This window comes from Ruditapes philippinarum, unplaced genomic scaffold (genome assembly GCF_026571515.1).
Source record: "Ruditapes philippinarum isolate M1 unplaced genomic scaffold, ASM2657151v2 ctg5559_1_1_1_1, whole genome shotgun sequence".
In the NCBI taxonomy this organism is placed as follows: domain Eukaryota; kingdom Metazoa; phylum Mollusca; class Bivalvia; order Venerida; family Veneridae; genus Ruditapes; species Ruditapes philippinarum.
The window spans coordinates 1-72,089 of NW_026861564.1; the positions used below are offsets into that span (position 1 = coordinate 1).

The 72,089-nt window shown below is 33.2% G+C and overlaps 3 protein-coding genes across 4 annotated transcripts; 2 read left to right on the forward strand and 1 right to left on the reverse strand.

Annotated features, from left to right (window-relative positions):
• Window positions 1-3,404: 3,404 nt before the first annotated feature.
• LOC132716178 (multiple epidermal growth factor-like domains protein 10) lies at window positions 3,405-10,304 on the reverse strand. 2 transcript variants are annotated; one of them, XM_060699384.1, is made up of 6 exons: window positions 10,190-10,304; window positions 8,860-8,919; window positions 6,960-8,483; window positions 6,135-6,249; window positions 5,470-5,537; window positions 3,405-4,468 (listed from the first exon to the last, which is right to left on the reverse strand). In XM_060699384.1, the coding sequence occupies exons 2-6, from the start codon at window positions 8,909-8,911 to the stop codon at window positions 4,341-4,343; spliced, it is 1,887 nt and encodes a 628-aa protein (XP_060555367.1). In that variant the 5' UTR covers window positions 8,912-8,919; window positions 10,190-10,304; the 3' UTR covers window positions 3,405-4,340. The 2 variants fall into 2 exon arrangements, with proteins under 2 accessions (XP_060555367.1, XP_060555366.1); XM_060699383.1 differs by having other exon boundaries at window positions 6,135-6,264; window positions 10,190-10,300.
• A 3,526-nt stretch (window positions 10,305-13,830) lies between these two features.
• On the forward strand, window positions 13,831-20,598 carry LOC132716179 (multiple epidermal growth factor-like domains protein 10). The gene is made up of 5 exons (XM_060699386.1): window positions 13,831-13,932; window positions 14,816-16,339; window positions 16,807-16,921; window positions 17,398-17,489; window positions 18,188-20,598. The coding sequence occupies exons 1-5, from the start codon at window positions 13,881-13,883 to the stop codon at window positions 18,700-18,702; spliced, it is 2,298 nt and encodes a 765-aa protein (XP_060555369.1). The 5' UTR covers window positions 13,831-13,880; the 3' UTR covers window positions 18,703-20,598.
• Window positions 20,599-24,498: 3,900 nt separating this feature from the next.
• LOC132716180 (mucin-2-like) lies at window positions 24,499-53,114 on the forward strand. The gene is made up of 17 exons (XM_060699387.1): window positions 24,499-24,809; window positions 26,497-26,643; window positions 29,054-29,212; window positions 30,194-30,355; window positions 30,540-30,701; window positions 31,709-31,870; window positions 32,121-32,657; window positions 34,058-34,210; window positions 37,267-37,308; window positions 38,877-38,993; window positions 39,754-39,909; window positions 42,666-42,815; window positions 43,413-43,448; window positions 46,591-46,704; window positions 47,670-49,469; window positions 50,889-51,024; window positions 52,917-53,114. Exons 1-17 carry the CDS (start codon window positions 24,746-24,748, stop codon window positions 53,098-53,100), a joined length of 4,281 nt encoding a protein of 1,426 aa, XP_060555370.1. The 5' UTR covers window positions 24,499-24,745; the 3' UTR covers window positions 53,101-53,114.
• The last annotated feature ends 18,975 nt before the right edge of the window (window positions 53,115-72,089 follow it).

A 72,089-nucleotide genomic window follows, 5' to 3' on the forward strand; every position in this document is an offset into this window, starting at 1 on the left:
TTATATGAACATGCATTCTGTAAAGTTTGAATATTGTTGGCCAAATGGAACTTAAGTTATTCTCCGAAAACTTTTTTTAATTTTAAGGTAATACTGACCTTGACCTTTGAACTTTTGACCCTTAAATCGAAAGGGGTCTTCTACCAAACATGGGCAATTATCCTAATAGTATGAAGTTTGAATATTGTAGGCCAAATGGAACTTAAGTTATGCTCCAGAATCTGTTTTCAGTATCAAGGTAATAGTGACCCTGACCTTTGACCTTGTGACGCCAAAATCAATAGGGTTCTTCTACCCAATATGGACAATCATCCTATGAAGTTTGAACATTGTGGGTCAAATTGAACTTAAGTTATGCTCTGGAAACTGTTTTCAGTTTTAAGGTAATAGTGACCTTGACCTCTGACCTCTGACCTTGTGACCTCAAAATCACTAGGGGTCTTCGACCTAATATGGACAATCATTTTATGAAGTTATGCTCTGGAAACTGTTTTCAGTTTTAAGGTAATAGTGACCTTGTCCTATGACCTTGTGACCCCAAAATCAATAGGGTTATTTTACCCAATATGGACAATCATATTATGAAGTTTGTACAATGTGGGCCAAATGGAACTTAAGTTAAGCTCCGGAAACCGAATTGCTAACGACGGACGGACGTACGTTCGGACGGACGGACAGACAGACAGACGCCAGGGGGTATAACATAATATGCCCTTTCAGGCATATATAAAAAGGAAAAGGCATATATAAAAAGGAAAACAGATTCACTGTTCCACATTATGAAAAATTGAAGCCTAAAAAGAATGCCCATGATTTTTATCAAAACAGATAATATGTAAACAAGTGCATTCAAGTAATATAACTGTAGCTCCGTTTCCTTTTATTCAATATTGTAATTTAAAGTAACGTGATGCCCATCCCAACATACTTGATAAGTGTACAGGAAATCAATAAGTGTGTATAATATGTTTCAGTTTTTATAACTTCATTTTTGTACCCAAAATAAATAACCAATTAATCACTTGAAATCGAGGAAATTTTCTTATATATCTTTTTGAATTTATCAGTAGCATTCAAGTACATTAATAAACATGGAATACATTTGTAAAAAAGATCCTTTTAATCCGCGTTGACCTCTTTTGTAGATGTAACTGTCTTTTTATCATTTTTTTTCCATTGGTACAACGTTGGAAGCCTCCTTCTCCTTCTGATCAATGTCAACACTTCAGTTTTATTTAATGGTAATTAAGGAGACAGAGTTTTCCCTCGGAAGCATTAATCCAACAAAACTAAATGAAAATTGCAGACTCGCTTTGATAGATTATGTCCATGAGGTAGAACGAAAAAGTACATCCTCTGCTTCCCCTAGCTTGAGTTGCACTTTATTCCAGACTTAGTTATGATTACAGACATAAACTTATGCACTAAACCAAAGACGTGCGCTGCATGTGTATATGAAAAAATATAGTTCATTTAGACTCATATAGTTATATTTTCATTCAGCAGATGTTTTTTATGAACCAAGAAGGATTTTATTTTCTTTCTGTAGAAAATACGAAATTGATAAATAATAGATGAATGTTAGTCACCTTTAAAAAAATAGCGTTAACTGTAAATTATTGATGTTAATGAAAGCAAAGGTTACATTCATACAAACTACTAATTGGAATACTAATTGGAATTCGAAAACTGTAAAAAGACACCAAAATATAAAGCTTTGAAAATATTTGCATAATCGATGCTTAATGAGTCTATTATTTGAAAATATTAAGAATATAAGCCGTTAGGCAGTGAGAATCAAAACTACAGTAGACTGTTATACAAGCTTTGTTTTGATTTAGATAATTTGCATGCATACAAAAGTCGTTTGTTTGTTGTTGGATTGTACGTCACACTGGCCGGTTTCAGGTCATCACACAATCTTTTAATGATTAAGTGAGGTCGCCATTACTTACAACGCATCAGCATTTGTTATAGAAATACAGATATTGTTAACAGCTCAAACGAATCTTCTACTATTTTGCGAACACCATTATTTACATAATGCAATGTATTATTTAGAAACAACACTTTACTTGACATTTTAACATTTATATAGTCTATCAACGAAGGCATGACCAAGAGGTTCAAAAAGCAATAAAAAAATAAATAAATAAAAAAAAAAATAAAAAAAAATAGAACATACGTGTGATTAAAATAACACTGTCATGAATGAAATGATGCTAATCCAATTATTATGACAGAGAGGAATGTCCTGAAAATTGTGAAATGTGTAATAATAACAAAGTGTTCTAGTGTGGACAGTAATGACAGATCAGACGTAATATACAATAACAGCGCGTTCCTTGCACTTTAGTAATATTATTTTGAATAAGTGGTTTTTAAAGGCCCAATGTGCTTTAGAAACGGTTTTTGCTTCCATTTCTCAAAATCTTTCCGATGTTGGTATACTCTTATAGTACGATTCATTTTTCATCATTTGCTTTTTGGCAATAATTTTTATACAGTTTTTTTGAAATAGTATTTTGCACGGAAGTAAAAATACTACTTTTTTAACATTTCACTGCTTCAAGGACATATTAGTTCACATTTATAGATATCTTCTTAAGGTAACAAGAATCTAACATAGAAAATACTTAATCACTATAACCATACTGATTACTACAAAGCAACAGAACCGAAAGCTGGTCATGATAATTGCCCAATGACTAATTTTCGGAAGTTATGACAGGCCAGAGGGATATAAAGCTTTTGAGAAATAAAGTTATATCAGTTTGGAGGCAAAATGAATCTTTAATCATGTAAAAGTTGGACAATGAAAATTACATCTTTTTATCTGTAAACATCATGTTGTTTGTACATGATAATATTTTCCTACCTACCTGCCTGCCTGCCTCCCTTCCTCCCTACCTCCCTGCCTCCCTACCTACCTACCTCCCTACCTACCTACCTACCTACCTACCTACCTACCTACCTATACCTGCCTACCTACCTATACCTACCTACCTACCTACCCAGTTTGGCATGTGTTGAAATAGGAATCCAAAATTACTTTGATACTTGCCTAGTTTCATAAAAACTTAATATTAATATACTATAGCAAAAGTTATTTCCTTCAATTCTTGATGCATAGAAATATAAATTTGACTTAATAATCAAGCAATTCACATGCTTTTATTACACAGAGATAGCTTAGTTTGGTTGAATGATTCAATCAAGGCATATTACATACATGAGATGATTAAAACTACTAAGAATATATAAAATATAAACAAAAACATAATAAAGGGTTCATAGCACAAGTGCATACAACAAATACACAGACTCCCTTCATATAACAAAAAAAAAAACAACAGCAAAAAACTAAAAAATACAAACAAACAAAAAAAAACAAAACACAAAAACACCAAAAAAAAACCACCATCTATATTATAATGTATAGTTTAATTTTGGAGAATGAGTTATTGAATACTTTGTAATAAAAGCTTACAAAATAAAGCAAGTTTAATAAGTTTATTTCTATTTGTACAATTTATAAGACTTTAGTTCCTTTAGAGAGCTTGGGTGGTTAACATTGTATCTTTGAATATATTTCTTTTTATCATTAGAAAAATGTGTGCATTCAAAAATGAACTTCATCTCAAAGACAATATTTGTACATATTATTAAGTAGCATAATCGTTTTATCATGTTAACCTAAACGCTTGTTTGTAATTATAATCTATATTATAAACCACTCGGGTCAGTTTCCGAAATAAATTAAAAGCTTCCGAAACTAATTATCAGTTTTTAAATACAGTATATGACTGTATCACATTCCGAAACTTGAGACAATTTTCGTCTGATTTTGTTTGTTTGATTTTTTTCGCCATTAATAGTACATAAAATTATAAACAAAAAAATTAAAATGAAACTGTGCGTTTTTCCTATTGCAGATATATCTCCATATGGCATAAAAGGTGCGCAAAAAAGATATAAATTAACGGTTAAGAAAACATATAATAAACGGATTAAATGCACAGTTTTGCTTTTTTGTAATGTTTTTGTTGTTGTTTAATATGCGTAACTAAGGGTGCCATGTGAAAATAGCGTACTTCAATAATGATTAAATAAAAGCGTCAAAACATAACTGGGAAATGACAAATGATTAGTAAAACAAGAATATCACACATACAAAATGTACTTTCTGAATCAGAAGTATATTTTATGCAAGAATAGGTCATTGCTTCGATCATATACAATCACATATCCTGTGGAGTCGCGTTTTAAGTGCGCCCTCTTGCTTCTGCGGAAATAAATGCACGACAAAATGTGCATTAACTGTCTTTTAATTAGGATTTTTAATTAACATTATCATATGCGGGTTGTGACATCTCTTGCTGACTTGTAATTAGCTGACTGTATAATCTCTCGTCACGTGACTTCAACTCTTCATATGTAGCAGGGGAGGCACTCTCATAAGCGTTTTCTGTATCAAAAATAAAGAAAAAAAATGTAATTTACTGTACTCCTCACAGTGATTACCCCACCCCCTTTAGAGATTGTAATTACTGCCTTCACATACGTCACATGACGATGAAATTCACATGATGTAACGTCGAAATTCAAATGTACATATCGACCGTTATGTGTACATAGAAAATCTAACGTCATTTTTCATTTTTTATTGTGAACCTTTTGTACCTACGTTCGTATTAGTTTATAAAAAAAATATCAAAAGTATACAAAATAATGAAAAATAAATGTAAAAGCTAGCTAAAAATATTAAAATATGATAATAATGTTTGTGATGGTAGAGATCTCAGTACTGATAACGGGATATCACTGCGTAGGAGATTGACTTTTCACATATGATTTATTACTTCCCCTTGCCACCATTTTGAGGGTAATTTCCAATATATCATATGCCTAAGATAAGGTTTTACATCTCTCACAAGGAAACTGATAAAAATCGTTTATGTAGTGTTGCTTTAATGGTACTTTCCTCCATCTGAATAAAATATTCAATCTGATCAATCAGCTGTTTTTATTGATTTTTGTATAAATTGTCTATTATAATATATAGAGTACTGACCCAAAAAATGGCAGCCACTTTTCACAAGGAAGGTAAATTTTGTGAAATATCGTTTAAACTATCTAAGTATACAGTTTGAATTTGAATTCAGATTAATTGATATGTTATCCTACAAAGTTTCTTGTAAATTTGCTTTAAAGTTGTAAATTTGCTTGCTCCTTGTAATTTTGATTGCTTCTTGTAGATTTTCTTGTACATTTGAATGATTCTTGTAAAATTGCTTGACTTAAAGTAAATTTCCATGATTCTTGTAAATTTTCTTGTTAATTCGTTTTATACTTGTCAATATGCTTGATTCTAGTGAAAATACAACTTTTTGCTTTTAAATATAGCATCGCCAAGATAAAAAAGTAGCTTCTTTTTAATGTAAAATATATAACTCGTCAATCTTATACCATCATTTAACCTGCCGTCAGTATTCACTGGTATGTTTTCACTTTCGCCTTTCATTTGTCTGCCATTTCTAAAAGGTGTGAAAGGAAATACTGTTATAATATGATTGCTTTTATTATTTCAAATAAAAGTGTACTTTTCTTTTAAAGTGACATTATGCTCATTCGTTCGCTGTCCAATAATTGATAATGAAAATTGTTAATGATACCGAATAGAAACTACAGAAATTATACAAAAGACTGCCCCACTCTATTTAAAGAAAAGAGCGTAACCGATACATTCAGAACTATATTTATGGTCATTTCCGTTAGTCACAAGTATAATTGTTTTATTTTATTGTAAAATATAAAATTGAACAAAACTATAGCAAGTTATTTTCATGTTTTCCTGTTCACTCATTAATTACACCTGGATGTACATAGTGTCACTTTGAATCTAATAAACAGTATTCATTAACTTTAAAAACTCATGTTGCACATTTATCCAAGTTTAAGATATCACAAAATATTAATAATATTTTGAAAGATTCTCTTTTACTATTCGAGTCGAAAAAAATCATCATCATTTAAATAGATAACACATCAGTAAAACTCGATGTTCAATAACTATTTTTTTTTGGTCTGCCGATTTGGATTCAATAACATTAAGTTAACGGGAATGAGTATACCTTCGCCGCCATAAAGTCAACACAAGCGTGATTGTTACTCCACAAATAACACCGACCAGGCCTGCTGCGAATGTGGCTCCTAAAAGTGTACTTATAGAATGTCCGTCGTCAACATCTTTTATTGACTTTTCTAAAAGTATAAAACGAATCAGTGATAAATCTGTTAATTTGAGAACAAAAATATTTACGCAATAAGCATGTTTTGTCCAATTAATGACCAGAGTGGCGGCGTGATCGAGTGGTTAACGCATCGGACTAGTAATCTAAGGATTGCTGACCGCGTGGGCTCAAACCTTATTAGAGACAAGCCGTAGTTTCCTTGAGCAAGAAATTTTACATTCATTACTTTATGCTGGTTGGTTCCAGGGACGGATTCGAAAGTGTTTAAATAAGTTTTAATTTTAAATAACTTTGTATTAACTAATTAATGACTGAATTTATCATCATATTTCTACTGCGCAACTAACACAGTAACAGCTATTCTTGCAAATTTTGACTTCATTGTTGTAATTTACGTGGAATGTAAGTGCTGTTTGCAATGGATAAATTACTTCCTTCGTTCACTTTACAATATTTTACTTTTAAATACACTTCTCAATTACATTTACGATAAAGTTGTTAACAATTATTACCATATGTCCGAAGGTTTACAATATAAATAGTTAATCATATAGTTATTGACATAAAAAGAAAATAATAAAAGTTTATAATTGAATTTATTTAATCTATGTATTATCGCAGAAATATGAAAATAGAAACATTTTGGGCGACGAAAGGGATCATCTTATATGAAACGCAAATCGAAAGGTGGTAACATAGTTTTACCTTCAGAACATTTCACCCCTTCATATCCTTCTATACAACCATGCAGACATTCCGCTGTAACCTGGTTACAAGTCGTGTTTTGACATTGACTGCTGCATCTGTTCCCACATCTATTGCCATGAAACCCGTCTTTACATCCATAAAAACAATGCCCATTTACACCATCACATATGCGTGTATTTTCATTTGACTTGCATGTATGAGGACATGAATCGTTGCAAAACAGCCCGAAATAATTCATTTTACATCCTTCCAAGCAATGTCCCGTTTTCCAATCACACCTTCCATTGTTGCAAATATCGCTGCAGTGTTTTTCACAATGTTCTCCATATCTCGTAAACGACTTACATCCCTGTAAACACATCCCAGTATCACTTGTGCAAACTCGGCTTTCGTCAGTATCATTACAATTTGTACTACAGTTTCGTAAGCAATCGTCAGAGAACGTCTTACGCGTGCACTCTAAACATTTCCCTTCACTTTGACTGCATTTTTCACAATTTTTAGGGCACGTTTCCGTGCATCTTTCACCCCATTTTCCATGCAAACATCCAAGTGTACAAACACCATTGTCATTGCATACATTGCCTTTACAGTTGTATGGACAATGTGTACATATACTTTGATTTTTTCCATAGGGTATTACCCGATAATATCGACTGTCACATTTTATACAGTCTTTATAGCTACCTGAATCATCTGTGCTACAGGCTTGGCAATTTGATTCTATATTACGACACGATTTGGAACAGTTGACCCCATATGTACCATTTTCACACGTTTTGTTGCAAAAGTCTCCCGCTAATCCCGGTTTACAAACAAAACAACGGCCATCAGTAAATGAACATGATCCGATACAGCCAGATGGACAAACACGATAACATTTTTCCCCAAATAAGCCACTGTTACACTGTACACAATTTGATTCCGAAGTACAGACAGAACAATTCCCTGGGCATTTTAAATCACAATACGTTCCATATAATCCAGATGAGCAGGTATCGCATTTATGCCCAGTAAATTTAAGCTTGCATCCCCTACTACAATGTCCATTTTTTTTACCGCATTTACCATCGTTGCAGCCGTGTGGACATATGTACTGACAATATTGTCCGTAATATGCGTTGTCCTTACATATTAAACAGTATGTTTCTGATGTACAGGACACACAAGTACTAGCACAAGTATTGTTACATTCATCACCATACCTATCCCCCGAACACATATCACATTTACCTTTGACAAAATCAGTTGACTTACATGAACAATCCCCTGTTATCGAGCATGTATTATTTAAACATCCTTTACCACACGGTATATTACATTTTGTAGAATAGTACCCATGCTTACATTCCTTACATCTGTTATAATTTTCACAAGTATTGCAATTTTCTGGACACTCTTCTGTGCATTTTTCGCCAAAATACCCGGTCGTACATCCGTTGACGCAATTTCTATCGGCATCACACGCGTGTTGTCCATTTATGCAACATACGCACTCTGGACAAGCCTGCATTGAAATACCTGTGAAATCAGTTTTTAATATTATAGTAAACATGTTTGAAATATGATATTAGTATTGATCGAAATAATAGTGCAAAATAATTGAAATTAATGATCCTGTGGATTGACATCATTCCTCGTTTTTAAACCATCCCTGAAGTGGAGAAGAATTTAAGACCAGATATCAGATGTTAGACTAATGGTCTAAATATTGTCAGTTTCAATAGAAGTAAAAAAGGTGTTATTTTGTTGATGTTGTTGTTGTTTGAAAGCCGCAACGGCACTGTAAACGTTTAAAAAATATTAAACAATTTTTACAAACTTCTAAAAGAATGTATCAAATGCCTTAGATATTTGTTAATTATTGAACTAGAATATGTCCTTAACTGTAACTTACCAAATGGACATGCTAAAATCAGAAACGCTTGAATCATTGTTGACGACATCATTTCGTTGTCTATAAAAGAAACAGTAATAATTATTAAAAACATAATTATCAAGTCATTTGTGCATTTCACTATGCATATAAATTAGCGCTTATACGCCTGCATTATTTTCACAACTTGCATCAAGTTAAAAATAAATCAGCAAAATCTTTTCAATTTAGTTAAAAAATCAGTGGAGTTCCTTTTTCAAAAACATATGAAAAACAACATATTTTGAGCATTTGAAAATTAAGACATTTCTTTTTTTTTTAAATTATCATTGTATCGTAAGACATTTAAGCATCGGAAATTAAACAGAAATGTGGATTAAGTACGCCTGAATGTTTTTTTTTTTTTTTTTGTATTTGCAAATCTGTGACGTTCATATTTTCATTTTTTTACATTTTTTTCTTTTTGTTATTACATTGTCCGTTCGCATAGCTAAAAAAGAGGGCATCGGATTTGTAGTTAACTTTCTCTTCGGGCGAACTAAAATGTCTCCTTGACAAAATTTGAGCCGCGCCACGACATATCCAACATAATGCGTTTGCGACCAGCATGTATCCAGACCAGCCTGCGCATCCGCACATCTTATCAGGATCCATGCTGTTCGCTTACATACTCTATACCAAGTAGAGAAACTGAGAGCGAACAGCATGGATCCTGATCAGACTGCGCGGATGCGCAGGCTGGTCTGGATCCATGCTTGTCGCAAACCCATTATGTTGGTTTTGTCGTGACGCGGCTCAAATGATTTGGGACGTTATGTTCTTTAGTTATTTATCTCTCAACTCTAGTTCAGAAATCATATGAGATTTATAGTTATTTTATTTTGGTAGGTTGTCTTAGAAAGCCGAGGGTTTACCACAAATGTGTTGAAATCGCCGAAGCAAACCAAATAAATCGAGACCGCATAACCAAAAAAACCCTAATTTTAGTTCACTTTAGTTCATATTGTAAATTTAAGATTAGCTTAGCTTAAAATAAAGAAGTAAAACAATTTATGTAACACTAAAAATAATTGTATCTTATGGAATTTAATCTTGAAAAAAAAAACCCATTCATTTTTAGTACATTACCACATTCAATTTGCACATCGTAGTCACCATAATGTACTGGAGTTTGACAAGGTGGTGTCTATAATAGATGATTATTATTTCAGCAGATAAAAGAAAGAGAAATAAATAACAGTAGTTATAATGATACTAAAAACAAAAAAAAGTCTAAAAAAACAAAAAAACAACAAAAACAACAACGTTATAAGCAGCAAGGACAAAAGTTTCGGTAAAATTAGGAAAATACCTGTTAAATACAAGTTAATTCCAAAATTCAAACAGTCTTTTTTGCACTAAATGATTGGAACTGCTCGAGTCGTGTCAATGCTACTTCCTATTATAAAATTCATCATAACTTGACAATACGAAGGAAACAAGCTAATTAAACGATACTTTAGCGTATCCTTTACTACTCTTCAAGATCTGTTAAACTATATAATTTGAACATTTAAACATACTTCCTATTCAAATTATTCAACTTAAGAGATTTGTGATTTCACGTATCACGATTCACCGCTTGTAGCAATGCTATGTGCATTTTCGACTTTTGTTTTCAAATAAGTTGTTCTTCGGTTATACCGATATCCGGCTAAAACGATATGAAATTTGCAGTCACCTGAATATCGTTATAAGCGGAGTTTACTGCACATGCTTCAAACGGTGCATTTAATAAAATCATTTGGTGACAGTGATGTCTGATTGACTATGGGTTAAGTCTTATCGATATTGAAATGACCATTTTCCAACTTAAATAGCGGAGAAATACCTCAGATCCTCAGTACCACCAACGTTCTTTATGCGATTTTGTAAGCTACCTTACATGAAAGACGTCCAAGTCCCCGACGGAGTTCAAAGCCACACTGGTGAGTAGCCTGTATGAGAATCCAAATATTTTTCCAGTTTCGGATTAAGATTTACACATCTATGTTTATGCATGTATGTTTTAATCTATAAATGATCAGTCACACTGACTAAGCAATTACATCTGAAAAGAAATGCTTTAATCTGTAAAATACTATGAATGAGAAATTTCTTGCTTCCATATTAACTTATTCTTAAATTTAATAAAGCTTTATGTTTCCTGCAAAGTTTAGTGTTTGAATTTCAAAAGAAAAAATACTTTCAAATGCTTAAATGAAATAAATATGGTAGTAAATTGTCTTACAATTGCATGGCGCATTCACGGAAAGCATGGCTAAACGGATATACCACTACCTTAAATAGTATGATCATATTTTGTACCGGAACATTTAATTCTGTTTTCGTACAACAAGCACGTGGGTAAAATAGCGGTGACATATAATATTACAACTCTCGTCGAGAATGGAAGTGCTATGAATCTACTGCAGGTAAATTTCATAAAAATATTTCTTAAGATATAGCTTTTTATCCTTCTGAGTGCCATGCGAATGCTTACTTGAATATAAGTTTGAAAATTTTGCAAAAAGTATAAGTTTAGTCAGAATTTTCTTGAATATCAGACAAGATTATCTACTGTTTTCACTGGTGCTAGAAAAAACCTGTCGTACATCATCCCCAATGTATGACAAGTCGCGTGCTTTAAATGACGTCATTCCAACACGCTTTTAATGAATGAATTACGTTCAATGAATGACGTTGTTTTCCATTATGAATGAGGTTGTAAATTCATACGCTTCTATAAGAAACAATTGCTAAATGAAAATATTAGTTTTTGGTATTTCTTTCCAAAATACGATTCATGTAATATGCAAGGAAAATTATCAAACACCGGTTGCCGTTACAGACTATAATATCTTGGCAAGCCTCGTTACACAAATGGGCGGGTCCACTCGGGACTTATATTCCCATCCGTACCGCAAACATGTCAGAGATTTTTCTTGCATATTCTGCCATATTATTTCATGTTTAATATGATTTAGCTCAATATAATATATGTTCATGGAAATTCAAGTCATTTCATACATAACTATTTTCTTACAATAGCGTATTTACAACTTAAATAACAACGGCGAAATGACGTCATCCTAAGCATATATTTCCCTTCTAAAATGACGTCATTTAAACGCGGTTCATTCATTAAGTGCGCTAAATGATGTTGTTGTGTGGCACGCGACTCATCTGGCACCCCCACCCCCCATGCCAGATGAAATTTCCGGCATGAGTAAAACTCACGGAAACGCCATTCTACCTTGCAAGAAAGGAATATCTAGCTTGAGGGTAACTGTTTTTGACGGTAACGGAGTTCTGCCGGCAGCCGGTGTAAGATTTTTATATCATATAATCGGAACTGAATAGTTGATCGATTAACAACGGCCTCTTGACCAAGTTCATATTCCGAGAAAAATTAAAACCATGCATTGTTTCTTACATAGATACAAATAAGTACGTCTTCAATTATTAATGGAAGTTGATGTGTTTTCAACACTAACTACACCATTATTGGATAACAAAACCCAAAACTGCATTTGAAAAGAAATAGAGACACAGAAACAATTGCTGTAAGGACACGTTCAGGCGCGCCTTGCGTAATAGCCATTAGACTATTGATTTAAATTGAATGGGAATGTGTGATTTGCACGTAAAATAAAAATAGACAGGATATTTATTGAAATTGAATTAAGGAAATGTTTGTTTTTGCACGTAAAATCATCAAGTAATATTTCACTCGAAGCGGCGGCATGTTTTGAAGATAGTGCCTATGCTATTAAGCTGTGATCTTAACAAACAAATATCCTCTGTTATACATGTATATGCCAGTTTAAATAATTATTACGAAAAGACAGTTGTATCATAAGACAACAATATATAAATAGAATATCAAAAATCGTAATCTCTAAAACAAAAAAAAACAAAAACAAAAAATACAAAGCCACAATATAAAAAGTGTTAAAGGATCTGCTCGAATGAGCCTGTTAATGGACGGTAGCGGTCAACGCAAGCACACGTCGACACCTCATGCACCGGCTTTTAGCATAAACGACAGTGATATAATTGTAAACTGAGCTGAGGTGCATGAAATTGTTATAGTCAACAAAAAACTCGTGCTTACTGGCAATACCAAGTGCAATATCTGGCTATGTTGTAACTGTATAAAGCCTTCAAAGATTTCGAGTAAACAGTTTTCGAAGATTTATATCATAACTATGTAGGAGTTTTAATATGATGTAGGCACGTGAGAAGTTAAAAGGATACAATCTTGCATTTTTTCCGGTTCACATTTATCTCAAGGCAATATATTTCCTTATGTATTGTTGCGTTTTAAGTGTTAGATGTATCAACAATAAGCATTGTTCAACTTAAACTATCAATATGTGTTTCATTATTTGAGATAAATTACCGGATACTTTAAAATATGATAGACAAGATCAACAAGGAAAGGCGGTGTTAAAGGAACACAGTTGTCTTAGTCAGAAAATGAATAGTGAGTAATTCAAATTACGGATATTTTATTATTGCAAGTAAGGATGATATATTTTATGATGTATTTGCGTTTGTTATAATGATACTAGTATTTATTTCATTATATAATATGTGTTGATAAGTCTCCATATAATATTTAGTTTAATATATTGATATTCAAAGCGTAGTCAAATATTGTACAAATAAAAGTGTGCAAAAGACAGAGAAGTTATATTTCAGATAATATACTTATAATTTTATTATCGATCCCATAATGTGTACATTTTACAAAGATTACAAATTTAAATGGATATACCCTAATAATCATGTATGCGGGCCGCCATATTGATACTTTCTTAGATTATGACGTCATCGAAAAACACTTTCTTGCGTGACAAAAAGTACATAGATAAATATAACGAAATTTATGTAACAAAGGCCATGCGGCATTGCATTTCTTTATATAACAATGATACTAAAATAAGTTGTACCATTTATTAATATTCGTAATCATTTTGTTTTTAAGATCTTCTTTAGGTTTTGTTGCGTTAGGAAAGATGACACCAACTGGTCTGTCTTTTATATCTGTAATAATATTCTTACAATTTGGTATGTATATTTTTATTTTCATTTAATGTATTTACATTCATCTTGTTCTTTGAAATTCAGTTGTTTTTTTATACACAATGTGTTATTTTGAATTGATTGTTATGATTTAAGTAAGTTTGCATCGTTAAAAAAAGTGCCAAAGGCAATGTTAAAGCGCTAATTTTGCAAACAAATCAAGATTATTCCCTTGTAAGAACCATTTGAATTCACTGCACCGATCTTATATGTAATTAAGTAGTTCTACTGAAAAAAAAAAATGAAATACATAAATTTAGAATGTAAATGTAATTTGAGTCTACAACATTGGCTAGAGTGAAGATTATTTCAGAATGATATAATATTTATTTTATGCTATTTAACATAATCAAATAATGTCGGAATCATAACAAGTGGACAGTAAAATAGAGAGAAATAATGAATCCCCATAGAACGTCTAAAACAGCAAAATTAAAAACTTTGCAGTCTCAGTTTGATTTAGCCTGTTGGAAAGGAAACGCTGAATACATATACTTATAATCTGGAAACAAAGTGATCCCTCGGAAGCATTAATCACAACAAAATTACAAGAGAATTGCAGACTCGGTTTGATAGAGTCTGTACATGTTAAGCCTTGTTAGATATATATATATATATATATATATATATATATATATATATATATATATATATATATATATATATATATATATATATATTTTTTTTTATTTTTTTTTTGAGGAGGGGGTGGGGTAACATATTTGAGCTATCGCATACTGGTGAGCATCAACCAAGCATTAACCTCTAAGTAAAATGTGATAATAAATCAACATAAGTAGGCATGTTAATTTTAGATATTGTGAAATCAATTTAAATTAAAATAAATAATATTTGATATTGTTTCTAGGATTATCGATACATACATGTCCTGAATGTGTATGTTGCAAAAACGGAAAGTACGCGTGTGATTCCGATAAAACGTGTGTCGACGGATGTACAGCTGGGTATTTTGGCGACAAATGCACAGAAAAGTGTCCAGAAAATTGCAATACTTGTAAAACTAGATACAGTTGTACAGAATGTAAGCCTGGGTACTATTCTACAAAATGTAATATACCGTGCGGAAAAGGATGTGTAAATAATACATGCTCGACAACAGGGGATTGCCCGTGTAAATCAACTGATTTTATCAAAGGTAAATGTGATTATTGTTCCGAGAATAAATATGGTGATGAATGTAACAATACTTGTCCAGTTAACTGTGTATCCTGTACATCAGACAGCTACTGTTCTGTTTGTAAAAGCAACGCATATTACGGACCACATTGTCAGTACATATGTCCACACGGCTGCAACGGTGGTAACTGCAGTAAAAAAAATGGACATTGCAGTAGGGGATGCAAGCTTAAATTTACTGGGCATAAATGCGATACCTGCTCATCTGGATTATATGGAAAGTATTGTGATTTAAATTGCTCGGGGAATTGTTCAGCCTGTACTTCGGGATCAACTTGTACACAGTGTAACAATGGCTTCTTTGGGGAAACATGTAATCGTGTTTGTCCATCTGGCTGTAACGGATCATGCTCATTTACTGATGGCCGTTGCTTTGTTTGTAAACCGGGATTAGCGGGAGACTTTTGCAACAACACGTGTGAAGATGGAACATATGGGGTCAACTGTTCCAAATCGTGTCGTAATATAGAACTAAAGTGCCAAGTCTGTAGCACAAATGAATCAGGTAGCTATAAAGAGTGTATAAAATGTGACAGTGGATATTATCTGGTCACCCCCTACGGAAAAAATCAAAGTATATGTACACATTGTCAATATAACTGTAAAGACAATGTATGCAATGATGCTGGTGTTTGTACACTTGGATGTGTGCATGGAAAATGGGGTGAAAGATGCGCGGAAAATTGCGCTAAAAATTGTGAAAAATGCAGTCAAATTGAAGGAAAATGTTTAGAGTGCACGCGTGAGACGTTCTCTGACGATTGCTTAAGAAAATGTAGCACACATTGTAATGATAGTGACAATAGCCGAGTTTGCACAAGTGATACGGGGATGTGTTTACAGGGATGTAAGTCGTTTACAAGATACGGGAAACACTGTGAAAAACATTGTAACGATACTTGCAACAATGGAGGGTGTGATTGGAAAACGGGACAGTGCTCGGATGGGTGTAAAATGAATTATTTTGGGCTGTTTTGCAACGATTCATGTCCTCATACATGCAAGTCAAACGAAAGTAAACGCATATGTGATGGTGTAAATGGGCATTGTTTTTATGGATGTAAAGACGGTTTTCATGGCAGTAGATGTGAGAACAGATGCAGCAGTCAATGTAAAAATACGACTTGTAACCAGGTTACATTGGAATGTCTGCTTGGTTGTATCGAAGGATATGAAGGGGTGAAATGTTCTAAAGGTAAGACTATGTAAACAACGTTAGATTTTTTGAGAAATAAAAAGTATCCAGCCATCTTTATCATAAATATTAGAGAAAGACAGCATACACCAAATAGGCATACATTTAAGTTGTATCAATAGTTGTGTATGAAATATCAATGTGTAACAATCAAGTGCTAAAACTTTAGTTTTTAGAAGCCCACTCTCCCATTCACCGCCCTTGTGCTCTTCCAGGCTGTGTCCAGTTTACGTTCGATGGACTTGTTTGACTGGTCGCTATTGTAGGCTGAGTTCTGCGAACGGCATTTCCATTGGCTGATCTTCGTATTCATATTCAATAGTGAATAATGTTTCTAATTTAATCCAAATGTTCTTTACATGAAGGAACAAACAGGTCAGTTTTGAATGATATTCCTCGTACTTGTGTGTTCTATAATAAGGTAAAGATACAAATTTTATGCAATCACATTCTGTTTTCTTTTAAAGCTATACAAGAGGACAACAAGCTTCTAATAACTATCTCTACAGCTGCTGGTGTGGGTCTTGTTGTAATCATCTTGCTAATTATTCTATCATGTTGTCTGGTAAAACGAAAGAGAAGGTGCGTACAGTACATATAATTGAAGGCACACAAATTAATATTTCATTTTTGTAATAGTATTGTTTGTATGGCTTTAGAATATAAGTCATGTTAGATGTTATCATTTGAGTCAAATAGCGCTGAGTACTTAACTAGCTTGATAGCTTCCTCACGTTAAAGAATCTGAAGAAAAAGGCAGGATTCGAGCCCAAAGCGATGAGTCAAATTGCTTGAATTCAACGACCCTGACTAGTGAGTAACGGACGCATCAAACTTTGTATTGGTAAAAGTCTATTTATAATGCTATTTTGGATTGCTGCGTAAATAATGCTATTTTGGATTGCTGAGTAAATATATTAAAATGAAAAGCTATTCAATTTATAATATATTGTAAAATAGTCAAAAAAGGTAGCAACATTGAAAAATACGCCTGTTTTGATGAATGGCTAAAAGCAATATGTAAGAGCTGAGATAAAAATTTCGTTTTAACATTTCAGACAAAGACCACCAACTGATAAAACATGCACAGGAAATGAAAACACACAGAATATGCAAATGAGTGCCATCAACTACGAAGAGATTGAATCAGGTTAATACCTTTGAATGGGAGTTTTTAATTGGTGTTGAATATCTTAAAATCTTTCATTAATTTATAAAACATGTAGTACATGTAGTACTATATTAATATATTCTTTCAAGTACTTCAGTTTCAAAAGTAAAGTAGATATTTGCAATTATCAGTCAAAATTCAGGTCAGTCTCAATTGTTGTGATAATTTCATAAAATAATATGTCTTGGATCAAAAATAGTTTTTGGGACGCTGTTTAATGCAACACAGACCAAGGGTTTAACCACCTTTGTAATTCTCCAGTGATAGGCCAATAATGACACATAAGCAGGACATATGAACATCTAAAAATGAAATTACCTCATCTGAAATAAAAGGTAACTCATGTTTACATGTACAGTGAAATTTGAGAAAACCGGACGCTTAGAAAATCGGAACTCTCTAAATACCGGACGAATAATTCAGTCCCAAATTTTCCCTTCTTTAAACTATTGTATTAAACATTGACAATACCGGAATCTGTAAAAACCGAATATCGGACGGTTGATAGGGGACTACAAAGTCAATTATATAGACAAGTATCTATAAATAAGAATTACGTGGTTTTATAACAGTAACTTTAGGATAAAGCCCCCGCCTCCTTGCATTCTACTTCTTTTGACCATAGCCATTGGTAAATGCGACATTACCTTTCGAATACTTTTATTTTTATTTTTTAGCTTCAACTTATGCCGAGCCTTTAGAACCGAAGAAACAGTTGGATGGTGGTGCAAAAACAGTGTATGACACAACATATGAAGACCAACAGAATGTTCCCGATAATAGTAGTGAATATGCTGTTGTTAATAATGAAAAGTTTATTAAGGAACCAAAGGTATTCACTGAAGAGGTCTATGACACAACGCACGATAAGAAGGACAACCGACCATTAAAAGGTAGCAATGAGTATGCCGTACTCAGTGTTAGGTCTAACAAACCTGCTGATGTTGGTAATCAAAGCGGGACATTTTCGGAAGGTGGAGATGATGTTTATGACACTACAGAAGAAAACCAAAACAAAGCAATTCTTCATTCATTCAGTGATTATGCTTCATACGACGGCAAGCTAAGGGGAAACAGTAAAACAGACTCTGCAGATGCAGTATATGATACTACAGGTGATGGAACTGATAAGAAAAACGTTCCAATAAACAATGACTATGATGTGTTTAGCACAGATAGTAAACAAATATAGTAAGGATACAGAAAAAAGCACGATACTTATCATCATTACACAGAACATAAAAATGTATCGTCTATACCCACATAAGTAAACGCGCCTTATGACGGCGTAAAAAACGAACATAACTTATATGCCTAAATGTTTTTTTTTGTTACAAAATACGTTCATATTTGACAAAAGAAATACAAAATTCGTATCCGTATTCAATACTTTGTATTCCTCGACTAGCTTGTGTTCGTACATTTCCGTATTTCCGGGTCAGCCGAATATCGAAGGGAACAACCTTAATTTATTTACCATGCGGTCTCTCAAACGTGTCACAGCATTGATTAAATTACAATTAAAGTGACATTTTTGTCATTTTTTCCCTGTTAAATTGAGTTGAATTCGTTATATATTTCCAAAGATTGACAGTTATTAATATCACGACTCACAAATAATTGATAATGAAAAAAATGTTTATTATGCAATATAAAAAAACAACATAGAATGTAAAAAGACTCTTTTTACGAAATATATGTGCCTACACATTCTGAACGATATTTAAAGTCTGTTGGTCGCCTGCATTATTTTTTTCATAGAATAATATTTAATTGAACACAAGTATGGCAACATCTCAAGTTTTTTTGTTTTTATTTTTACCTGTTCGCTGACTATTAACACTTGTGAGTAAGACCTAACCTAATACATATCATGTCATAATAAGATGCCAAACTATTCCATAATTTTGTCTGAATAATATTTTTGTTTCAAAATCGATACTGCGGACATTTACTCGTGGAAAAGGCGGTAAGATTCGCGCGCTCCATGACGTCAAACATTTTCATGCTCGTTTCAAAGCACAACACTACTTAAGTGCGTAATATTTGTGTTTCTTTAAAATAAATACTACGTATGTTTAGTGAAGCAATACAATATACAGCTTATACATTATTGTGCCATTTCAATATACTGTATTATGCTACTTTATTAGACTGTAATGTGCAATATTACTTAAGTATAATGTACTATATTTATTTCATTGGACAGTATTGTGCTATAATAATCATTGAACTGTATTATACTACACATACTTTATTGGATTGTATTGTGCTATTTTATTGGACTGTATTGTGCTATTGTATTGGACTGTATTGTGCTATGTTTTTGAACTTTTTTGTGCTATTTTATTGGTCTGTTTAAGGAGTTTAGGCTTAGTTGTTCTATCTTCCTTAAGGACATTGAGTACTTTTGTTATGGTCATTGGGCTTACTTTCATATGTGTTTTACATAATCATTATGGTGTTTTATTTATTTAACCGTTTGTGACCATAACAACTGTTAGAATTTAACTTGGCGGGGATTAATTTTTTTACAGGAAATATGATAATTTTATAGGAACATGATAGGGCTAAGATTGAGGTTTGGTGCACGATTAACCGGTTTAAAGTCCCCAGCAGTACTTGTGCTGCTGACCGTTCCGAGGCGGCGCCCCTCTCTGTTCCTCAGATGTATGTCTGTGTTGTTTCATGCTGTTTTGGTGACACTTTTGCTTGAGTCCTTTTCTCCTGTGCCCTTTGACTTTGTTGGCCTATTACTCAATCATTTATTTTTCTTTGAATTTCTTATCAGTTACAAATTATTTTCTATTATTCAATCATTCATTTGTTTTCTTTGAATTCCTTATCAGTTACAAATTATTTATCAGTTTAGTAATTGACCTGCTCGTGTTTGTGCCCTGTCCCATTTTTGTTTGGTGCCCGTCTGTATTTCTTGCCTCTGGATCTTGTTGCTGGGTCGTGTGGGGTTGCGTTCATTGAACGTCGCTTTTCCTTCTTGATCTTATTTATCATGTTTGTTGAATAGTAAACTAATATATTGTTATTGTAAACTAACTATATGTTGTTTCATTAAATACTATACTTTGTTGTTGTTTTTTTTTTTGGAGTCAACAATCTTACATTTCATGGATTTTTAGCTTTTAGATAACATTTATATAGTTTATAGTAAACAAGCAAAATGAGGCGAGAACAGAAAGGAAACAGAAAGGAAACAAACAAGTTACATCTATATCAGACTTGCTGAAATGATATAATCACTTCTATTGGTTTTTTTTCTAATATGCAAAGTGTTAAGACAAAGATATGGGAAGCTGAAAGGTTAACAAAGAAGACCTTCTCAAGATGATTCAGGTATGACTTGATGAACTAATTTTATGCACTCCTTAGCACCGGCCAAACTGGTTAAGGAAGACCTTGGATTTCCATCTGTCTGTGTACGAACAGACACTTGAGAAGAACCACAGACATTTTGTAAGCTAGATGATGTTGGTTAAGCTCGTACAAAAACTTTACACGCTACTGTTTGAATCTTTCTATAAAAGATAAATGAGCCGCGTCATGACAAAACCAACATAATGCGTTTGCGACCAGCATGGATCCAGACCAGCCTGCGCATCCGCACAGTCTGATCAGGATCCATGCTGTTTGCTAACAAACCTTATAACAAGTAAAGAAACTGAAAGCGAACAGCATGAATCCTGATCAGACTGCACGGATTCTCATCTAAATTAATCTGGATCCATGCTGGTCGCAAACCCACTATGTTGGTTTTGTCATGACACGGCTCAAGTGTTTTTTTTATTACCATATTATAAATCGTAAGGCGCACCTGTTTAGTACGTATATTTTGCTACTTGTGAAGCCCGGTATAGAATAAAATGAGCACGCAAATGAACATTGAAAGCTCGCAATTGTATTCAGATATGAAATATATGAATATAAGTCTCAATAAACGGCCTATGATTATAAGAGGATAATCGTTTGTGATTTTTCATATCTGTTAATATTCGCAAAATGTCTCACAATGATGCCAGATATGTAACTGTTCATTCGTTCATAAACATCTCTGATCATAAATAAGTCAAAACTATGACATATCATGTACAAATAACAATATAATACTAGTAATCAATTGTTTAAAATAAGAATTGTTTATAATAAAATAACTTATAAAACATGGAAACACATCAATATTTAACCTCTTCTGTGTAACAGTGCTTCGAGTGTTTGTAACCAATCAAATGCTTGACAATGAATTGGCCAATTGTCTGGGAGAGGACACTCATAAGCTTTAATAGCTTTCTGTCCAATCCCAAATTGTATTGTGTAAATACTGCTTATCTCGTAAATATATCGAATAAATATGTTTAAACCAAATCTTTTATATTTTATGTATTTGACTACTTTATGTTCAAGTCTATTGTCTGTGAAGAGGCATAGTTGAATTACGGCGTGATGGAAACAGGAAGTTTTAAGCTAATATTAGATTTGTTATAGATAACGATGACCCTTTATACACGCTCGGTTAAAACGAACATGTTAAAGGCGAACAAGTGCGTATATATGTGAAACAACGAACAATCGCAACAAAATGAACTACGCAAAATAATTAATCGATAAAGACAAAATACGTTGAAAATAAACAAAAAAATCTGTTTAAGGCTTTTAATCAGTCAAAATTACTTTTCATTGGTAAATATATAGTCAAGGCTTAAGCAATTATGAGGTAATGTGAATCACATGTAAATGAATTATGCTAGAATGTTAGATTTTATTTTATATTTTACTTGCTTTTGATTGCTCATAATATGAATACATTGTAAATAAATAAGTGTGATTGCAAGGCCGAGTGGTTAAAATGCTGGGCTAGTAATCTAACGATATGCAGTAACGGGGTGCAAACCCGGTATGGGGCAAGTCGTTGTTTCCTTGAGCATGAAAATTTACACTCATTGCTCAGTACTGGTTGGTTTTAAGACAACATTCATGAGTGTGTCTTTTATCTTATATCAAATATAGATACAATTTTAGTAAACTAATTAAGTAGGACAAAAGTCTTGTTATACTTTGAGATGGTCAAAGCAATGCTTTTATCGTATTCATTACGGTTATATTGCACATTAATTTTATTGAATTTGTTTAAACTACTAGTTTAAAGCAACTAGCCACCAGATTCATGATAGTTTTCATTAACAATATTGGAAATGTATCTTAAAAAAATAGTATGATATAACCAAAGAAAGAACTTTAAACATTTAAAAACGACACAGATAATCAACGTAAATTACCAAAAAAAAAGAGGTCAGAAAATGCAAGATTGCCATCACTCAGTAAGACACACAGTAGAAATATGGTGATAAATACCGGAGCAAAATCAGTCATATGGGTCATTTCTTTAACTTTTAATCGTTTTATTGTTCTTAAAATCTTAGTACATTTTGCGCAAGTGTGATTTTCTTGAAATACTTTGGCTCATATTGCTACAAAGTTGAAATAAAATTTAAATAAAACAGTTTTTTTTTGCTTCACATACACAAAAGATATCTTTAAAATTTTAAACCCTATCAGTGGTCACAATGTATATAAAGTGCCATTAAATAAGCAGGCAGTTTTTGAGAGAAGACCAACTTTACTTCACATGTTACAGGAACACAGCTTCCCATATATAGTGTATTCATTCCGTTACTCAAACATGACATATTAAGTAAGAATTTTATAGATGTTAATAAATTCCTGTGATTAGAATATTTAACTAAACGATGATCATGGGATCTCTTTAACAGACTCATTCCATTCTTATCTTTGATTATAATTGTCCGTAACACGTTTATACCCACGTGCTCCACGTTAGTTGTTGATATATAGTATCAGTCTTTTTCATAACTATTAATATCAACACATGATGACCATATGATTGAAATGGACTATCGTACCATTGGAATTTATATGGAAATAAATGAGCCGCGCCATGACAAAGCAACATAGTGCGATTGCGACCAGCATGGATCCGCGCAGTCTGATCAGGATCAATGATATTCGCTATCAGTTTCTCTACTTGTAATAGGGTTTGTAGGCAAACAACATTGGTCCTGACTGGTCTGAATACATGCTGGTCGCAAACGCACTATGTTGGTTTTGTCATTGCGGGGCTCAAATACACTGTATACTGTTTCGCCTGACCAAGGCACACATCATACAAATAAATAAGAATGCATTCCTATGATGCATTTCTTTTAATTTCTTTCTATGTGTTTATTCGAAATTGTTAAGCACATTATTATCGGGCATTCGCAGTTGCTTGTTCAAGTGACATTATGCCAATGCAAGAATAATTGATGAATGTTTAAGTAAAACATTAAAATAACTTTACATTTTGTCATATTTATTATCACTTTTATGATAAACGTCACGTGAGTAATCAAAAACCCATGTGACCGACACGAAAAACTACAAATATCCTTCGGAAATTATCGATTATAGTGTTAAAATTATATAAAAAAAGTTTGAGCAGTCTTTTTATATTTTGAACATTTGTAATTTTTAATTATTACTGCCATTTAACGTTACGTAAAATACTCGTTAAATGTCTGTTCAATGGTAATGACTGAATTAAGGATATTTTCTCGGTTATACCATTTTCTATCATTCTAGACAGTTTCCAAAACAAAATTAAGCAAAAATTTGTTTTTTATTGATCATTTTATTCAAACAAAATGGCGAAAGAAGTCCCTTGAAAAAAAATAGACACCGCCACTTTTCATATTTATATTTCATATTTATTTTGAAAAATTATAAAATATATTCGACTGATATAGCACCATATTTCATAGGTAAAATTAAATAATTCATTATATTTCAAGTAAAATATGATATTTTCCATACAAGCCATACAAGCCAAAATTAATTTTGAAGGCAGCCTAAATTTGTAGTCGTTAAACTTGCAGACATGTATATCTGCTATCAAGATATGTACAAAATGTGCAGCGGACATTTACTGTTGCACTAATTTTAATTTCTAATCTTAATTTCGTCTTATCTTACAGACTAAATAGGGCAAATAAGTGTCCTTAACAGAGATCGTTTTAAATGGTAGAATAACAGTAAAAGATTTTTATTTCATTTTTCAAACTAGAAAACGGATCATATGATGAATGCATGATAAATTGTGTCACAATTATTGGGAAAAACTAAAAACTGGATTTTAGAGTAAACATAAAGCTTTGGATTTGTGACTGATGAATTCCATTTCGGTAACAAATTTGTGCCTTCTTTTGTTAGGAATATGTTGTTTTAAAACAGGTAAATATTCTTTAATTACTTTCAGTTACTGTAATTTAAACAATAGCGTTTAATCATATAAAAAACTGCAACATATCTTCCAAGCGGTACCGTCAGCTCATAGACACGCATCATCTACTTTTATTCAACATGCTTAATAAATTAAGTCATTCAGTATCTTTTATTTATTAGATACGAGAAGAAGGGAGTTCAATTAATTCGTACATCTTATTTTTCCATACATAGATTTTATCTATATTTTGGTGCAGTGTAATCCTTTGTCAGTTGAATGATGACAACCGTCCATTCTAACGTACATATTTGGGGTTTTAATTGTTGTTGAGAGACTGCTATCCATAGGCATGAATGGAAAGTTAAAATGTTGAGTTCAGAGCAGTCACAAAATTCTTTAAAAAGGATGTGATTAACTCCACGTGACTGATATGCTTGTTGACAGTAGCTCAAAGTATTCCCCTCTCGTCCTGTAACAGGAGATAAGACTTGGATTCATCGCTTTGATCAAGATACGTGTCAGTGCACCTAAGAAATTCGCATCCAACCGCCAGCCGTCAGGGTAATGGCAAGGGGGTTTGGTACTACAAAGGGATGCGTTTGATGCATCACAATCCTACTTGTACTTCAGTAACAGAACAAATACAATGCCAATCTTATTAAACTATTAAGGCTTGCTTCTTAAGAAAACTAGTGGGAAAACTAGCCCTTGGTGTCCTTCTAATAAAAGAAATTCACTATAAGATCAATAAGTTCATAATGTATGTAACATATGATATAAATGATTTTTACACAAAACTTTTGTAAATAAATGTACATGGAATTTGAACCGAGCGAAGTGGTAAATTTTTGAGTCAATCTCCGTACAAGGGATACTTATATTGAAGTGAATACTCTTTTTTATTACACTAAATGTATAAAATCATCTGTGCAATTTAAAAAAAATTCTGTCAATTTGTTTTGTCTGAATTTGTCTACTTTCTGTTTCGTCTCGACAACGGTGCAGACACTAAGCAACGGCGCGGATTTTCCGTAACCGTTACTTTTTACTTTACATGCAAATTTTCTTCTTTTACAATATAAAACGGATTTGTCTAAATAAATAGAAAATAAAATGAGACGTGCCTTTTAGTTGGTTACCTTCCTCCATATTTGATCGAAGCACCGTATCACGAAAAAATCTGCACCGTTTCATGTACCCGACAGTGAAGATGATTGGGATATTGCTATGCGGACATAGTGCTGGCTTCCAAAACTTTAATAGCCGCCTTTTATACAGTAAAGCGAGGTCACACGTGTACTTTTTTATTTTGATTGGATTTGTTAAGTGTTAAGTGTTTGAGGCCTTTAATATATTATCAACTGTGTTTATATTCAAATATAAGGCTTTACTGTAGATCCATTGCTTATTAAAAGTTATCGTTCAATTTTGATACAATTAATAAATGTCCAATGCGTTGTAATCAACCACTAAGAGCGTGTATATATATAAAATTTATATATAAGACACGTAAAGTCAGATTCCTGGCACAATTATTGTTCAGCATTACCTGGATGACATTGACTTGAGGGAAGTGTACTCCCTGTCACAATATCGAACGATATTTTGTTTTGCAATAAGAACAGTATTTTTATATAGTGAAACTATGCTAATCGAGGATAAAAATTGTGTTAAAGCTATGATATATTTCTACAGTCAGCGGACAAATTGGCGGATGGTCGAATTGGAGATGTGAGAAAATAGGAGATATTTGCTATCGAACTCGCACTTGTAATTCATCCATTGATTTCAATTGCCCAACTAAATCTGAAGTTAATCAAACCGCATGCCCATGTGTTGCAGGTATTGCTTGTTATTATCATTATCGACAGAATATCCATTATATCCTTAAGAAAACAAAACACAAGTGTATTACTATCTAGAAACACATTATTTTTATTTAGGATAACAGTAGTATTATTTAGAATTTGCTTAATAAGACTTCATTTTTTTTGATATGTTGCTAGCTATAACCTTAGTAAAACACTCCATAATCAGTTTCTCAAACTAACCACTACTAAGCAATGAGCGTAACAAGTCTTGCTCAAGGAAACAACTGCTGGCTTCTGGTGGTATTTGAACCAACAGGTCCAGCAATCCTTATATATTTCTAGTCCATCTCATTTACCATTAGGACACCATTTTATCATTTAGACTAACAGAATTATCCTTTGAAATAGTAATTCATTTATCATCATTAATAGTACATGTATTAGTAATATTATTTAAAATAACATTAATTTTTATTAAGAATAATATGATTATTATTTAGAATGATAATATTAGAATTTGGAATAAAAGTGTTATCATTTTCAATTAAAGTTTTTATCGTTTAGAAGAACAATAATACCATTAAGTATAATAGCGTGTTATAATAAGAATAAAAACCAAAGCATTATCTTTTCTCCATAATTATTATACACAACCTTTTAATTCGAAGAAGTTCACTCAGCAAAAATTCAAGTTTAACGTTTTCAAAGGGTAACATTTTCAATACTAAGCAATAACTTTGTACATGTGTCATTCGTTTTGAAGAAAATCAATCAATATATTCTTCCATACAGGTATTTCGGGAGTGCTGTTTTTCAAAATTCAAGCAATAATATTTGCAGCAGATATTTACACTATACACTTAATCGATTTTAGCAGTTAAATGGTACATTAATTCTAAGAAACTAATTAATATTTTCTTTTGTAAAAAAGGTTTAAATGAGTTTTAATAATGTTTTGATAATGATTTAAGTGCATGTCTGATTAATATCAATCGCCTGCGGGGTCGAAGGGTTAGAGTCGATAACTTCTAATCCAGTTACCTCTCTGGCGTGGGTTCGATCCCCGGGAGATGCTTTGGTAGTTAAGCACGGAGGAAGGTAGTCTAGTACTGGTGTAACTCTCTAGGAACGATGGTAAGGAAACTGCCCGCCAATATGACTGAACTACTAACACATAAACAAGATAAATATCAGATGAGTAAAGTAGTGCTATATGTGCCATCATTGGTCATAAAAGTACCACAATGTATACAAAGTAGTAATTTTACTTTCATACAAAATACTAAACATCTATAGAGGTACTTATTGCCAACAAAACAAAACAAAACAATAGAAGTTAAGTAATTGGCCATTGAGTACTTTTTTTAGAAAATATAACCGGATATCAAATATAAAATCTTTTGAAAATAGAAATAAAGCATTTCTGGGGCAAAATGGGTCTTAAAATTAACTTTCCTAGACTTTCCAAGATAACAAAGAAGAAATAAAAATAGTTTTAATTGATTATTGAAGTCTATATAATACTTGTATATTGATGCAGTTCCTTAGCTTATGCGATATTATGTATGCTCATTACTGTCAACAAATATGTTCGGCATTCTGTATTGATGCATGTTATTCCCAATGAATTATAATGCACAAGACTAACATTTCTCATAATTTATAAAAACTGATAAACATCGTTTAGGCATTGGTGATATTAAACTATTTTTCTGCGTATGCATTATGAAGTTATCAGTACAATACATACGTTTATTGGACGAGTACACAGCCGTCAAAACTATATTACTGCGACTGATATATAAGTTTTGCAGCTGTGTACAAGTCCGATAGAATCAGTATTGTTCTCAACCATGTTTAATGACCTCTTTATTTCATACTAGCATTTAAAAGAAAAAAAATTGACATTTTGACAGAACTTTGTATAAGATAAGATGGATCTTTTATTCTCAAAAGATGAAAACGAGGCAGGATGGAGTACTATATGCATTTGATAAAGATTTAACGCTACAAAACAAAAACGATGCCATTTGGGGCGCGATATGGAGTTGGTATTAACAGTTTGGACACTGGAAATGAAAATGAGGCTTTTTGGGATGAATGGTGGATTTAATAATGGGAATTCCCGACTCTGGAAATAAAAACGAAGCTTAATTGATTAGGTTGAATCGAATGGAACATCACGTGGTGCAAAAGCTGAAAGTGCAGTTGTTACTTTTAATCAGGTTTTTAAAAAATAATGAAAATTTACCTATGTCAACTTTTTATATACGCATATACATATTTTTCTTCCATATCTTGTCAATAAAATTATAAAGAGTGTTAAGCTCCGAAATGACAAACACGTGTCATGGGAGATGAATATAAATAAAAACTTTATATATGTATGCCAATCAATGTACATGTAATAGTTATGAGACAAAAATTAACTTATTTTTTAGACACATCTTCTGTAAGCGGACATGATGGTGTATGGTCTGATTGGAGGTGTGAGCAAACTAAAGATAATTGTTTTAAAATTCGCACATGTAACTCAACCATTGATTCCAATTGCCCGAAGAAAAATGAAATACATTTTATAAAATGTCCCTGTGATGCAGGTATGTGTTACTATTATTATCATTCAAAGACTAGTCAGAATGTAAACTTTTCAATTTGGGGCAAATATGTTGTGTTAGAATTTAGTAACGTAAGCATTATGGGCAGTTAATCGATAGGTTAAAGTCTTATTCATTTTATTTCCTATGTAGAAAGCGATGTATTATACTGGAATGTCAACTGAAATAGTGGAACATGTGACAAGTGCTCTATTATATGCAAAAAAAAACATTGAGGAATAAAAGATTAGTAAGACAGAATTATTCGGTTTATACGAATACGACATGATACGTGGCTTTAAATTCTACAAAACCGTTTTGTTTCAGGTCGTTTACATTTTAATGAAAATGGATTTAATGAAATTTTCGCATGGCAACTAGGGACGTGCATGCTGGTCATAGCATACATCATATTGCCGTATTCTACTATAGTAACACATATAATTATTGTTAACAATAGATTCATGTTTACTGTAAAATATGTAAAAAAAAACATGTCGAGATAATTTCAAGAAAATAAGCATTTTATTATTTGGGGTGTCACTGTTAGAAGAAATGCTAACCGTTTAAATACGACGTAATAAAAGTGTTAAAGGTTTAACCAACCGTAATAATAAAATGCTTAGATTTTAAACATTAACTTTGTTTTTATGACAAGATATGCTATTTTGTCCATACTTTTTTACTCAAAATGATTAAAATATATATCCGAATATGTAGTAATTTTTTTCACTAGGGTTGTACCGTATTCGATCAGATCAGAAAAACACATTGTTGAGTATCACTAAAGTACAAACAATTGTCATATCTTGTCAGAAAAAAAAAACTAAGGTAATATTTAGAATAAATTTAAAACTGTTCCACCCCTTAGACAAATACTAACCTCAGTTACCGGTTATTGAAGTTTTTAACCGGTGTTTAGCTAAAAACCGACCGTAGCCGTTTAAACGGATAAAAAGGACACCCCTATTCATTATACCACAGAATGGACGCAATGGGGCAATTGGGCATGTACTCAAAACCAAGATGTATGTCTGAATATACGTCAGAGAAGTTGTATACGTGGATTTAAAGAAACTAGTTGCTCTGAGCTTCATGGCAAAGACTTTGAAACGGTCCAGTGTGATAGTGATAAGCCCTGCAAAAGTAAGTCGCTGTTATATGTCTAGCACTTGTAAAACATCAATTTTTTAAGGTTTTTCAAAAGAAGATATACGCATTTTTGTTTTTGTTTTAGCTGAAGAACAAAAAAATAATGAATGTGTAAATAATGTTATGTTTGATCAATGATAACGTGATACTGTTACAATGAAATTAAATTCTTTTCTAGATTTTTCTTCCGTTAGCAGTCATGATGGCGGATGGTCTAATTGGCGTTGTGAGGAAGATGAGAACAATGTTTGCTATAAAATTCGCACATGTAATTCAACCATTGATTTCAATTGTCCAGATAAAAGTGAAGTAAATATCACCACATGTCCTTGTGTTGCAGGTATATGTTTACATTATCACTTAGAATAACAGACAGTAAACCCATTATATAACAAGCCTTATAATGCTGCACGTTTGTACAGACGTTTTCATTGGATAATTGTAATGTTAATAGTGTTAGTTATAAAGGATTATTGACAGGTGTTTTGCCCTATATATTCGGTTGTTTGCATATGTGATCCACAAGACCAGGATTTTCAAAACCTGCAAACAGCAATTTGAGACGGGCATATAACAGCTGAAGAGTCTTTATAACGAATTTATAATACAGAAAAACGTCATTTTAAGAAGTATATAAAATAAACTGTTGGAGAAACTGACGGAAGCAGTTTATACGTCGTGTAAACATATTTATACGTCACGATTATCTAAAGAATAGCAACGCTACAAACGTGCAGTATTCCGTTTTTTTAATATGCACCACTGCTTTCAATTTATGATTTTTTTTTCGTCTCTTGAAAAGGAAGACTGCTGTATTATAAGATCTTGCAGATCCGGTTATATATGCAAACAAACCGTTTGAATAGTTCCATATAACTTGTCCAAAATCTTTAAAACTAATATCTAATATTCTTAACTATATGGAACATTGACATGTAGTTTATATTATTGTTTAGACATATTTGTTCATGTGTTAACCTGTAATTGCACTAAGACGAAGAGGATCTTTAACAGACAAGTTGAAGTGCAGTTTAATTTTCCAGAATATTAACTCTAAAAATATGAAATTTACAAAATATCATCGCTATTGTAGCCAGATTAAATGTTAATTATGGCCATTGTTTTCTCGTGAGATTATTTGATAGTCCCCTTTAATCTATCTATTATATAAAAATGCAATGTTATTGATTGAGGTGTTAAAATGACCCAATACCCATTTGAGTTGTATTTTGGGTGTAAATTATCAAAAGCAATAACATATTATTAAAATGATAAATTATAAAAGGTATATATCTCTTTCTGCAAGAAACGATTTTAAGAAAAAATATCCATTCTTTTTCTCAATAGAATGGTCGCCATGGGGCAAGTGGACATGTACCCAAAGCGGAAATATATGTTTGAACATACGTCAGAGAAGTTGTATCAGTGGATTTACAGACCAAACTTGTTCAACTCTTCCAGGGAAAGACTTTGAAACGGTTCCATGTGCAAATAACATGACATGCACAAGTAAGTCGATAATTTAGTACATTTTGCCGATTTTCTTTAAAATATGTTACAGACATTGTGTGTTATTACCACCTTTTGAAAAATATAGTCAGAATGTTCCTGTTTTGAATTTCCATCTTAAAGATTCTGAATGCAATGAATTATTGCTCCCTCTTCTGAAACTCTTTAATCGAATACGATACGAAAGCCTTTCTTGAGTTTCCGTCATTCTATTAGTGATAAAGATTGTTTCCAAAATTTCAAATTGTAGTAACAAATACAACACCTACAACTCAAGTCGTATCTACATCTACAAAGGCAATTACAACAACAACACAGAAACCATTTAACTTACCAGATGCAACTGCAACCACTGCGGCAGTTAGCCTAGGTTCAAAGTACTCACCTACCAAAGACGCTACTACAAATATATTCATGGTGTCAACAATTTCAAGTCAGAAACCCGCTTCTACACCTGCTGCGACATCTATGTCGATGCCTTCATCTACACAACTCGAGCCGACGCCATCTACTCCAACAACCGCGTCATTGACTATGACATTACATCAAACAACCATTTCAACAAGCACGTCATCCAGTAACCCGTTAAGTGCAAGTAAACCCACGGTAGAGTCGTCATCAGCTTATATTTACTGGTTTGAATGGACGGGATGGGAATGCAAAAATGTCACTATATGTTTGATGTCTCGCACACGAAATTGCTCCACGTATAATCCCGCTGATTGTGAGGAGAAACTTGAAGGGAAACATTTCCAAGTGGAACCTTGTAAGAAAGAAATATGTCCAGGTATTGATGCTTCTATAGTATTGTTTATGGTTTATCCTTTTTCATGATTGTCGATAATTTTGACACTATTAAAGGTATCATATTTCTTTTTTCATTTAGACATAACAACATAAGTTAGTCAAACTGAACTTGATTTTGACAAATTTTAGTAAGAAATGCTAAGACTTTTTTAGGGGGGGGGGAGAGAGAATTTAACGATACTTAATGCGAGCATTAAGGTATTTTCTTATCCACATAATTATATTAACTTGCTTAAATACGCAAATAATAGGTTTGACATAATAACTAAATGTTAGACATTATTATCAAATTATGTCATCGGCTTGAAGAAGGTATATTTAAATTCAAGTTTACTTAATTTTTGCTGCCCGGGTGCAAATGTAGATTATATTGTTGATTGAGTTTAGCAACAAGTTTGTAGAAGTTTCTTTTCTGACGTAAAAGTTTCTATTATTGTGTCGCATCTACGGAGTAGTGGCGACATATAGGGATCACTTCTCCGTCGTCTGTCTGTCCGTCTGTCCGGCTGTCTGTCCGTCTGTCCATCTGTCCGTCACAAAACTTGTCCGGACTACTCCTCATAAACTACAATGCAATTTCATCCAAACTTTACAGGAATGATCAGTACCAAGTCTAGTTGTGCATATTGTCAGTATTTTCCGGTTCAATGATTTTTGTCAGAGTTATGGCCCTTTAGTAATTTTTATTTTTAAAGTTTGTCCGGACTACTTCTCTTATACCACTGATGCAATTTCAATGAATTTTTACAGGATTGATCTGTAGCTCAATTCCTTGCGCATATTGCAAGGGTTTTCCGGTTGAATGATTTTTGGCCGAGTTATGGCCCTTTGATAAAAAGGTGTTTTTTCTGTGTGTTGCCAGATACACAAAAGCTTGTCCGGACTACTCATTAAAAACTACTGGTGCAATTTCATCCAAACTTTACAGTAATGATCAGTACCTTGTCAGTATTTTCCGGTTCAATGGTTTTTGTCAGAGTTATGGCCCTTAAATAATTTTTATTTTTAAAGTTTGTCCGGACTATTTCTCTTATACCACTAATGCAAGTTCAATGAAACTTTACAGGATTGATCTTTAGCTCAAGTCCTTGCGCATATTGCAGGGGTTTTCCGGTTGAATGATTTTTGGCCGAGTTATGGCCCTTTGATAAAAAGGTGTTTTTTTTCTGTGTGTTGCCAGATACACAAAAGCTTGCCCGGACTACTCCTCATAAACTCCTGGTGCAATTTTATCCAAACTTTACAGGAATGATCAGTACCAAGTCTAGTTGTGCTCTGTCCGCCTGTCTGTCCGTCTGTCACAAAACTTGTCCCAACATAAAATTGGCCATCATGAAGCGACACATGTGATTACTGATCGCTCTTGTGTTTTCAATGCAGTAACTTGGTTGGAATGGAGTAGTTGGACATGCAGAATAGAGAAAGGTGGATCGTGCAACAAAACCCGGTCTAGAAAATGCTCAACTGGTTCTGATGCTCAGTGCGGATTTGACTCTCTTCAACGTGAACAATGTGATGATGTCACGTGCCCCGGTACGTAAAAATAGCTTTAAATAGTTTTGATAAAGTTAGCTAGTATTGTCTTGTGTCTACATATCTTTTTTTGTATTATAATAATAAAAGTGGCCAGTTTCTTTTTCTTTGAAAGCAACTGTTTTTGAAAATTTTGTGTTTCAGTAAAATGTGTGTTATCCGATTAACGCTAGATTTACATCACAAAATCAACTCCGCTGAAACAAAAATATCTTTGTCGATTGGTCATTGTTTTCAGAGGAGATGTTGTTTAAGAAATTGAACGACGACGAACGTCGGTTGAAGTGGGATAACAAAAGCTTACCATAAGCACTTTGGGCTAAGGTGCGCTAAAATATATCGTGTCAGGAACAAACATTATATAACATTTTTAAATGTTTATAATATTCTTTTTATACGAAAATTACGGTATTTAGAGACAAGAGGTTTCGACTGCGGCCAAAGCAGAAGACTATTGCTTCAATTCTCAATTCTGTATTGTCTACCCCCCCCCCCCATCTATATTCAAACCACTGGTGCATTTTAAGTTATTAATTTACTTAGTTATGAAATATGTGTACCTAGGCATTCAGTAATTTATCTAATTTTCTATTTATTTACGTAATTATTCAATTAACCTACTTATTAACATTATGTACTTTTTATAGTAATATGTGATATCTAAGTAATTCTGTTGTTTTTTACTTAGTAATTTAAGTTATTTACATAGATTTCTAGTTATTAACTTAGTTATTCAGTTTTTACCTAGTTATAGAAAAATAACATTCTTTTCTAGTTACATATTTTTACTATGTTTTCAGGTTTTTGTACTAAGTATTCAAGTTATTTACATAGATTTTATTAATTGACTTATTTTGTTATTTTTTTAACTACAAACTCACCAACTTACTAACGTAAATATGAAGCTACTAACGTATTACTCACTCACCTACTTACACGAACTAACCCATTAATTATGTTTGAATCTGATAACAAAATTACAAAATTTACATCACACGTGATCACCGTGTATGACTAATGAAGCAGAAATGTGCCTGAGCCATTTGCCAATTTTTTCGCGTCATATAAAATGAGAGTGAGAAAATTTTACGATGTAGCGCCGGATTTGGGAATGATGAACGCAAGCTTTTCTTGTTACCTTATTTATAGTAGCGGTTCATATTGCATCTGCTTCCTTTTAGTATTATTTGACACTAAAAATTTGGCTAATGCCAAACATATACCAAATATGAAGTTTTAAATGCGTTATTGTACTTATTTATTTCGACGTAACACAAACGTCGCCTTCAAAACTGTAGTCAGGTCGTTATTCTTAAAAAGTATATAATAAGTCCTGCAAATATTTTTAATGATGGTAAAAGTATTATGTTTTTATGTCCTAGTAGCCGTATGCGCGTATTCGTTTCTTCCTTTTTGATATTCGATAAAATATTGTGGTCCGTCTATGAACCGCGTTACTCGTTTTCTACCATAGCGTTACGCAGATCCGGCGATACTTTTGCGTTGTCTATACAGTCCGGTGTTTCTGGATATACATGGTGTTACTGCTCCTCTGGATTTCCTTTCATCGTTTTTTCACTTGACTAACAAACTGAAATCTATGTCTAATGTCAGCCAATCCACCCTCAAGTGCACAGAAAGCAGCTTTCCTTGTCGGACCCCGGGAGTGCCGGTCATGCCAGTAATAAGTTAAATAATTAATTGGAGACACAAAATGGTGATAATTTACCTCCATGCAATTTCCACGGATTATTAGACGTAGTTCTGAATTTTTGGCAAAAAGTAGGTCACTGTACGGTGTCATTTGCACATATTTTCCAAACTTTACAGTAATTATCACTGGGTTGTCCCTTTCAAAGTTGTTGATATGGTTCTAATCCGTTTCATAAGCATTCACAGGGTCAGAATAAAAGTCTCCTTTTCTCAAAGTACAAGGCCTAGATGTTTGATATTTGGTATGTGATATCACATTTAGATCGTCTACCGAAAGTGTTCTATTTTTTCCTTAAATGTCAAAAGTGGCCCCACCTCAGGGATCATAGTTTTTCCTTATATGTATTAGGAAAGATTTGGGTCAAAACTGGCCGCGCAAGGGACCATAGATGTGTATGTCAAAAATATATTTTAGGAAATTAAGCCTCTGATGGTCTAAGTCTCTTCAAAGGTCAGAGCTTAGATATTTGGCATGAAACATAGTGGACCTCTACAAAATTGTTCAAATTATGTCCCTGAGGTCAAAAGAAGACCTGCGCTGGGGGTCATTAGTTCTCTTTATATTACAAAAAAGAAAAACTAGAAAGTTTACTGAAGGAGAGAAACCTAGAACTAAGTTAATTGATAAAGAAATATTGTCTGGATTACATGTACCTGTATCAAGATTTTTTTTAATTTGGCATTGGGGTAACAACTGGCCCTTGTGATTATCTTTAGTTATTTGACATACAGCTATGGCATTTGGACGATATACATTTTATGATGTAAAATAAAACCTTGAAATAAGCTTTTCTACATTTTGACTAAGTGACCTATATTATTGTCCTTTAATGTTTAGCTGTGCAATATAGAACAATTGCACAGTTTTTGAAACTGAACTTTGATATCAGCTGACCTAGATATTGACCTTCTGAACTTCTGTCTATGACATTTTGACCCTATGCAAGTATAGACTTGAAATCTAATATCAGAGATGACTAAAATATTGACCCAGTGACCTACTTTACTGGTTTTATTAATGTAAAGCTATTATATTAAGACAAATTAGCAACATATATTTTGCATGAGTATGGTCTAGTGATCAACATCTTTCAAATTTTTGTAGTCACTGGCTTTCACTTTTTTACACAAATATCAGTCAAACAAATTTCAATTTCCCACCCACCCCCCCTTCTGTTTTACACGTTTCGATTAATCTCTTCAAATATTTGTTTTATTTAGAAACTTTGAGTTTTCTTTTTGTCTATTTGTTATATGCTTGATATTAATGGCTGTTTTAGAACATTTTTTCTTTCTGATTAATTGACAATATATAATCGATTAATTATGTTTTTTGTCTGCAGAACTGACAAAACTTGGAAAGCTTGGCTATTGTAAGGACCTCGGTAAGATAAGCCATATTTCATAATAAGAGATGCAGTATGGAAAAAGTTCGTTTTTCTTTAGAATACATTTTCCGTACTTTTACAATGTATTGAATCAATTGGTTAAATCTGATCTGAATAATGGCACTTTCTACGAAAATACCAATCATGTTGAAATGTGTGAAAATATTCCTTATTTTAATTGCAACATGGTTGAAGTAGTTGTAGTATGCTTTGCATAAAATAAACAAATACATTTATATTAACATAAATTGCGAATATTTGTTTATATTTTTATCTATAAAAAAAAACATACAATGAAGATCACGGGAGAATTACGCCGTTTGTTACTCAAACAAACTAGATGGCGGATGCAGCCCAAAAGGAAGTTTTTCATTTTTTATATGAAATTCTTGGTATTCTAGTGTAAAGATATAATCAACAGCCTTCTCCAAAATTGTCCGGGAACACAGGATTTATTTCATGATAGTTCGCCCCGAACTTCATCTGAAATGCGCGTCACTAGATTCGATGCGAGAGAATTTTTCACCGATTTGATTGTGATAACGTTCGGCTTATTCCCTCAAATTCACTGTTTCTTTTACATATTTATACATTAACTGAAACCAATGACTTTAAAAAGTTGTATTATATTATCATCTAAGCATTCATGCCCATTCTGGCTAGAATAACCGCTGTAGATATCAATATCGGGGCATTTTTCCGGAAATGATAACGTATGGCACACAAAATATCCGTGATATCGTTCGGCGCATGTTTCTACTTTGTGGATTTCAAATTGTCCTTTAAATCCAAGTCTATTTTAATATTTCAATCCACTTATGCCCTAATTAATTAAATGTCCTCTTCAACAGTTCATACTACGAATTTCAGAGTAAAAAGGGGAAAACAAACTTTTGGGCTGTATCTGCCATCTTGTTTGTTGGAAAGTGAAGGGGGATAACGATTTGCTTTGTGATAAAACACATTCTCAGTGTTTGTTTTTAATTCATATAAGTATCATTTCAGCAGTGTATGTCATTTGATGCATGTATATATGTAATCCTGCACATCATATGTTTATTAAATGTAAACAACACGTTGAAGATGTCTAAATTTGTGGAATTTGTTTCTAGTTTAAGGAATCAACATTGAAATTAAAAGAAGGGAAGATAAATCCTGCTTTGTTTAAATCATTTATAGAATATTAGAAAATATAACTGTTTTTTTTATTAAATAATAATCATTTTATATCTTGTTTTTTGTGAGGTAACAAGTTTAATTTCTTTCGAAGTTAAAGTTAAGTTACTAAATTTTATTTTATGCAGCAAACATACGGAACTTTGAAATGGAATTTATTTCACAAATTTTTATAAAATATTGTTATCAACATTGAAAATGTTCACGAGTTTCTGATTTGACATCATGTACCTTCCCGCCATTTCGGGGTCAATATTCAATAGAAGATGCTGGACTTATCAGGAAAAAGCAATATTAACAGATGACTTGGAATAATCATAAAAATTGCAGCCAAGGGAAGACATTCATGCTATGTTAAAGGCATGTTTAATTGCTGTTGACTATTTCAGACAATTCCAAATGTTCTGACGCCGACTCATGCGAAAATCAAAGCATACTGCTAATGTGTTTAGCAGATGCCCACGTAGCAAGCAAGATTTGCCCAAAAGCATGTGGCTGTTGCCATGGTAAGTTTTTCTTCACACAACGTTTGTTCCTTAACTTAAAAAATGAAGGGTTGCCTTGCATTTGAAATTAATACTTTTTAATTAATATTAAGACAAATCTTTTTCAAATTGATTGTTACCAATGTTGCTCCAGGTTGGTACATATTTATTAATAGCTACTGTTTTATTGATAACTTTGAACAGGTTAACAATTTCAGAACACTGTGGGTAAATTAATATTTGAAGTGGTAGTGTAGCACATGTTATGGTAATTTTGATAAATTCTGGTACTACCGTAATATCAGTATGATCTAAAAATATTTTGGAACGTTTATGTCATACCCAGGATCATACTTGTCACAGAGTGAGGAAACTTTGCAGCCTGACCGGGACTCGAACCTGGGACCCTCGGAAAACCGTTCCGCGGCTCTACCGACTGCGCTATCCGGCCGCTTACACATCATCTCCACTAATCGTAAACAATTCTGAACCGTGACAGACTAAAAATGTGTTTGTCTAACACTTTTAATCAACCAATTGATTCAAACACTTCAAATCCAAAAAAAAAAAGTGTTGAGTCCCACTAGATACTTTGGATCTGCCATACGGAAGATTTATGGGTAAACTAAAGTATGCTCTTTTTGCCGGAAAAAAATGTTACATGCAGTGATGTTTTCGATGTGTCCATAAGCTTTAAAGAAAGACAAAATGGAATATTAACAATGTAAAGTTGTTTTTTTGTTGTTTTTTTTTCAAAATGTTTTCTCTTATCATGTTGCAGTTGATCCTGAATGGTCACGTTGGAGTAATTGGACGTGTGAAAGAACAAATACTATGTGTAGAATGAAACAGAGTAGAACATGTTCTACTGGAAATACAACTGAGTGTGAGGGCATATCAGTAAGAGAGGCTGTTTGCGATGAACGTCTTTGTCCAGGTGATGTCTTTAATTAATACTTGTACAAAAAAGTACCATACTACCTTTCTATTGTCTTTTGGAAAATGTCTCAAAGTTAAATCGTATATTCATACATTCACATTGCGTTAACTGGAGTGCAGGTATTGGTTATCCGCACTAAAGAGGGCGGATTGTTTTTCGTAAAATAATATAGTGTATGCTAGTTGATTGGCTCATTTTTTTCTGGATTTTGCCTATTGTCACAATAGAATAATAGACAGGGAAAGGGATAATGATAAAAAATCCTATCCATATCCTCGTATCCAAAGTTTTTCTTATTGTAAAGACAAGGGATGTGTTTTGATTTTTCCTATGATAAAGAAGAGAAAGAACATCAAAACACTCAGCAATCTGATTTAATAATCGAGGTTACATATTAGATAGCTTCGTCTTTCGATGCTCTTTCTATTACAGGCACATTTTGAACTTCATAGACATGACTGGTTCACAAATATATTTCCCCTTGTGGCTGAAGGTGTGCCCTGAAATGTTGAGGTATCAGAATCGTAGCCACGTTTATCACTGTGTGACCGTAAGAGGCAACTAAATTGATTTTAATCACTGGAGTCTATACATCTCTTAGCTCAAGCAAACGAAATAGTTTGATTTAAGTTTGTAACACTCGGTGACTTTTCCTGTTTCAGCGCAATATGTTCTTAAGTTCTATTGGTGCATCATAAACCAAACAAACTAACCCATCTCTTATTGGCTTTTGAGAATTAAAGTGACCAATGAGACCAGGAAAATTTTGATTATACATGTACAATATGATTGATTGATTTAGATATCACATCACCTAGGGTCTCCTAACACAAAACTGTAAGTAAGCCCACAAAGATTGAATTACTTGAAAATCTAAACAGAAATGAACCATGTATCATTCTCGTCAGCATGAGAAGCTGTCCAGCTAAATTATGGAACGTAAGTCCTACTCAGCTATCCATTTGAGCGCACTTGAGGCCCCCCTCTACCAATGAAGCTGGAAAGTTGCCATATGACCCATACCGTAATGGTGCGACTTAAATTCAAATCGAAGAAGAAAATTTGGTAGTGTTAAAAAAGTTTTATTATAGTTTGGAGACTTTTTTATTGAAAATAAAAACGGTCAAGAGTTATATCATTATTTCAGTCACCTAACAGCTCTTTTGTTAAAAGAAGTCTTGTAAATTACATACCTTATTGTGTGTTTGGGATAAAAAAGAACAAGCTCGTTGATTGGCTACAGTTCTTCTAGTTTTATTTATTAGGAAAAAGGATAACGGTCAAAAAATCATATTCAGTTGCTCGTACATTCTTTACTTAATTCTTGGGCCTCATATTGTGGCGCGAAAGGGAGAGTGAGATTGTTAGTGATTCTTTGCATACTATATCGAACAAAAAACATCAAAACATATAGCTGTCTCTTTTATACTCGGATGCTATCAAAGGCGTACCAAATCAGAGAGCCCTTCTTTCGATTCTGTTTCTATAACATGTAAATATGTCTTCTCTCCGATGTTAGAGTTCCAATGCCTTCTTCTATTCTATTATATTCTATTCTATTATTTTCTATTCTGTTTTGTTCTGTTCTATTCTATTCTATTATACTTTATTCTATACAACACGGTGCCAACACTACGAACATTTCTATGATCTGCTTGAACGTAAAATCAACACAATTGACGGTCAAGATGAAGTAAATAACTTTCATAACTTTTTTAATAATTTCATAATTGTTATCGGAAAATGTTTCAGACTCTGTCTTATTCTAGTGAATAACACAAACATATATGTTTTGTTGTTGTTGTTGTTGTTTGTTGTTTTATTTTTTGCTTTTTTTTGGGGGGGGGGAGTGTTGGGTGCGGGGGTGAATCAGTTTATCTGACGGAAAATAAAACGGCGTGTTTAAACAGTCATTTACTTAAGCGGTTTTATTGTACGACAAACGAATGATTTTTATTTTATTGGTTTGTCACTGAGAGGGCGCTGCACTTTATTCCATTAAGAAATTATAAGATATAAATCGACTTAATAGCAGAAAATATAGCCTGAACGATAATTTCTGTTGTATAATTTTTGTTGTTGTTGTATCTTTTTTTCTTCTGTTTCTTTTGCCACACACAAATCACACAATTCACGTACAAATCAGCACCGACTACTGAAAACATTGTGTCTTTTTTTTTCATCTCTGCCATTTTTTTATTCAGATCGTTAGTCATGTATCCATTAAGGATTGACGTAAATCATGTGTAATAATTTTGAAACCTTGACTAAATTGTCCATATATGATAAACGAAAATCATTAAAATAAGATAAGATAGTTTATTACAGTCTCATCATCATGTACAATATTAAAACAATACAAATATAAAACCTACGACATTGTACATACATGTATATGCCAGATATAAGTTATAAGATACTATACATTACTTTACAACAAAATCTAACATACAGGACATATCTACAAAATTAATTGAAAACAAAACCAAGTAATATATTGTAATCGTTAAAAAATACATCTACTTTAATAGGTTACTAGTATTATGTTTCAATTATACCATTAACAAAATAACGTGTCATTAAACTTTAATCAGTCATCATGTGTCCATATACTATAATCACGTGTCATAAAACCTAAATCGTTAATCACTAGTTGTTATGCTTCAGTAGTCTATCATGTGTAAATAATTGCATCGTAATTCATGTGCAATAATGTTATCATATTTTTTCTTTTTTTTATTCATGCAATACAGAACCAACATGGCAGTCCTGGAGTGGCTGGGAGTGTCAATTAAGGCAAAATAATACATGCAAAATGAGTCGTTATAGAAAATGCTCTGATGAAGACTTTTGTAATGGAGAGAATCATGAAGAAGATGAATGCTCAAGCGAGGTGTGTCCAGGTATGATACATATTTATCATAATTTTGCAAGAATCAAAGTACTGTAGGCACTAATTTTGCTAGCTGTCTGAATTTTTGCCTCGAACCACAAAGGCGTTAAATCATTCAGGTCATGAGAGAAAATTGGGAAGCTACCTTTTGGAAATAAAAAATTGTAATGTGGGTACTTTTGCATTGAAAACATGTGAAAGCGTGTGTGTTGCAGGGTGGGGGAGAGGGCTAGTTAATACGATGCAGTACATGCGTTTAAGTCGCCATGTTGTGACATGATAAAAAAACCAACACAAATCTAAATTGTTTTCTCTCTGACATTCAATTATTTTGGGTGTGTTATTTTAATTCGAAATTAATCATCTATTATTAATTGTATTATATATACAATCAAGCATTTTTACATCAATAATTTATTGAGAAAGTGTGCAATAGATGTGAAGTTTTCTTATATGCAGTAAATTATTAACTAAATCAGAATTTTGTAAAGAACATATATAAGAGCCGAAACCTTATCTTAAACATATCTTTAAATTTCTACAATGTTGCGTCAATACATCATGGATGAGAATGTTTCACGTTTTTCTTTTTATTCTTTCGTTACAGATTTCGTGGATTTTAAAGTTGACTGTAGTTTGCATAGTAGGTATCCTTTTGGAAGAGTGTTTATTAGCTTTTGTATACACAATACGAGTTTTCTACCTTATGGTATTGTTTAAGTCCATGTCATGTGAAATCATGTGACGTCATACTTGACACATGACGTCATTTGGTGTAGTGTGTGACACTCCATGTACGGGGACGTCCGTGGACGAGTGGTTAAAGGTGTACACTTCAAACCACTTTCCACTCACCGTTGTGGGTCCAAAGTCTGACAGGGACTTTGGATTCTTTCAAGTGAGGAAGCTATCCGGCTAGCTTAAGGAAGGTCGGTTATTCTATTCAGGTGCCCGTTCGTGACTGAAATAATACATGGAATGGCACCTGAGGCTTTCCTCCATCAGTAAAGCTAGAACGTCGCCAAATGGCCTATACTGTGTCGGTTTGGGTAAAACCCAATCAGACAACAAAAAAAAAACGCACACGCCATGTGCCACACATCATGCCATGCGTTGTCGAGTTATTTAGTATTATACGTCATGTGTCGTCACAGTTTTTCATGTCATGAATTTTCAGGTTTTTCTAAGTTATGTCATGTTGTGTGATATGTTATTCCGAGTTATGCAATATAATGTCATCTCATTCCAAGTTGTGCCCTGTGGTGTCATTAAGACGTATTATAGAAAGTGTATATACGTGCACATATTGCATTTAACTGTACTACGTAAGAACATGTTAAAGATGACAATTTACTGAAGCAGCAAGCCTCCAGATGTCATGCTGTTTATATTTATGAAATTTTGAAAATGCATTTAAGAGTAAATTATTAAGAAGTCAGCAAAGCAAGTAATTTACACACTACAAACGGTACTTAAAATCAACGATAAAAACCGAAAAATAAGTCAAAATATACAAACAATAGTCATAACTGCGTCGGTCACGCAGTAGACATATGGTGATAAATACTGCTTCGCAAATATAACATTTGAATTATTGATTAACGCTTGAATCTTGTTACCTTACTTAAAAGCATATAGCATTTTCTTCAAGTTGGATTTCTTGAAATATTTTTGCTCATCTGAAGGTATGCAGCTTTAACATGCAGAGAAAAACAACATGACATAAGTCATATCTGGATTTTTATTTTTTCTTTTTGTCCTAATTATGAAATACTCAGATTAGAAACAAATAGAAAGTCGCCTATAAAAAAATTAAACAGCTTATTTAAAACGGTCAGGGCCAGATATGAGAAAACAAATACAAACCAAACACCGTGCTAATTCTGAAGTACTTTGGAGCAGTTTTAAAGCTGCATAATTTACCTCCAGGTGAGCATCAATATTTAAAGAAAATCAAACTTGTGAGAAAATGAGATTATAAGAAAAGAAACACGATTCAACATCAAAGTAATAATTCTCATGCTATGTGCGATTTATGACCGATTTTGCAGTATTTTTTAGAACTGAGTAAAGCTTTATATGCTCCCCGTATGGTGAGCATATAGTCGCCGATTTGTCCGTCCGTCCGTTTGTCCCTCTGTATGTCTGCTCATGGGACAGTAATAATGTGGCTAGAGGGACAATAGGTTCTTTGTCTTTGATGTCATTCATTCCGTAATGCTTTTTGTGGTTATTTTCTTTCGGGTGGCTATAAAGAACAATAGAGAGAATAATACAATAGCCACATTTTTACTGTCCCGTAAGAACTTCCGTCCGTCTGACCGCTTGTATTGTCCTGGACATAACTTTGAATCAACAAGAGGTATCAACATGAACTTTTCTAGGTAGATAGATCTCATTGAGTAGGTGTGCAGCGCATAAGAACCGTAACTCTGCCTTGCCTCATACTTGAATCATTGCCCTTTGTTTATTTTTACACTTTGAACTTTGTTCGGGACATTACTCTTAAACTATAAGAGTTATCAACATGAAACTTTTTAGATAGATAGATCTCATTGAATACGTTTGCAGTGCACAAAAACCGTAACTCTGCCGTGGCTATTTTTTGAATAATTGCTTTTTGTTTATTTTTACATTTTGAACTTTGTCCGGGACATAACTCTAAAACTATAAAAGGTATCAACATAAAAATTTGTAGGTTGATAAATCTCATCGAGCAGAAGTGCATTGTTTGCAAACCATAACTATTTCATGCCTTATTTTGGAGTTATTGTCGTTTGTTCATTTTGACACTTAGAACTTAATCCGGGACATAACCCTGAAATTATGAAAGATGCCAGCATGAAACTTTGTAGGTAGATATGTCTCATTAGGTAGAAGTGCAGTGCTAAGAACCATATCCCTGTCTTGCCTCATCTTGAAGTTATTGTCCTTTGTTTATTTTTACTTTTTGACTTTTGTTCGGGACATTACTCTTAAGCTATTAGATACATCAACATGAAACTCTACAGGTATATGGATCTCATTTGATAGAACTGCAATGTTAAAGAACATAAGGACAGCATTGTCTAATTTTAGAGTTATTGTCCTTTGTTCATTTTTTCACTTTGAAAGTTACCCGGGACATAACTCCGGAAAAACTATAAGAGATATCATCATGAAACTTTTATATATAGATAGATCTCATTGAAAAGAAGTGCTGTGCAATAAAAACTCTGCCTTAACTAATTTAAGAGTTTTTGTCCTTTCTTCATTTTTATACTTTCCTGTGTCCAGAACCTTCTCGGGGAGCATAACTCGGTTCAACCGATTCTTATTTTGTATATTTTGACCTCTATTTGGTAATTTAAGTTGATTAAGTGCCATTAGCTTAGTGAAAAATTATTTTCTTTGTTAACATCACTTTCATTTTACATAAGCATGATCTGGAGGTGAGCTGCTTTAATTTTAGGACTCTTGAAAAGTGGTATATATTGCAAACATTTTATCACATATGTATACTTGTTTTCTTATATTGATAATGATAATTACTGGTTTGAAAGTCAGAGTTTCTTTTTAATTTCTTATTATTCTTATATAGTACCTATGTAATAGTTTATGATATTGAATAGATTTTTGAATTCGGGATAATATTTTTCTCTTATGCCTTGTCACTCCGACACTTTTTCTTTCATAAAAAATGTCACTACGACTTCGAAAATTGGCGAAAAAAAAACATGACTATGATTGATGATAATGTATTATATTCAAAATACAATGTATTATTATAGATTTCTTACATTTAGATACTAAATCTGACGCATGCGTAGATGGAGCAGGCTGTCACTACTTTAAAAACACCCCGAAAACATTATGTGTTGATGATGCAGCGGCATGTCCCGTAACTTGTGGCTGTTGTAGTAAGCTAAGATATTTCCATTGTTTACGTCTTCTGAAATATGTTAAATGGTTTACGAAGCCAATTTGATGTAGAATTATAATCAATAGAATTATCATAGCTCACAGTTCTGACATAAAGTGATTTCAAATATTTATAAATGTATTCAAGCCATTCTTTAAAGACATCTTCAAATACCAGCCCTGAAGAGCAACTGATGTTTTGCTTTGCCATGAAACCTGAGAAGTCGCCATATGACCAAAACAATTTAAGTGTTATTTGAAACCTACACATCAACAAGGGCAACATTCACGCAAAACGCGCCAGTCACAAAATCTTTTGACAGAGATGGAGCCATTATAGTTATGTATATAGGAGATATATTCTTGGCAATATCCATGCAATATCTGAACTTTTTATCATATTTTGTGACCTTGACCTTGCAAATATTGACGTAAAGTACTTGTGTCACACTTGTAGTCGTGTTAGTTTTTGTTTATGTTACAATCCATTAATAAATTATGATAAATAATAAATGGTCCCTGTTTGCATATTCTGTTTTTATCTGAACTTTAAACTCTCTATGTGACCTTGACTTTGATAGCAGTGACCTCTCAGTGGTGAACATTTGCGCAAAGTTACATTAAAATCCTTTCATGGATGTAGAACTGTTGCTCCGAACAGGCATTTTTGCAATGACTTCTTACCTTCAACATAGAGATCTGGATCATGCCCGCGAAACAGGCTTCTCAAAGTGGTGACCATTTTTATGAAGTTTTTATTAAATCCCTTCATGAGTGTAGGAAATATGCTCAGAAAAAAATTTTTACGTCGCCCTTCCGCCAGCCAGGGACGATCCTATATATGACCCGTTTTTTGAAACGGCGTATAGAAATGATTATATAAATTTCTAAACTGCTATGATTCTCAATACAACTGGTAAATGTATACACAGTGATGTTGGCAGTCATTTTTTATAATTTGTAGTACCTTCTATTTCGTCTGTTGACAAAACAACCTCAGCACCATCCATCGTTAATGGTTCAAATGGAACAGGCTCCGAAAATACAACAAACATTACAATTGGCGTGACTACACAAAACCCATCTGGATCCGGCGGAAATGGTTCAAATGGAACAGACTCCGGAAATACAACAAACAACACAATTTGCCTGACTACACAGAATCCATCTGGATCCGGTGGAAATAGTTCGAATGGAACAGACTCTGGAGTTATAACAAACAACCCAATTGGCGTTACTACACAAAATCCATCTGGATCTGGTGGAAATTGTTCAAATGGAACCGGCTCTGGAGTTATAACAAATAAGCCAATTGACGTGACTACACAAAATCCATCTGCATCCGTCGGAAATGGTTCAAATGGAACAGACTCCGGACTTACAACAAATAACCCTATTGGCGTGATTACAAAGAATCCATCTGGATCCGGCGAAAATAGTTCGAATGAAACAGGCTCTGGAGTAACATCAAATACCCCAATTGGCGTTACTATACAAAATCCATCTGGATCCGGTGGAAATGGTTCAAATGGAACAGGCTCCGGAGTTATAACTAATAACACAATTGGCTTGACGACACAAAATCCATCTGGATCTGGTGGAAATGGTTCAAATGGAACAGGCTCCGGAATATCAACAAATAACCCCATTGGCGTGATTACACATAATCCATCTGGATCTGGCGGAAATGGTTCGAATGGAACAGGCTCTAGATTTACAACAAATAACCCTATTGGTGTGACAACACAGAATCAATCTGGATCCGGTGGAAATGGTTCAAATGGAACGAACTCCGGAGTTATAACAAATAACCCAATTGGCGAGGCAACACAAAATCCATCTGGATCCGGTGGAAATGGTTCAAATGGAACAGGCTCCGGAGTTACAACAAATAGCCCTATCGGCGTGATTACACAAAATCCATCTGGATCCAGCGGTAATGGCTCGAATGGAACAGGCTCCGGAATTACAACAAAAAACCCCATTGGCATGACTACACAGAATCAATCTGGATCCGGCGGAAATGGTTTGAATGGAACAGGCTCCGAAGTAACAACAAACAACTCAATTGGCATAAGTACACAAAATCCATTTGGTTCCGGCGGAAATAGTTCAAACGGAACTGGCTCTACAGTCACAACAAATAATCCAATTGGGGTTATTACACAAAATACATCTGGATCCAGCGGTAATGGCTCGAATGGAACAGACTCCGGAGTTACAACAAATAAACCTGTTGGCGTGACTACACAGAATCCATCTGGATCCGGCGAAAATGGTTCGAATGGAACAGGTTCCGGAGTTACAACAAACAACCCAATTGTCGTTACCACACAAAATCCATCTGGATCCGGCGGAAATGGTTCAAATGGAACAGGTTCCGGAGTTACAACAAACAACCCAATTGGCATAACTACACAGAATCCTTCCGGATCCGGTGGAAATGGTTCTAATGGAACCGGCTCTGGAGTTACAACAAAGGACCCAATTGCCTTTATCACACAGAATCCATCTGGATCCGGCGGAAATGTTTCGAACGGAGGTACAACAAATAACCATATTGACACGACTATACTGAATGCATCTGGACCCGGCGGCCCCATTAGCGTTACTACAAAAAATCCCTCTGGATCCGGTGGAAATGGCTCGAACGAAACAGGCTCCGGAGCTTCAACAAATAGCCAAACAGTAGCGCCAACTCCGTCACCTACCAAAACAACAACAACTACTCAAAAACAGCCGCACACACCAACACCTGCAGCAGGTCAGTACAAAATCAATTTCGTGGTATCTCTTTTCTACTTTAAAAGGTTTGGATAAATGGAGGTTATTGATTCTAGAATATTTTTATTTATAATTGGCATTTTTGTTTGTTTTGAATGCATGTTAAATTCAAGCTTATGGAATGCAAATTGATTCGAAATTATTGCGATATAAGACCGAATTAAAACGAGTTCGCATTAATCAGAGGTTGCTTTTCTTTTGAGTTATCTCCTCTTATCAGATTATGTATTCTTACTACCGTTACACTGGGTGACAATTGTAAAGTGATATTCAGGACATAATCTTGTTATTCATTAGTTAGTTCAAATTTGTTTAGGGCTAATGGTTTATAACTGCCTTAGCCGGTGCTCGGTTGTAGGTGATAAAAAGAGGTGTTTCACTATACAAGGTTTCATTTTTTACTCAATATGACTCAGATTGTACGAATTTTAACCATTTGCTTATAAGAGGGCTCTAAATTAATTAAATAGACTTTTTGAAAATCCGTGAGAATTATGGCATAAACTTTGTACAACCTAATTTTGTACAAATATCCTGTTGATGAAACTATCCAGACACAAAAAATTGCAAAATGTCAATATTTGCTTTTTGTGTTGATTTATTTCGTTAAACTGTTGATTTTCTTTTTTAAAAATGTTTAAAGTCATTTGAAGCAATTAAACTTGAAGTAATAGACTCAAACTTTGGTTTGCACGTATACCAAGGCGGACAAAGTTTGTTCTCGAAAGCGTGGTAATTACCTACTCAGTATTAGTTTTCTAATCACATTGCTTTCATAATTGTGAAAGTTCAGCGTGATAGGCTGTTTCAAAGGACCTCGCATTGGTTCCCGTCATATCCTAATGCGTAAGGGCAGATTCTTATTAGATTTGTATTTTTTTCATTTCACTATCTATCTAACTTTTTAAGATTTTCTTTTTTTTGCATTATTATGAAGTTACAATACATTCAATTTGTTGAGCTCAATGCTATGTTCTATAAGACAAGAACAGAAGTGTAAAAACTGTATTGGCATATGCTCTAGCCAAGTACAATATAGGTTTGGAGCTGCAAATCCAATAAAATCAATGTCAAACTTACACGGCCATTTCCTTAAATATTGGTAGAAATCAACATTTGAAGTACAATAAGGGTTTGTTATGGAGTTTTTGAACAAAGTTACATGGAATTCACTAGATGTTGTTATAGATTTTAGACTAAATTGATAAAACTATATCTGACAATGATTTTTATTGAGAGACCATATATTACAAATGTTTGGATTTTATATGTTACAATTCTTAAGGTGTTACATATTAATTGTTTGAAGTATTTATTTTCTTCAGAAATACTAATAAGTACAAATTATGATTTTTAGTCAGACTTCGAATACAGTTTCGCATACTTCTTTTTATTTCAGTTACGTGCAATGTATGCGCTGGTCCCGAGTTCCTATGTGAAAAATTGTTTGCGCCGCAGACATGCAGTCCCCCAAATAACTACTGCATAAACAAGCTTACCAACCATATAGATGGGACAAGGATGGTTACAAGACAGTAAGTGTATACATGTACAAATAGATTGTTGAGTACAATACTGAATTACATCGCAGGAGAACACAGCTGTCAACACTTTATATGTCGAGGCGCTAGCCGAGTCTGATATTTGTTTGCAGCTGTGTACGAGTACAATAGAAACAATATTGTACTAATAATGTATAACATCCTCTTTGTTTCACACCATTAGTTTTTAACATCATGGCAGTACGATAAAGGTTTGATCTAGATTTATGGACTTTTAAACATAAAGACGATGCTGTATTGGGAACAGTATGCGTTTGCTGTGATATACATACTAGACATAATTGATTCTGGAAATGATAATAAGGTTTGATTGATAATATTTTGATCAAATAGCTAACCGACTCCGATACAAGTTTTGCAGCTTTCTATAAGTCCGTCCGCTTAGCTCTTTGGGGAGAGCACCGGATCATCCAGTAATCTCTGGTTTTATTTTAGTGTATTTTTTCTGGACAGTTGATTTCGAAAATTGAGTCCATTGGTTACTTGTCTATCATTTCTTATTCATAAAACATAAGTAGAAGGTCACGTACATGGAAATTTGTAATTACCAGTTAAGTATCCAAGGAAGCTGATGAGGTGAATTGACCGCCCAGATATGACTAAAACGTATTTAAAAATCGGGGTTAAACACGCAAAAAAGCTAACAAACACACTGTAAAATGTGTTGGCTTTTAGCCGACAAAGATTATACTAATAGATACATATCGTTAAAATTACGAGTTGTATCGTCTTTTTATTGAATGGTTTCTTATTTTCTTACATATTGGTATTGTCTTTGGGAACAATTATATTTGAAACAGGCCGTCGAGGTCAAATAGCACAGACAATCGGAAATAACCGTCAATCATGTTAAATGTAAGCCAAGTTGCGGTCTTTTTAGTCGATAAGAAGATTAGGTAGAGCAAAATGTCCACAGATTTCTTAAATGTGACGGCGATAATGAATGTGTTGCAAGTCATTGTCCTACTTTTTAACTGTTTTGACATCAAGCCAGTACTCCCCTAAAATTGAAAAATAGACTTGTCCAAACTCATAGGTTAGCAAGTCCATTTGTGATATTTAGGTAAGGTAATTAAAACCTTATGTAGTGACAATGGTGACAATTCCGATCAAGGGTACACAACAAAATGGTTTTCAACAATATATCTACATTCATAGTCCCTCAGATTCGTTTTAAGACGTTAGATTCTTTTTTTGTTTTAATGTAGATAGACAATATTTTTTGGCTGTTGTCCTGAGGCGTCTATCTGGAAAGTTTTATTTTGGTTCAAAGTCTAACTTTAGTTTAATTGGTAGATGTTTATGGTATGCTGAGATTGCAGTGTACACAAAACATTTTGCTTTATGCGCGAGAAGTCCGAGCTTACCTTTAAAAAAATCTTGTTCGTGCTTATATCGCAAATTGAACAGTAATGAATCTTGAATTTAGATCAAGAATATTTATTATAATGATAGTACGTATATGTAAAAAAAAACAGCACAAGTCGATATGATATGTATAGTTTAGTTTATGGTGTATTGAATATACATTTTTTTGTATTGTTACCATTTACATAAAATTTGTTAAAAACTGATTTCAAAAAAGCCTTTCAAGCTTTCTACTCCGTCCGCAATTTTTTTTCTATATTGCAAATGCATGGATAATAAATTAGTGTTGATTTAATTGAATGTCTGAGCGGACCAAAGACTCCGCGAGGGCTGTAGCACTCTTTAATTACATATATGACGCGTATAAATTAAATTGAAAACACTCAAGGAAAAGAATATATGTCATTTTTGTTTTACAATAGAACATCATGTAGTGCAAACGCTGACAGTTCATTGGTTATATTGAATACTCAATGCAATGAACACATATATTTCAGTTGCGGCAACTTTGACACCTGCTACCGTGAGTGGTTCTTAGGAAGCTCTGACAGCGACAAATGCCGTAACTTTGAGGACAACAACATTATCACCTTGGACTTTGATTGTACATATTGCTGTACTTCAGACAACTGCAATAAACCGATTAAGCCCTTGGACAAAGACCTGTACAAGGACTTGTAACAAATGTACCAATTTGCATTGTTTGTTGTTATATTAAATCTTCAATTATTTTATACAGAATTTATTTTAGTCCGGTTTTGCAGGAAGCTAAATAATTATTCATACACTCGCGAATCCGAACCAACAAGTACTAAGCAATGAGTGTAAAACATTTTTTGCTCAAGGACCCAACTTGTTCCTGACGTAGTTTGTATCTACACGACTTTTGATCCTTATATTAGTAGTTCGATACGTAAATCCATCGGTTACGGTCAACCCTTTGCAAGCAATCAAATCTAAGTTTCTACGTATGAGATGAACTTTTAGCAAGATGTTTACGGAAACTTTAAAGGAATAGGAATGGATGGATTGATGTCTGTCTTATATAAATATTCATCATTTAAAAAGAGGTACCATGACAGTTTTTCTGTTGACATCAACCCTATAAGTGAGAAATTCGTGTTTTAAGACACTATTTTTTACTTGAGAAATAAATTCACGGGCGCCGCCATTTTGGCGTTCTGTCATTCTCGCGAGACAGACGAGACCGAGATTGTGACGTGTTATACCCACTTCCGGTAAAGGTATACACGCTGGTACAACTGAAATATATCTTGATGAAGAACGTTTTAATCTTATTGCTTACATTATATATTATTTATGAAAACATCATATGGAACTGAATTGCTTTAATTAATTAATTGAAGACGCCGCGACATTAATTATCATTTGTCCGAGTTTCAAGCTTGCTGATGATCCCACCACATGATTTAAGCAATGACTGCTTAATTTTCAAAGAAAAACCATCAATTTAATTTGGGTACTATGAGAAACTTCTTCAAATTGACGATATATCCTTTTATTTTGTACTTAATTTTCGCTAGACAAGCTGTCGGGACAGGGTACATCGCCGGTCATGTATCTTTTTTTTCAGCGTAAAATATCATTTAAATCCAATATCATGCAGAGATCTGCTGATGACGCGATTTTCAGGCATTGGCGCTAAAAATGAGAATGGCGCAGGAAAATCGGCAGCCAGACTATTATCGTATGAAAACAAAACTGCCCGTTAGGTTATTTAGGCACCCAGTCAAAACTTGTACCAACAGCAACAGGTTGCCCATTCCCCTGTAATTACGCATATTCTCGGGTTTACCCAGTTCCCTATAGCTTTTTTCTACGTTATCTACCGTACTTACCCAATCCCTTTCTAACACAGATACGCATTTCTACTACCGTAAATTTAATCCAATAAAACAAAAAAATCATAATTCTACTTAATATTTAAAATGATTATTGGTAACTGAAAAAAAAATGTGTTGCTATTTTATGAAATGCTGTAATTTACAGTATAACTTGACAGGTGCGGAACTTAATTTCCCCCAAGGTCATTCAGTTCACTGATGAAGCGTACAAAATAGATGTCTATTTCGTCATAAGAATATTTGACAAGGGTGATTAACCAATCAGGGCAACATTGTGTATGATCAAAAGGTCTGTCGGCACAGAGGCATACAAGGAGCAATAAAAAATCGTCAGTACACAGTGTGACAGGAACATTTAGTGCAAATTAGAAACAATTAAAACGGATAATGCACAGTATTAGGAACCAGCAATTGTGTGAATAAATTATGCAAATTAGATTTTTGAGCAGCCAATAAAAATGTTTTGCCTGCAGTTAATATTAGGCTACGATTACAAAGTAAATAAATGCCACGCAGCATCATACGTTGACAGACATGTTAACAATTTACTTTTCAAAATAGTTGCTTTTATTTTTGAAATGTGTACATCAATTATAACATATGTTCACACCTTTTAATTTGAAAGTCAGAATCAAACTGCAAAAATTTAATTACATGTACTATTAAGAACACGTTTAAGTAGGATCTTTATAATAATGATAATTATCGCCGTTCAATTATTAACGGCCAATTATTCGTTGGTGCGTTTGTTTATTTAATTGCATTATTTGATTGTGAAACTTTGTTAAATAATAACATGTGTATTAATTAAATATGTAAAATATTGTTTAATTACATTAAGATGAGACTTAAATGAACATAGCATTGTTTGGAGTAACGGGCATCACTGGCCTAGCTGAAGTGGTGCGAGCGGTAGACGTTGGTTTTTTATTTGTTTCTTTATTTTATTTTATTTTTTGATATTGTTACATATTTTGAACCATAAAAAAACTCCTCTACATCTCCTGTGAAAATTAAATTGTCTGGTCAATACTTTATAATATTAATATTTCGCTACGATTCAACTAGCTAAAGATGTGGGGAAATGACATCACGCGCACCTGTTTTTATACAGCCAATACACAAACATGGCCGCGACTACTGATTTGTAGAAATCGGTGATATAGCGATTTAAATTTTGTTATCATTCGTTTAATATCATTATTTGGCGGCAGAAAATTTGCAGATTTATTATTTATAGTATTCTTTTTCTGAAATCAAGTTTTTATTCCAACCTTGTCTTTCCCTTTAAAGCGCATCCATTTAGTGCGATCATGAGGTGTACAGTATATATGATTTGAAATCGATTTGAAAAGATGTCTTAACACCACGGAAGCTTATCAGTACGGAAGCTTTAAACGGCCACCTGTTACGCGAAGTTCCTCATTTTTTTCTCTTGATTTAAGACGTTTAGACCAACAAGTTCTCATAAAGTCGTACAGAGTTACGTTAATGTTTAAAAGAAATTTTGTTTTTAATTAGCAACATAAATATCTGTCCTCCACCTGGTCAGTCCTAAACAACAAACGAATCGAAAACGGATTTCAGCTTCTGGTTTCCGGTTTTAGGTCGGTAAATGCCCTAGCTTCTGGCTTCCGGTTTTAGTTCGTTAAAGGCCTCGGCTTTTGGCTTCCGGTTTTAGTTCGGTAAATACCTCAGCTTCTGGGATCTGGTTTAAGTTCGGTTAATGCCTCAGCTTCCGGCTTACGGTTTTAGTTTGGTAAATGCTTGTGGGCTCACAGTTCTGCTTAGAGATCTTGAGCTGTGTCCACTTTTCAAAAAAGGGCCGCTTCTAGTCCTAAGTAAGTGTTTTATGTTGTTTTTTTCTGGTTTTTTTTCTTTCCTGTTTGTTATTGTTGTTGTTTTCAATTGCATCTTTAATGATTCATGTCTGGAAAATCACAGTTCTTGAATATTCATTTCGATTCATCGATTCCAAGTTTCGTTGAATATATGATTATGTGTTCTCACACACAACCATGTTATGCTTCTGTCCGTGTGAAAACTATTGCTTAAACAACTTGGCAATCTAATATCATATTGATTAGAACAAGAAACAGATTTGATATTCTATACTTACCTAAAATTGGTGCTGAAACGACACATGTTAGAAGAGCTTCTTTTAGCCTAAGCATAAAATTAGATTTTTTTATATAGATCAAGTGAAGAATAAAGAATTGAAATTCGAAAAGGACTTATCAGCAAAAATTAGATAGATCTTGATGCAGTTCATTTTCTTATGAACATGTGTCCTGGTCATGTTCAAGGGGTATTTGTAAATGTATTGTATTGTATTTGACTGTCCGCCTTTAAGTGGTTTTATTTGACTGTCCGTCTTTAATTGGTAACATCTAATTCTTCTGTCGAGTGTTAAGTTACATACTATTTCATAATAATTGACTATGTCAAACAATCATTATAATGAAACTAAATGTAACAATAAAAAATTTAAAAATAATAATAATAATAATAACGATAATAATGATGATGATGATGATGATAATAATGGTGATGATGATGAAGATGATTATAATAATAATAATGATAAAAAATAATGATGATGATGATGATAATAATGATGAAGATGATGATTATAATAATAGTAATGATAATAATAGCGAAATCACACCACTTCAATTGAGTATATTTCCTCTTTTATTTGATTATTATCAAATATGACAGTAAAGTTCAAGACAAATGTAATTTGAAATTTTGTGTTCGCATATTTTTTGCAAAAAACATTGCTTTCACTATATTTGTCTTTAATATTAAATATAAGTGACGAAATCGATGCTCTAACAAGGCATGAAAACTGTCTTTTTCCCTAGGTGTTGATGAATTTTGTAGCCGTGCTCTGAAACAAAAAGGAATAAAGATGTATTGAATTAAAATATTTAATGCAACAAATGAGACATTGTGTCGAATTTTATATTCGAACTTTAAATTACATTTTACTTAAAACAAATTAAACTTTATAAAAAGGGAAATATTGTTAAGATTATACAAACATCGTTCATCTGCAAAACATATCTCAAAGATCCCTTCGGACTTTATGCATACCTGAATATAGAAGTCACACGGCCTAGCGCAGTCTTGAATCCATCCCCGATCTCTAGATAACACAAACCTCGATAACAATTGATCAAGACTATTGGTTATTTTTATCCTATATTCTTACGTCACTTTGTCACTATTGGTTATTTTAGCTTATTATCTGACGTCACTTTGAACCTATTGGGTATTTTTATCACATAATTGACGTCACTTATCATTTGGTTATTTTATCCATCATCTGAGTCTCTCTTTTATAACATGCGGGGCTATTTATGGCTATTAACGTCACGCGGGCAGATACAAACAGAGATACCGAAAATTAGGAATGACATTAACCGCTTGAAAAAGAAGATTAGCTTGTAAACTAAACAATATATCAATTTCTAAAACACGGCGTCTTTCAGATTTTTGTAGTATTTTACATTAAAATTTAGTAAATTAAAAACAAAAAACAAAGAAGTAAACCCCCCCCCAAATTGTCAGAAATGTGAAAGTTTTTAATCCTGATATATTTTGCATGTAAGAACAGTAAATTGGCCTTATTAGGGAAGTCATTCAAAGTGCTCAGCTATGAAAACATACCAAACAAAAATAATTTCTTCGTTTTTTATTACGCAATGACATCGGAGGTTGTCGCTAAAAACGCTTACGTTAAGCACATATCGGTCGCATTTATCTCCTCTTCTTTCGGAGGTGAATACTGGAAAGTGACAGTATTGTGGAAAATTCCACTGGACACCATTCTTACGACAGAATGTTGGCAGCCTAACACAAACTTTTCAGGAGAGTCTGAAAGTCAAGAAATAACGATTTAGAACACGAAATTAATATGTTATTATTACTTTAAGGCCCATTATCCCTCAGAAATGTCTTTTTTATTTCTCAAAAACTTTTTAATTTTGGTGTACTTTTATGCTATCCAAGAATTACTCATTGGCCAATTTACTGGTCCATCTTTTTCATCTGTTGCTTTTTTTCGGCAATAAGAAAAGTTATTGTGAATAAGTGTTTTGTATGGAAGTCAAAATACTACTTTGCTTACATTTTGCTACGTTTTTGACAAGTTATTTTACATCTATCGCTTATTTCCACAGGTGACAAATATTTATCATTCTCTAAAACCATTATCTTAACATTATAAAATTCATGTTCGTTCTTTCTACAGAAGTAAACTTTTATTTTTTGTGAGGCATAATTTGCCTTTTAAGTCTTATGCTACTATATAGGTGAATGGCGCCAATAGGAACACCGCATATTCAGGAGGGCAAACTCCGGTCAGGCTGTTCATAAACACACAGAGAAAAACATTTTACGGGCATTAAAATAACAGATAAAAGTCAGAGTGCCAGATAGAGAGAAAACCGAGTTTTAAAAGAAATAAAATAAATATACAATAAGATGAAATGAAAAAGGAACAAAATCCCCCCTCCAAAATAAAAATAAATAAATAAATTTATAAATAAATAAATAAATATTTTATGCTAGATAATTGCATATGGACACTTAAAAACACTATAACACTATCAAGGTCAATCAATAGGCTAATAAAAAACTTCACTGTTAAGGTATCCGTACTGCAATACCTTCTGTGTCCCTTTGTTAGAAACAAAAAACACATCTGTACACTCGCATAGAACCACCGGCCATTTATCAGTCAATAAGATATATTTCGCATTCATTTGAATAAACTAAAGATCGTTGTGCATTTTAAAGTGATTGTAACCAAAGTCAAGTAATTCAAAATCAAGGACCAAAATATGCACGGCCACAGATGCCTGTTCATTTTAGATAAGTGAAAACAAATCAAATTTTACTTACCACTATTTGAATCCATTCCACATAAGGTACCTTTGATTGCCATTGACCTTGGGTCTAAACCATTGCCATCCAATACTTCAATATAGTCTCCACCAGCGAAGTTCATACACTGTGTTTAAAAATAAAATAAATGTGAGCATTCTGTGTGGGTAAAATGCCAAACAATACACTCAAAACTACACTACCAACAATTAATGAAAGAAACAATAAATGTGACTTTGACCTTTGAGGTAGGGACATGTGTCTAAGACGCGACACATCCTTAGTAATTTTCAACTCCATGTATGAGTGCCAAAGTTACAGTCCGGACTTAAAATGAATGTTGTGTACGTGGGGATGAAAGTGGACGGTGCGAATTAATCATACTGCTCATCTGTAGGCATAAGAAATACAAATTGTGCAACAGAATGATGGTTTATAATCATAATTATGTTGTCACTTTCTATTTATGTCAGACACGAAAAGTCATGAAAATTTACATGTATCTGGTACAGGTATGCTGCTTAAATATAAACTGGTTAACCAAACCCTTTTTGCCTCTTTTCGACGTTTGATAGCGTATCATGTTATAATATTATTTGCGTTAAGCTTGTCCAAGTATTCTTTCAAAACTTTAACAGAGTCATTTAATAAAATTACGTCAGATCCTTAGAGAGAAAAAAGTGCATGCGAAAGAATGCAATTAGTACGCTGAAAAGAGGAAATTAAAACGACCTGTTTAAACTGAGATGGTAACTTTGAATCCAATACCATGGCATCCATACTCGGTTGGTTGAATTCTTGTTTAAAGATAAATTGAAAATAATTGATCTGGATGTCTACATATGACACGGTGTTCTTCATTTGATTTTTTTTCAGTTTGGTATTTTCCACCATAAAGATATTTCAGTGTAATAGGTAACACCTCTTCAGTAGCCTCTTTTTCTGTCTTAAGTGTTAGATAAGCACACATCTGTGCAATAGACAGGGTTACACATAAAATATACATGTATATACATTTACATGTCTGAAATCTTCAATCTATCATTTAGGGGGAGGGGGCGTCCTTGGTTGACTTATTACGGCCGTTGGTTTCAAATCACTTGTTTCTTACCACTGTGAGTTCTAATTCCCTTGAGCAAGCAACATAACATAAAATTACTGAAAGACATTGTTTGAAACAATACAAAACTAATTTTGTAACATAAATTAAAAGCAATATGCCGCTTTAACCACAACTTTATTAAAACTTTGTTTTCACTTTCAAGCGAAAGAATGAGTTGTTTTTTTGTCAAAATTGATTGCCGTAAAATTAATTTCGAATGAAACAAAATGATAAAAGACATTACTACAATGACAATTATTTTCTTTCTTCCAATCTGTTATTTAGTCAAATTTCAATTTAATCCTGCTTTGAAAATTCATTTCATAGTTTCTTAATTTAGCATGCTTGCTGATTTATGTTGTTGTATAAATAATAATGAAGTGTGTAAAAAAGAATAAAAAACAAGTTACGACAAGTGAACAAACAAATAAAATTTAAAAAAAGAAACCGTAAGTCTTTACTAACAAACTTAATAAATTACATTTATAGGAACTCTTTGACACATATGGGCTTAAAAAATAAACCTTAAATGATTAATCATAAACAATAAACCTTTAACCATAAAATCAATAAACCATAAACTTGAACCATGAACTTTAAACCATAACCCATAAACCTTAACCATCAATATTAAACAATAACATCATAAACCTTAAACCATAAAACCTAAAACCATAACACTGAAACCTTAAACCATCAACCTTAAACAAATCATAAACCTTCAACCATAAAACCTAAAAGCATGAACCATAAACCTTAAACTATTAACCCTAAAACCATAAACCTTGAATAAGAAAACCTAAAGCCATTTACCTTAAACCTTAAACAACAAACCATCAACCATTAACCTTAAACAATTAACCTTAGACCTTAATCCATCAACCTTACTACATAAAAAATCTTATTTTAATCTGCTGCGGCACTTGAAACAGATATAAAATAGTTATATAAACGCGGATAATGATAAATACACTCGGGTTACATAATGATGATGGCGATGATGATGATGATGATGACGACGACAACGACGACAATGACGATGATGATGATGGTGATGGTGGTGGTGTTTTTTGTAGTAGTATTGTTTGTGGTGGTAATGGTGAAAAAAGAGATTGTGATGCAATGACTGCTTGATGATAACAACAAGCACAGGAACAACAACAATTTTAGTAACACTTAAATAACAGTGAAATATTATTGGTGAAATCCCAACAACACTATTTTCAGAAACTGTGTTTTTTTTTAAATCAAATGTTTTACACTTTTGTATTGTTACCTCCTAAATCTAACAAGAAATAAAAACCGGAGCAGTTATCAAGCCATGATTATTATTTAAGTACAGTAACGGGATTTAGCCTGAATTGAAGTATTGGAAGCGGTTTTTAGAGGAATCACTTTTTTCTAGATTTTTAAAATGCCCCTGGATTTTATAAATAAGCTTATGCAAAGAGCTGTGTGTTTGTTGTTTTTATTTAAAAGAGATGCTTGGAAACAGAATAGTTGCAGATCATGAATTGGTAAATATTTTGAGTGCAAAACTTGCAGAGCTAGTAAATAGGTCAAAAATGACTGCTTCCATACAGCACTCAACAAAGCTCGCTCAAGTAAAAGAAATCTTGAGAAAAAAATTGGGACATCCCTCGAGAGCGGTGACAGAAGAAATAACTTGACATAATAAGATGAAAAGGTTAATATAGTTCAAAAGGAGAAAACAATTGGTGATTATTACGACATAAAAAATACAACTCACCGCCAAAACACCTCCGGTTTCACAATTAACGTTGAATTCTAGGAATGCTACAACAACAACCTCGTTTGGTTGACCTACAAGATACAGGCCACATACTTCTGTTGAACCGTCGGATACATATTGTAATTCCCCTTCAACACTTTCCAGATGTATACATCCTGAAATATAGTTGTAAACTAGTTCATTATTTTATCGTAAGCATTCGGCATATTACGGTAAAAATGCGGCATGTTTCGGTATAAGCCCAATACTTCTGTTGATTAGTTCTGCATGTATTGTTACACTTTCTTTACTATTTCGATACGTGTACATCCTAAAATAAAGTATCAATAAGGTTCATAATAATCTCGTAAACAATCGACATATTTTGGTATATTTCGGCAGTGTTCGGCATATTTCTGTATAAGCCCCAGACTCCCTGTTGAATTGCAAAGGCACCTTTGTTAACACTACTGACACTTGACACCTTGTATGTATACATCCTAAAGCAAAAGAATAAACATGGGTCATTATAGCTCGTGTACTGCATAGTAGTCGTAAGTGTCCGTATAACACCGACGCTCTGATAACCACAACACAAACTGCAATATGCAACTAACCTTTACTTTTATATCTATACAAAATCATAAAAATTATTTTCAATTAATTACAACTAAAGTATCAAGCTTATAAATATATCAAACCATTCGGCATCTTCGATACTCCGGATATCGTAAATTCCGGCATATGTTCGACCTTCACGTACTTGTCATAAATGTTATTGTAGCTTAGCAGACTTTTAAAAAAATTGATTGAAGCGCCTATGAGTGTTGTGTTAATGATGTAATAACTATTGGGGTAAATATTCGCATAAGTTGTTGAATATGTTTTGTACAAAAATATCTAATATAAATAATTAAATTGAAACATTAAATATATATTTTCAGAAGATTACACAACAGTAAAATAATTGGCACTGCTATATACAATTTTTACTCTCAAGATGTTACATTTCTCTGGTGCTTCTTTTTGTTATTTAAACACATACATCAAACCTATCTTTGGCTTTGACTTTACTTGATCAGATCTAAGACTGAAAAAATTGTTAAGCATGCATACCTATATTCCATCTGCGGATCTTGTCTGCCGCCGCAATACATTCAAATCCTTAAAATCCGTGTTCTGGAAAAGTAGAAAGAAACAAAAACATCAAACTATAAGGTTAGTTTTCGATAGATGACGTCTTGATTAGTGTTGTTTGCTTATTTAGAAAACCAGATGTAATTAGATCTTACAATTATTATTTTCTTATGACGCAATTATCATATTCAATATATTTTAGCGTATAATTTGCGACCAAGCTTATTTGTATTATGCATTAACCAACAGACAAATCCATGCAAGGCGTATAACTTTCTGCAAGACCCGTTATCATATAACATACATGCCATTCTTTATATAAATCACCCATTAAAACGTCAGTTCTCTGAATCATACAATAGAAAATCGGGCAAGTGACACGACCATTGTGTGAGAAAATCTGTCATTTTGTGAGACAATTCTGTCAAACGTGAAAACCAATGATGAGATTATTATGTACCCCAAAGTATTTGCAATTAGAGCTGTAGTGAATCAAGTGCAAAATTATACATGACGATTTCAAAGATATTAGTTCCCTTACATCACGATAATGAATTGCATTACATATCAAAATAAATTGCAAGAGAGGCGGAGTTTAAGATGTATTTTTTTTCGTTTAAGGACGTACAGATCTAATAATGATTTTAATATAGACATTTAATATGTTAAGCAAGCACTACATCTATTTAAAATCGATAAGAAGTCACAACATGAAATATTAATTCGCTATATATTCATTTGTCCTTTTCTTATGATTTAATGTTTGACATGAAAAAAATTTTCATATTTGATATTTGAAATATACTGAATTAAAATGCAATGCCAGTATGTTTAAATGTAAAATAAGCTTTTTTTTGAAATCACACAAAGTTACTGTTTTAAATTCTACACACTATAAGGGAACACAATATAACCTAGGCAATTAAAAAAAAACTGGCATGTTTCCGAACAGGACGCAAATCAACATGGACGAGCAAAGGATACAAGCGCCCTTTGCCAAACCAGCTTTTTGTGCGCGCCATGCCCCAGGCTTCCAAACCCAATAGATAAACTCATGATATTCCTTCTTTAAATCTATGAATAGGCAATTAAAAATCTTTCCTAGATTTCTATTAATATTAGTATTTCCCCTTGTATGACAAGAGCCGGTTTCATAAAACCGAGAGCGGTGGTGTATCAGGCCGAAATCAGGTTTTTGAGACATCTATGCAAAAGTACACTCTGGAGGTATTCATGATTTACGTCAACCAGGACACTCAAAGTGCAATAATTATACGTATAATTCACCCGGCAAGTCAGTAGCGTTTAGTCAGCGTTCTAGCTGCAGCTGCGACTCTTCTTAGAATTCAATGAAGATCTATCATTCTGCTTAGATGTCTCGACACCACACGAGCTGTCTTGTAGTTTCACAGTCAACTGTCCCGACAAAGTTAACACCTGTTAAAATTGAAACAGAGCAACACACCAAAATATAAGAGAAGGACAGAGTTTCAAATTTATAACGCAATACAGTATTACTATTATAATCTACAACCAAGATTTTAGTTTGTTTAATAGCTCGATACTTATCGAGTTACGTCCCGAGCGACATAGATTGTCCTATATAAAATGAAAGGAAAATAGACAGAGATGAACAAGAAATGGCATATAAACCTTCAAAAATTATAGAACAGGGTTCAAGGTCATATTAGTTCCTTTTAGCAACTGCTACATTGAGAGTCTCTAATTACGCTTTTACCAGCATTGTATCTTGTTTTTATCTCTATAGTGTGCGGAGAGGGTCATTTTAAGTGTAAAAACACACTGAACAATATTGGCGCCAGATAACCTCCAATTATTTTGGCGAGCAACTATTGTAAGAATGGTATGATTCTTTTGCATTCGCACATCTACGCTAATTAGAATCTTCTACCTACGATGTGTTTTGGTTTATATCTTCTTATACTTTCAGAGCTATGTCCTGACAATAGGGAAGAAAAGAGTTTAGAAACCATATCGAATCACACCGAGGGCAACAAACTCCATAAAATTATAGCGAAGACATAGAGTCTGGAGACAACGGTACACTATTTATATGCATTGCGCTACAAATTTCTCATCATGACTTCTCGACAGAATTATATCTACCTACAAGAAAGATGTCCTATTAATACTCTGTTTCAGAGCTTAAAAATCCGGGACAAAAAAAAAGAAGGAGATACTATTGAAGTGAAAAAAATAATACGAGAGAGGAGAGGCGAATACGACCTTAAATGTCTAAAAATAATAATGTGCTTGCAAAGCAAGTGACTATGATTTCTTAAACTGCTCATCTACCCAAATAGAGATACAATCTGAGCCTAACAAAGTTTCTTGCTCATATCACTTAAAGTATCAAGAGTTATGCTCCTGACGCCTGTTAATACACAACACACAAAAAGGGACAGATAACCTCATAAAATTCCACAACTCTTTTACTTACAAGATAGACTTTATGTGTTCACAGACCTTGAGCTAGCATCTATTCGAGAAGAAGATTATCTATTCTCGGGGACAAATGTGCTCAGCACACTATATCCTCTTATACTTTAAGAGCTATCACTGGGACAATGTTCAAAGTGTACACAGACAATAACTTTGAAATTAAGGGGGGCAGGTGTTATGGTGTCTTTTGCACTCGCTTCTATTCCAATGACGTCTATCCTAATCATACAAAGTTTCTTGTTGATATCTCGTATGGTTTTTAGAGCTATGTCCAGCAGAGCAAAATTAAAAGTAAAAAAGACGAACCAAAAGGCAATCACTCCAAAGCAAGGCATAGCGTATTGGTTATTCTTTGGCATCTGGCACCTCATAACTCAAATAGCCCTCACGCTTTTATTTCCCTACTTGAAAAAGGTCGCGTGCAGCGAAATCAAACACAAAATATGGTCTCTCACGAGTCTTTTCAGTTCTGCTCCGGACAAAAAGCGAGGACTACTATGAAAGAAGAACATTGAAAGCGCATGAACGGATAATGGATCAGAACGGAAAACGGCGTCGAACGAGTCAACTTATATAACTGTGGAACCCCTTTGGGGAGCATAATAAAGGTTATTTTAACTATAAGACATGTGCTTTGTTGTATATTTGGAATATAAACAACAATCGCCATGAGGCTTGTGGTATAAGGTACTATTCTCTACACCAGAAATAAATAATTGGAACGATGCGAACCTTAGCTCCTTAACAAGAGCTTGTCGCGTAGGACAGCACGCTCGAATATATCTTGGTGCTTGATAGTATATTTAAAGAGCCTTGATTTTCTAAACACTTAGAGGAATAAAAATTAAATTGTAAAGATCTACCAACATAGGCCTATTATGGCTTGTGCAAAGAGGTTTATAAAGATTTCATTTTGTTTTCAAAGCCAGTTCGTGACATTGAACGCGTAAATTCTAGTTTCGCGAAAGAGGGCTTTACATTCTGCGTCAAAAATGCATGATTTAGAGTTTACCTCCTCCAGTCTAGCATGCAATGATAGATGAACCTACAGGTAAGAGTCATAGTGTTACGAGAAGCCATATGCTCAATTAGGACAGCTCAGTAGGTAAAACAGTGTAGGTGGTTATGCAAACTTTAACGTACATTTTAAACAACTTATAGGTAATAAAAAAGGGCATCATTTCTTGTCAAAACATGTCGTGGAGAAGGCATCTCTAATCTTTTTATTTCTGGACAATTACGGGAGCAGATCGAGAAGCTCAAATGGAATTCATAAATAATACGAGACATTGAGTGAGTCGAAAATCAAGTGCAATAGTACCGTATGGTATACGTGTTGTTATTGTCATTGACAATTGAATAAATGGTATACATGAGCACAGTATAGCTATATACATAAAATGCAACTTTAATAAACGACTTTCACATTTAACGGTATTCAAGATACACTGTTTTTGTTTCGCCCTACTGCGTCACTTCGAAAATATTAATAACAGAACAAAAATAACACGGTGTATGATTGATTTCCCCCAGCCATTATTCGATGAAAGCGCTTAAAATAAATCGTTGGACGTATTATTCGATATACTCCTGTACACTCTGTTATTTATATCTAAAGTTCGTTTAAATAATAATAGGGATACGCACACTTAAAAAATTACGCTTATTATTTAAAACTAGCATGCAAATAAATATCATCAAGTATTTAGGACAAGAAAAAACTCAACTTATTCATATGTAAATCTTCTTGAAATAGATTCGTAATACTCCATTTTATGTACTTTTGCGAAATCCTTGAAAAATTTGGCTAGCAGGAACATAAAAGGATATACCGAATCTCCGCGGCGATGGGGGCAAAGGCCGAAACACAAATAACATCCTGTCCAGCAAATATTGCATTACGACTTAAAGCTCCCCACCGTAGGCCGGCGGAGTGCATAAGGCAGACAGCAAGAACAAAACCATAAGTCACCAACTTAGCGTACGTTGCTCCACGGTCAAACGTGAAAGCTACAAGTGAAACGTTAAAAGGGCAAAGAAGACAAAGTCAACATTACTTTATCGATTTTTTGATTGTTTTTTGGTTGCGTATAAGACCCGTAGAGCGTAAATACGACATGGCAAAAACACCACCGATAAAATTGGATTCGGACAATATAGTTTATTAAGCAATGTGAGGCCTTCTCCATATATATATAGAATAAAAATGCCACAGCAAAACAAAAACAAATATATATTTATTAAAAGTTTTTTTACCTTTAAAAGAGAAAATATCCCCGTAATAAATCTTTATTCTGAGGAGGTAAATAACTTAAATCGTGCTTATGCAAATGTCAACAATCAAGAGCATCCGATTTTCATATAAACTGTATAATTTATGGTATATAAATCAAACATAAAAAAATACATTCAAACAAGAATAAACTGGATGAACATTGTTGCACATGCTTATAGATCTCCGATGAGATAATGCATTTAATGAAATTATATTTACGACAGAGGCAGAAGGCGATCAAATTGCATTGTAGTAAAGAAATACATAAAGGAATTGGCATTCAACGGAAACGATAAAGAAAAGAAAAATTTACTTGATTACCCGCATTTGAAACTGTAATTAAATTAAAATTTAAGGTCATTTTAATTAAATATTAAACAACATGATTAAGTTGAGGTTTTTATAATAAGGGATGACATTAACGGCAAATGATTTAACGAAAAGAGAATGTTACTTGATTAGTCAACTAGAGAACTTGTTAAATGTAAAGAACAAGAATAAAAACTTTAAAGGCCACTTATGAAAATACGATAACAATATTGAATTTTGAAACAGGAATAAGGTGATTTTCGCTACATGTTCAATATATAATAACAAAAGAAAGCTACAGCATCTAAGCAATGAATACTTTTCATTCAGTCTTTGTTTATGGTTTGTCAGGGCAATGAAGAAAGGATAAAAAATTCCCCCCATCCACACTCCTTTGTGAAAGTTGCGAAAACAATTAAAATCTAGCAATAAGCACAGAAAATTACTTAATCAAAAAAAATAACTAGTAACTGACAATATTTTTCAATATTAAGTTTAAACTTCCAATGAGTGAATCAAACACACAAACATGCCGTAGCCACAGAAAAGGTGGGACCCAACCTGGCTTGCCAGTCTACGAAGATTAATGGCAACGAACATAAAACGAAATAACAAAAAAGATACCTAAATTTTTTCAAGGTATTCTATTTTGAAAGATGGGATGTAGATCCCCTCCTTTGCAAAAATGCTTTGCACTTCATGTGTCGCAAGAGTCGTCTAAGTAACATCATATAGATAAAAAGCAAGTGTTACACATTGTGTAGTAGTGAGATATTGCTTCTCCGCTAGAATTCAAACGATAATTGTAAAGTATAAATTTGATTCAAGACACATACTGGAAAGAAGAGTACCTTGACAAAAACGAAATGTTGCAATCTACGAAAGGTTCCAAATGGGCGAAGATAACTTTGCCGTACATGTCCTTTTTTTCGACAATCAGACAGTAAGTTAAAACTTGTCCTTCTGTCCTAAGTCAATCTGATAAACAGTCTAAAGAAATGCCAGTCAAAGACTGCAAAATTTTCAATTTAGGGAACACCAAACGTTCATTAGATTAATTAGTTATTGGCTAATTTACAGCGCGCAAATAACAAACAATGAAAACTGGAACAGTTGTAGTTCAAATAAATGCTATCAATGATATCACTGAAATAATGCTTGGAGTATTACAATATATTTCAATTCGTTCAATGTCAGTTGATAACAGTTGTCGTTCTACACTCGATTCATATCACGTGAGCAGAGTCGTGTTCCACAGTCACGTATCAATCGAACTCCGCTTATCAATTCTGGGCGGATAACGAAAAGTCAACGTTGCGATAAGCACGTGATAAAACGTGCTTTAATATCTTACACATTAACGTAACAGTGTGATCTACACTAGTAAAATATAACGACAAAAATATCTTCATAATCCGTTACATAATACTTGATAACAGTTGCGACAAAATTACGTTTGTTACATGTCACGTGATAAGAACTCGCGTTCAATATTCGTTACATATTAAGTGAAAACCGTTTGCGATCTTCACTCGTTAAATGTAACATGATCAGGAATAGCGTTCAATATTCGTTACATATCAATTGAGAACAGTTTGTGATCTACACACTTTAAATGTCACGTGGTAAGAATTCGCGTTCAATATTCGTTACCAATAACGTGAAAATAGTTTGAGATCTACGCTCGTTACGTGTTCAACACGCATTAAATGTTTCGTAAAAATCAAAATTTAAGTTTATAAAAATAATAAAAATACGAAAGAAAGAAAAGCGTACAATATACAATCTGAAGAATAAAATTAAACCAAATTTAAAATACACAAAAGAAATAAATCCAAAAAATTCACGCACTTCTCCATTGCCCAACCCTCCCATTATCTTTAATAAGTTTCCAATATAAGTTCTATAAATTGTGTTAACTCATAACTCGTGAAATCAATATGTGCTCAAATCCCTAAAGCATATAATAATAAGAAATAAGATAAAAATGATAAAAAAAAAAAACATATAAAAAGACTGTAACACTGAATTTATATCACTGGAAATGGATAACAAATATTCTATCTAAACATCAGAATCTTTACAGTCAGGTCATTAAGTCTATGTGAAATACATTATTAACCGCTCCTGAAAATCGCCAAAATTAAAATCAATAAATCCAGATTATATAAAACAATATTGTAAAAATGTTACTCTTTTTTCCATAAAAATGATAAAAAGTCATTGTTGAAATACGATCTTATCTACTGAAGCAATCCGACTCTTCTTTATTATGCGCGAATTTTATTAGTTTATATCCGTACGAACTGTATAAATCCACAAAAATGACAATTTACAGCGCGTAACATGTGTTCAGAACAATACTATCAAAACTTAAATTACAAAAGATAACATTTACAAGATACAAAATGAACAAAGGAAATAATAAACAAAAAATCATTAATTATGTTATTTCTTAATCACATTCGCATTAATTTATACTCCCCAAATTCTGCAGATCAGACCTGAGTGTCCCGTGTTCCCAGACCATCTGCTACCAATCGGGGGTGCCAGATAAGCATACCACTGGCGTCATTTTAGCGTATTTACCCATGAACGGTGTTAAAATGGCGTCATTTTGGCGTATTTAAGCATATGTTGACGTAATTTTGCCGTTATGAAAGAAGTTGCAATTTTATATATATTAACGGAAAAGGTATAAAATTATCTGAAATATCGGAATATCTGTCCCTCGGGAACCCGCCCGTTGGTGGTAATTCGGCAAATCTTGTTACATGTGCGGTTCCCCTCAGGACAAATTCCGATCTGTAACGGAAAATATGACAGCTATTATTATTTTGAGTTCAGGTTTTAATAAAGGAAATGATTCAGGTTTTCGCAATTTACTCTCAAAACTGAAAAAAAATACGAATGAAAAGAGTATACTGTTGCCTCATATTTCCGTGGTACCCATATTTCCAAGGTATTACGCATAAACAGTCTCAAGTGCCTCATAGCAGGAGTTTAACTCTCACTTTCTTACCCTATTTTTATTGAAATGTTACATATACAACTGAGAAAACTTATTATTTAATTCAGATTAAGAGCAAACAAAATTATATTACCATTTTCATTTTAGTTTTAAGTCAATTGTCTTTGATAAACAACCATTGAGCTATTTGATAAATGCCATAGAGAAAATACCCACATTCAGACAGAGCTAGGAATAGATGAACTAAGAAATAAAGGTTACTATTGGTTTTTCTTTTGAAGGTTTTAAAATGTAATTGCCTTGGAAATATGAGAACACAACTTAGCTCACTAGGCATCAGATAGGTGTTGATTGCTGCGTTGTTTACATAATTGCTTGCATGCAAATATTTAATGGAATAAACTATGATGTAATTGACATGTCTTTGCTGCAATATTCAACGTATTTTCCTGAATATTATTCTTCTAACTTGACTTGTCTTTGTTAAACATTTAAGTACAATGAAAATATGAGGCACCAGTATACAGAATACAATTTTTTCTGATGACTTGGTAGTTTAAAGGTCCATGCACCGAAGAAATTACTGTAATGACTTTGATTCCTAAAACGATTTTATCTTTGGTGTCCTCATACTGTTTCCAAACAAGGTTGCAGAATTATCTATTGCATCTTTTGCTATAAAATAGAATTGAAGTGATTAGTTTTTTGTTGTGTTTGTTAGTTTTTTGTATTGGTTTTTTAAACACATTTAGATAACATTTAACTGTTTTTACGAAGAATTGTTTTACATGCAATGTAATCTTAATTATTTGATGAGCATAATCTTAAAGTGTTTTAAACATTATAAATGTCGGTAAGCCATAAACATATCACATATTATAATCTTTTCGTTTCTATTAATAACAATATAAAGTGCATATCAG

Coding starts and splice junctions, on each gene's coding strand:
- LOC132716178 (XM_060699383.1), bottom strand. CDS start 8,911: ATGATGTCGTCAACAATGATTCAAGCGTTTCTGATTTTAGCATGTCCA. Junction 8,484..8,859: donor GATTTTAGCATGTCCATTTG/GTAAGTTACAGT, acceptor CTGATTTCACAG/GTATTTCAATGCAGGCTTGT. Junction 5,538..6,134: donor TTGACTTTATGGCGGCGAAG/GTATACTCATTC, acceptor CACACCTTTTAG/AAATGGCAGACAAATGAAAG.
- LOC132716179 (XM_060699386.1), top strand. CDS start 13,881: ATGACACCAACTGGTCTGTCTTTTATATCTGTAATAATATTCTTACAA. Junction 16,340..16,806: donor AGGGGTGAAATGTTCTAAAG/GTAAGACTATGT, acceptor TTTCTTTTAAAG/CTATACAAGAGGACAACAAG. Junction 16,922..17,397: donor CTGGTAAAACGAAAGAGAAG/GTGCGTACAGTA, acceptor TTAACATTTCAG/ACAAAGACCACCAACTGATA.
- LOC132716180 (XM_060699387.1), top strand. CDS start 24,746: ATGAATTCCATTTCGGTAACAAATTTGTGCCTTCTTTTGTTAGGAATA. Junction 39,910..42,665: donor CGATGAACGTCTTTGTCCAG/GTGATGTCTTTA, acceptor CATGCAATACAG/AACCAACATGGCAGTCCTGG. Junction 51,025..52,916: donor ACAAGGATGGTTACAAGACA/GTAAGTGTATAC, acceptor CATATATTTCAG/TTGCGGCAACTTTGACACCT.